This window comes from Seriola dumerili, unplaced genomic scaffold (assembly GCF_002260705.1).
Source record: "Seriola dumerili isolate Sdu_G_001 unplaced genomic scaffold, Sdu_1.0 BDQW01000040.1, whole genome shotgun sequence".
Lineage (NCBI taxonomy): Eukaryota > Metazoa > Chordata > Actinopteri > Carangiformes > Carangidae > Seriola > Seriola dumerili.
This window is the reverse complement of record NW_019174295.1, coordinates 2829521-2901071: the sequence shown is the minus strand read 5'-3', so window position 1 is coordinate 2901071 and position 71551 is coordinate 2829521. Positions and strand designations below refer to the sequence as shown.

Here is a 71551-nt window from a genome sequence, read left to right as displayed (position 1 = left end):
TTATTTCCCTGCCACAGTATTACCACCAAGCTGGAGCGCGCTCTGGAGAAGGTGGCCCCCCTGCTGAGGGAGATTTTTGTGGACTTCGCCCCCTTCCTGTCCAGGACACTTCTTGGTAGCCATGGGCAGGAACTGCTCATAGAAGGTACAGGTGCTGTACACGGCTCCTTTTTCTCTAACTGGCGTCTCTCTGTGGAGTCTCCCCATTCACTGTCCCTCACCGCGATGTGTGTGTGTGTGTGTGTGTGCGAGAAAGAAAAAGCGTGTGTGAGAGAGGAGAAAAACAAAATGGAACGAGTGAGTGAACGAGTGTGTGATTAGTTGGCAGCGAATGAGTGAGTGAGTGTCTTTGAGCTGGCTGCTTCACTCATTCGTCAAGCAGGTATGAAGTCAGTATTTTGCACCATTTTCAATCAGCTAGCCAGGCAACGTCAACAGTTTTAGATCAGATTATGTTCAGTTTTAGCATTAATGCTGCTGCTATTATAGTACTGTTCTAAATGTGATGCATTCCTTCTCCCTCTGCCCACCTGCTTCCTGGCGTCCTGTTTTCGTGATCCACTGTCTCTATGTTGATCTCTCCCTCTCCTCACTTCCTGCTCCCTCTTCCCCCGCCTCTCTTTTTCTCTACTGTTTGTTCCTGTCTTCTCCGTGGCATGCTTTTTATAAACTTGACTACGATGACTGTAAACAACAGCAGAAAACCACTGACACTACAGTGTCGTCTTTGATGATATTTTTGTGTCTCGCAGTGGTGTGTGTGTGTGTGTGTGTGTGTGTGTGTGTGTGCGTGCGTGCGTGCGTGCGTGCGTGCGTGCGTGCGTGCGTGCGTGCGTGCGTGTGTGTGTGTGTCAGAGAGAAAGAAAGAGATGCTCCTGACTGTGCAGTGTGTCTTTGTGCTGCAGGTCTGGTGTGTATGAAGTCTAGCACGTCTGTGGTGGAGCTCGTAATGCTGCTGTGCTCTCAGGTTGGTAACTCCTCCTCACCTCTCTCCTCTCCATCTCTCTGTGTGCTGTCCTCACACATATGATCCATTTTGTCAAAGCCTGAAAAAGTTCTGCAAGTTTTAAAAAAAAAAAAAAAAAAATTATTTTAGACCCACAATAATAAATGGCTGAGTTGAATGCACACAGGAAGCTGTCGAGTTATTGATCTGCCCTCTGAGGCAGGGTCGACTATGCAATGAGCGCACTGCAGATGTAATATAATATCAGCTTATATGCATCATCACACTGTAGCGCCCCCTCATCAGTATCAAGCGCCACAAACAGAATTTTCCACGTCAATCACACGCACATAAACTTTTCCTGTCCTGGATTTTACTTTTAGAAACTAAATTAAAGGCATCAAAGGCATCACAGCTTCACTCATTTCAAATGTTTTTGGAGTCATTTATCTAACTAGCATTCAAAGCCAGTATCTTTATTTTCCTGAATAACCCTTAAAAGAGAGGCACTTACCACTACAGAGCTTCGCCCTGATGGCGTTGGAGACCAGTTTTCTTTTTCTTATCTTATGAAGTTTGTTTCCCAACTCTTCTCTGTTTGGCTGGATTCTTGCTGCCTGTAAGAGCTCTTGTCTTCGGAGGAGCTCTTCAGTTCTTTCCTCTTCTTTTTCTTCAACCCTTCTACCGCGGTCCTTGCCTTCTTCTCTCCCTTTTTTCCCTTCTCCATCCTTAGCTGCGCCATCACCTCTCTGCTTTTCTAGTCCATTTCAACCCAGTGTTTGAGGGGCTACTGCTTTCATCTTCTACCACTCTCTACTGCACGGCTGTTTCCTCTCACCACTCCCTTTTCCACTCTCCTCCACTCTCCTGGCTGGCTGCTCGTCAGCATGTATAGTATTACCCCCTGGCTCCGGCCTTGTCTGACATTAGAGGCTCAGGAGAGCAAACCCTACCCCAGATATTGATCCTGTGGATGGGGGGGGTGTAACAGGAGATGGTCCCATGTGTCCTTCACAGCCTTAAGAGCTAGTGGAGCTAATGGAGCTCTGATAGTTTTAGGCTTTCAGCAACACTCTTATCCTCAGCTCAGAAGGCTCCACTCTCATGCACAAGCACATAAAACACTTCCGCACGGGTGCATTCTCATTGACACTCGCAGAGCTCTTAAGATGTTTTTTCATCCTTATTTTGAGGAGTTTCATGCTAAGGTAACTTTGCACCGGAGATGGTAATTGATGAATTTATATTTCTTCATGCATAAAGCTAATTTTATCTCTGTATTTAGTGACACTTTTTACGTGTTGATCCCCTGATTAACCACAACAACCCACCTACCACTTTCAACCAGGAGTGGATGATGTGACAATATATGCAGTGAAGCAAGAGAATTTTTCGGAGGAATTTTACCGTGCAATATACCAACATGGCTCTGGTAACCATACACAATGTGCAATGCTGCAAATTGATGAGCAGGACAACTTTAAGACAATGTTGGATTTATATGTTTTTTTGTTAGTAATAATTAATTCACAAGATTCAAATTTGGTCATTTGACCGACAAGTAAATTTCCAGAAAATGTACGACATCAGTATAAAATGACATATATGATGACACATCGAACACCCCCACTCCCTATCATATTAACTCTGATCTGTCCTCTACACTTAGGAGTGGCAAAACTCCATTCAGAAGAACGCCGGACTGGCCTTCATTGAGCTCATCAATGAGGGAAGGTAATCTATCACACTGACTGATTATCACCCCCGCGTAACTCCCCGTGATTCACACATTAACGCCAATACTGTTATCAGTGCTTCACAACTAATGGGTATGATACAGTCCTAATGAGAACCTTGCCAGGATAAGTGCACAGTGCCACGTGTGTTCAGTAGGAAGTCAAATCATTAGAGTGCAATTAAGTTTACTGCTGATTTGTGCTGCTCTATTTTCAGAGCCTGTAATCTTGTTTTTTTTTTCAGTCCAAAGTGTTTATTGGAGGATTGCTGCAAAACTTAAGAAGATAAATACACACCAAAAGTCTACTTTTTAAATATACTGTTTACTGACACACATTCAGCAAGCTTCAGCAGCAAATCATTTCTTATTGATATAATTCAGAAAAGCTTGAAATACTGAGGAGAACTTGCTTTAATTGCCTCCTGTTGAAAGTTTAATTTTTTCTAAATGGAGGTGTTGCTAATGCCTGTAATCTTTGTCACTTCCCCGTGTTTCTCACTCCATCACCAGACTCCTGTGCCACGCCATGAAGGATCATATTGTGCGCGTTGCCAACGAAGCAGAGTTCATCCTGAACAGACAGAGAGCTGAGGATGTGCACAAACACGCTGAATTTGAGGTAAACCTACAGAGCGCCGCTGCTGTTTTAAATCACACGTGACAGGTGAAAAGCCATGTGAAGTGGCCAGTATGTTCATGCGCATTGTTTTTCACGATTGTCACCAACACATACCTGGGCTTTGAGTAAGTTACTGCCTCCAGTTAGTACATTTAAACTAATTTCAACTCAGGATTTTATGCAGCAATAAGTGTTGTCGGAGGACACTGTTCACACTCGTCTTGTGCTTTGCGAAAACACAATTAACCTACTGAGTATATCTGACTCATAAAGGAACACAACAAATAATCCTCCCACGTTTATTCTTATTCTTATTCTTCTTTATTTTTTCTGCTCTTATTTTCAGAGTAGTAATTCTTGTATCACTTTTGGCCAGTAAATTAGCATTTGACCCTTTAAATAAAAACTAAAAACTAATAAAAGCTATAAATTAATTTGACCAGTGCTTGATTTTTCATGCCAATACCAATATTAATATTTGAGAGTTAACGTCATAATGATTATCAGCTAATATTCATTATTTACATACAGTAAATGCACAAGAAAAATAACAAAGATCCCTTAAACTTGCTTTTTCAAGAATGTGACCAGGATCAATACTGAGCTTTCTGGTGAACAAACTATGTAACACTGATTTTAAATTACTTCAAACTAATCTTTTTCATTTCTGCCATTTCTTCTTCCTCATGTGCTGACATGAATTTAATACCAACAAATCTCTGATAAGCTCATTTCCACTGATTTATGGGTCTAGCTCTATTCACCAAAAACTCAACAGACAGACATACTGTACAACAACCGACTCCTCGTCACCACGGTCTTCCTCATCTCTGACGGTAATGCTCTCCGGTTTTAACTCTTCTACCGCCTGCTCTCCCCCCTTAGTCTAACTGCGCCCAGTACGCCGCGGACCGGAGAGAGGAGGAGAAAATGTGCGATCACCTCATCAGCGCCGCTAAGCACAGAGATCATGTGACGGCCAACCAGCTGAAACAGAAGATCCTCAACATCCTGACCAATAAGCATGGAGCGTGGGGGACGATGTCACAGAGGTGAGAGGAGCGACGTATCAAATTATAACTCTGGGACATTTTTAGATCACCATTACACAGGATGTCATTTAATAGGAGACATTACACCGGTTGAGTGCTTCTTATATTTAATGGAATAATTGGTATGTGTAGTGATTATTAAGTCAGCACCGTCCATCATGCATGGACCGTATCATTGTAACATATCACCATTGTATACTGTTGCTACGTAACTATAGTAAAAGTAGACTGTACATAAATTCATAAAGCCAGTAGAGTGTCAGACTCATTGCTGAAATACAGAACAATTCAGCAAACACATTTATAAAACATATTACGTTCTGTGTAAAGCAGTTACAGCACACGCAGACAGCTGCCTGGTAGCTGTGTGAGACTGATCTACTTATTTAGCACACTGGCATACACTCACATTACCTCAATGATGGCTTGTTATGCAGATCTGCCTCCAGGCTGGCAGCCAGTCGAAGGACATGGGATTTAATTTGAGGACATGTGACATGGACCATCTGACGCCTGTCTTCCTCATGTCACTGTCGATGAAGTAAATTGTATACCACAACGCGCAGGCTGTTGATAAGCACCTCCTGCACTCAGACACCAAAAAAAAAAAAAAATCAAAGTGAAATTGCATTTGAAATTGATGATATTTTTAATGTTTGTTCACATTAGGCAAAATTTCAATCACACCTATGGCTAAACCTTACTATTCATCTGTTTTCTTCATACGACCCCTTTGGCTCTACTTTTCTCTCACCTTAAAACCAGTTACTGTTGTTTCCAGATGTGGAAAGGTTGTTTAAACACACCTATGGTCAAATAGTGCCCCTTATCCAAATATAGAAGAGCCTTTCTCTGTAGAAAATGAGTTTTACAAGTTACAAGCATACAGTAAATGTCACCTTTGACTTCAGTTATCTTTACGTTCCTAAAATGCACACCTCGTTTGCTTCCCAACACTGCAATGACTCGACTTTGCTCCTCCCCTTTTATGTCTTCAGCCAATTACATGACTTCTGGCGTCTAGACTACTGGGAGGACGACCTGAGGAGGAGACGGAGATTTGTGCGAAACGCCTTCGGATCCACCCACGCCGACGTGTCCCTCAAAGCTCTGGAGGACTACGGTTTGTGATATGTATTAATGTGAACGTGTTGTACTTGGTCGATACCTCCTTTTTGCATAAGATAAGATAAGAAAAGATAAGATTAGATAAGATGAGATGTACCTTTATCGATTCCCCCGTAGAGGCAATTCAAATTTGACACAGCAGCACAAAAGAGTAGCAGCGTAAGGGGGAAAATGTAATAAGATAAGAAAATAAAAATAGAAACAGAATCTAAAATAAATAAGATAAATTAGAAATACTATATACAATAACAATATACAATGCAACATAGGCTGTTCTGTACATGTGCAATATAAAAATAGAAAATTAAGTGGTTGCTTCATGCACACAACCTTTACACGCACACTTAAAAACACACAGGTACGGAAGAGGAAGAGGAGGGGCTTAAGTCGAAAAAGAATTTCCGCAGCCAGTCAGTGGTCACCCAGAATCCAGAGGCGGAGTTAATGCTAGAGGGAGACGATGACGCTGTCAGCCTGCTGCAGGAAAAAGAGATTGATAACCTCGCAGGTAAGATGCACACACAGTTACGCACACACACGGACAGTATGCTACAGTTCGACTAAACCGCAAACTGTCTATGACTCTTGTTTTTAGTACGTTTCCGTCCGCGACTTTTTACCTCCAAAGGCAAGTTGGACATTTGAAAGTTCTGCAGCTCCTCTAACCACCTGACGATTAGAGACGATTAAGTCATAATTTACTAAAAACCGATGCTGATGCAAATCAGACCAAAGACCTCATGTAATCCAGTGGTTCCTCTCTGACTTACACACATGATTGGGTTGTTTACAACAGTAGGAAAGTAGAAGAAGCGAATAAACGATCAATCTTAACTAACACGAAATGAGTCTATTACAGTATGTGTGCCATTTAATTATCTGTTGTGTGCGATCATTGCTTATTACTATTATGTATTATGAACCTGTCAGTGCTATGACTACCTAGCTATCTACCTTTGACTACCTAAAGAAGTAGTAACACCACTGTCACCCTCAGGGCCTGTGGTTCTGAGTACTCCAGCTCAATTGGTCGCTCCAGTGGTGGTGGCTCGAGGCACTCTGTCCATCACTACTACTGAGATCTACTTTGAGGTGGACGAAGAGGATTCTGCATTCAAGAAGACTGATGCTAAAGTGAGGGCAAGCTGTCTTTCTGTATTGTTGTTCAGTGCAGGGGGGGGGGGGATTTAGACCACATTCTCTGGGAGATTGGTCTTTCTTCATGTTATAATGTTTCACTGGATTTCCTTTCTCAACAGGTGCTGGCCTACTCAGAGGGTCTGCACGGAAAATGGATGTTCAGTGAGATCCGAGCTGTGTTTTCCAGACGCTACCTGCTGCAGAATACCGGACTAGAGGTCTTCATGGCCAACAGAAGTAAGTCAGCAAAGTCTTGTAAGTCTTGTTACTTACATTAACCTACTCGCATCTATTGATTTCTCAACACTCTATCAGAGAGGTTATAAGGACTATAGGGATTTTGACCGTATGCATCTGATAACACAAGCCCCAAGGCATCAATCCGAGCCACTGACAGTATTTATTGATTATTTACCATCACTATGACCAGCTATTCAAACCTGTAAATAATTTATGGGTTGCACTGTCTGCAAGCAGTTTATCTGCTTTTTGCCTTTTTGCCATCATTTATTGTTGAGTTTCTGTAAAAAAAAAACAAAAAAAAATGTTTTGGTACATATAAAAAAAAAAAAGGACCAGACACCAATATGTATGATGAACTAACACCAAAGGTTGACTGAATTAAAGACTTCAGTGTGAAACAACTGGGGCATCAGTGCCAATAAAAGTAAAGTGCAGCTGGTTCCAGCTACTGAATTTCTTTGGTTTGTGAAGAATTAGACATAAATATCAAAATGGTATTTAAAAATGTTTAAAATTACACCGTGTTAGCAATAAGTACCAAACAAAACAATTAATTAAAGGAGCTATTTGTAAGTTTTGCTATTGCTACATAGCTAACTATAGCATTAGCAGCTGTTTACTTACCAGTCTAGAAGAAACATTGTTCAGCATCAAACTTCATTCTTTTACTCACCAAGAGCTGTCTCCAGGGGTGGAAAGCAACGCCAATGGTAACTCTTATCTCTATGACATCTTTTCTTCTACTGAAATTAGCACGTTAACTAGCTAGCCCCGGTCCGTCTCGTCACTTTCCGGTAGCGACTCCCTGTAGCCTCCAATCTGCCCCGAAGACGTAGCTCTGCTCAAAGGGCCTATTATAACCTCTTGTCTTGTAAACGCAACGATGACTGAAGCTCTTTTCAAGCGACAATCACAACCACCGGCTCCCAGCAAGAAACCATGTTTGGCGGCAGAGAAAACGTACAAATAGCCTCTTCAAAACAATGTTAGGATTAAACATTAGAATAGCACTCAGATTTAGTAAGTGCAGAGTGAAGTGCATATTAATCGAGTATAGCCTCTTTATGTAAGTGTGTTTTCTCTCTTCTGACTTCCCTACACTATCATTGTCATTATTATTCCCAGTATGATGGCACTCACTTTTTCCCTCTGCAGTATGGAGAATACTACCATTCCCTGCACTCTACACAACCACTCAAAAGAATGTTCCCCTATAAAATGTATACCCAATTTATTTTATTGTTTGGCACACGTTGACTATATGTTGTCTCTTCCTCTCCAGCATCTGTGATGTTTAACTTCCCTGACCAGGCCACAGTCAAGAGGGTGGTTTACAGTCTCCCACGGGTGGGTGTAGGAACGAGTTACGGCCTCCCGCAGGCCAGGTAGGTGCAAGGTGTAGTCAGCTGTGGTCCGCAGCTGTTCTGTGGTGGAATGGCAGTTTTCTGGTTTGATTAAAAAGGAGATGAATTTCAATGTGTGTGTCTATGCTTGTGTGTGTGTTGGTCTCCCAGACGGATTTCCTTGGCCACCCCTCGTCAGCTCTTCAAGTCGTCCAACATGACACAGCGCTGGCAGAGGAGAGAGATCTCCAACTTTGAGTACCTCATGTTCCTCAACACTATTGCAGGTAGAGTCCACTTTCAGTCATATTTCATGAGTTGTCATTCTTCCAAGTCTGTTTTTGTGAATCATAGCGTTTAAATAATATATGAAGCGGTTAGCAGCCAAACACACATCCCTGTCTAATGTGGTCTCTCTTTTTCTCAGACCAAACATTTGAATTATTTGAAAGAATACATCCTCGTTTTCTCACTTTCTTCTGTGTGATATTGACATTGACAACGATTGTAATAATACAACCTTATTTTGTTGCTGTGACAGTTCCTGTTGCGCTGTGTTGTTCGAATATAACTGCACAGCCAGACACTGCAGACTTGCCTTGTTGATATTTATATATTTACAAAAATATATGAACACATACAGCCACGATGACAAAGTGATATAAGTAATGAATTGAAAATAATGACTGCAGCCATTTGCTATTTTATTTTGTTTATAACCCCTTCGTATCCTGGAATATTTCAATGTATTTATAGATGTTCTAAAAAATATATAAAAAAAAAAACACTGTTAGAAATATGTATGTAATAGAAATGCAGAATGAGTGTCTAAGACACATCGAGATTAATGACGCCCAGTGAAAATTTGTATAAAAGCCTTTGCACATGTTGGCATGTTGCAGTTTGTCAACAGCTTGTGCTTTTATGCCTCTCTCTGTTGCATCTTTTATCACACTAACATACGACCTTGGTTGGTGTAATTGGCACTTAGTCTTTGCTCAGAAGTTAGCCTCACTAATTAAAGGTTTGAGCATGAGCCTGACTTATTAGGTGTGGAGGTTTTTCAAGCCTGGAAATTAGTAGCAATGATGTTATCAATCACATTTTCTTTTACAGTTTGCATAATCATATTCTAGTGTGTATTCATCTGATGTCAGACTCAGATTGATTAAAGTAAACATGCCGTGTGTTCATACCACATATGTTATAACAAGGCTAACACAGCATGGTGTCACAGTATGGGGCCATCTTGTGACACAACAAAAAAAGAAAATGGAATGATGTCGTGTCTATATTTCCACTTAGTCAGGTTTTCCTCTCCTGTGAATCTTTATCCCTGCAGGGAGGACCTATAATGACCTGAACCAGTACCCTATCTTCCCCTGGGTCTTGACCAACTATGATTCAGAGGAGCTCGATCTCACTCTGCCTGGCAACTTCAGAGACCTCTCCAAGGTTAGAGCACTCAGACGCACAACACTCACTGCACTTTTTCCATAAAATAGTTTATGTGCTACGAATATTATAAAACCAAAAATGAGAAATACATATCATATTTTGTCATATACTGTACTGAGGTTTAGTAGGAAAATGCATTCTCTCTTTTTACAGCAGATCAAAAAGGACACAAGCTTGTTATTTTTATTGTCCAGCCATTGACCACTGACTTAAGTGGATTATTTCTCTCTGGTTTCCTCCAGCCAATCGGTGCACTGAATCCCAAGCGAGCAGCGTTTTACGCAGAGCGCTACGAGACGTGGGACGACGACAGCACGCCTCCTCACCACTATACAACCCTGTACTCCACCGCTCATTCAACACTGATGTGGATGCTCAGAATAGTGAGTACCTACTTAAGACACTTACAAACCATCAGCCCTATCAACCCCTCAGCAGCTGTTTGAAAACACCCGGGACACACAGGGCTTCTTTTCAAATGAATTTGTCTCTTCTTGTGCCTGTAGGAGCCCTTCACCACATTTTTCCTCAACGCCAACGATAGCAAGTTTGACCATCCAGAGAGATCCTTCTCTGGCATCGGCCGCTCGTGGAGGAACTGTCAGAGGGACACGGCTGATGTCAAGGTATTCCTGACGGGCTGAAGGAACAACATACTGAAGTGACAGCCTGTGAAGAGGCAGTGCTGAGATAATAACTGAAAACACAAAAACACAGAGAGTAGCATGATTTTCAGCTAAATATGTTTTTGTGTTTGAAGTGCTGTTAAGCTATTCTAGTTTTAATTTAAAGGTATTTAATTGTATGAGGAGTGTCAGTAACTGTACTTGTAGATGCACACATTGTCTGTGTGTCAGAATTGCACACAAGGCCACGATATACATTATTTTTCCTATGGTCATACAGTTGGTATAAAATATTTGGTTTCTGTTCTCTTCAGTACGTATTTACTTGTAGTATTTTTTATAAGTCCTGGAGGGTATAATTTAAATATTGGTGAAAACAGCTTGTGCGTGTCAGCTTTGAAAGACTGCTAATTATAGTTGATATCTTTAACATTACATTTAATAGCAGATTTCGGGAAGAAATAATTTTGTCGTGAATCCGTTGTATCCTTCAGGAGCTGATCCCAGAGTTCTACTATTTGCCGGAGATGTTTGTCAACAGTAATGAGTATGAGCTCGGGGTGCGTGAAGATGGAGTCCCTGTGTGTGACATAGAGCTTCCTGCCTGGGCCAAGAAACCTGAAGACTTTGTCCGCATTAACCGGATGGTGAGAGACACCCGAAAATAAAAAGCTAAAAGAAAAATCTTTCGCCTCTGCCTTTAAATCCACCGGAGGGACATTGAACATATTCCTGACCTCTTTCTGCCTCTCTCTCTCTTTCTCTCTCTCTCTGCACATGACCAGGCGTTGGAGAGCGAGTTTGTGTCGTGCCAGCTTCACCAGTGGATTGATCTAATATTTGGCTACAAGCAGCGAGGGCCAGAGGCGGTCCGAGCCCTCAACGTGTTCAACTTCTTGTCCTACGAGGGAGCGGTCACCCTCGACAATTTAGATGCTGCGCAACGCGAGGTTGGTCTCCCAACACATCGCTCTTGTTTGAGTCAGAAACGGATTATTACAGTGCAGTAATCTCCCTCTCATTCTCATGATGCATCTGCGAGATTTCTTCATGCAGTCGCGTCACATTGATGTAAAGTGGGATAATTAGTTATTAGATAATTACTCTTTATGGCTGAGAATTTTAGGGAAAGTAAAAGAAAAAAAAGTTGAGGGGAACATGTGTGGCTTTGCACATCATCTTTTTTAATGTTTTTTTTTTTTTTTTAAAGTGTGTGACCTTCCTCTTCCTCTCCCATGCTACCATCATCTCTGTCTCTCCGCCTGCAGGTCATTGAGATGCAGATTCAGCTCTGCGGTCAGATCCCCTCCCAGCTGCTGATAGAGCCGCACCCACCTCGCTCCTCCGCCATGCACCTGGTGAGAAAACCTTGGTCTCACCCGAGCGAGTTTTTCTCTCTTTAAATGCTGTGCACACATCGCAAACCTCAGCTGCAGAGATATACTTGCTCATTTCTTTTCGAGGTTGTTGTTGAGATAAGGTTAAGAAAAGGAAGTGTTTTTTTTTATTTATTTTTTTATTACAGGTTTAAAGGTTTGTATGTGCAAATACTGAACCTTCATATTTTTGTAACACATTTTAGCTCTATACACCTGTTAACATTAGACACAATCCACTGATATGAACGGCTTCCGTTACGAAGGTGAATGGATTTGTGAAATGATATTACATACATGTGTATGTAATGATGTTTTTTCAAAGCCAGTCCTGCCCTGGTATCAGCCTCTCTGTCCTCCCTGCTACCCTCAGCAGCACGAGGCCTCAGTGTCTCCACATCAGAGCCATCCATGTCCCAACCCAAACCTGTCAGTCCTGAACCCAGACCAACCAGTGCCTCCATCTCCTCTCCTGAGCCCAGAGCCACCCTCAGTGTGTGTACCTGCTCTGACCCTGTGCTCCCACTAATATACCTTTTCCCTTCCCTCCCTCTGTCCCATCTGTTCTGTCTCTCCCTCTTCCTACGTCTCCATTCCCCCCTCCCCTCCCCTCCTCCTCCTCCTGACCTTCCCTCCTCGCTCTGCCCTTCTCTCTTCCTCCCCCTCTCTGTCCCTCTCTCTTTCTCTGTCTGTCTCACCAGTGTTTCCTTCCCCAGAGCCCTCTGATGTTTAAGGATCAGATGCAGCAGGACGTCATCATGGTGCTCAAGTTCCCCTCCAACTCCCCTGTCACACACGTCGCAGCCAACACGCTCCCCCACCTCAGCATACCGGCAGCCGTCACCGTCACGTGTAGCCGGCTGTTTGCGGTCAACCGCTGGCACAACACAGTTGGTGAGTGCTGGTGTGGAGGGGAACTGGTCTGTAGAATGCAGTGTGATACTGTTATTGTCAGCTGGTTTCTATGGCAATACAATGAAACGACATTTCATCTATTGCCATTAAGTAATGATAACCAAATTCATTCATTCATAGTTTCAAGCATGGAACTATGAAGAACGAAGCATGACTTTACATTATCTTAGCAAATATACAGTTTCGTTATTTTGGCTATCATTTGTGTGTTTTACACACATTCCAACTTCACACCAGTGGTTTCACCTATTCAGGACGTAATGTGACTACATTTCTGAAACATCACTACAACAATCCCTCTGACAATACAGTAACATACAGAGTTCATGTGCTGAAATAATTGGTCAATTAATCAATAAGTCAAAAAAACAACAGCTGCTGGTTCCAGCTTTAAAAAAAAATTTTAAAAAATGAATAACTTGTGTTTTTTTAGATGACAAGTTGGACAAATGCAATTTAAAGACATGACTTTGGGATTTGGGAAATTATAATAGCATATAGTTAAGACTAATTTATGGAAACCTGCAAGGCGTATACACTCAGTGAGATGTTAGTTCATGTCAGTGGTAGTTACTGAGCCCATTGTTTTTGGTTTTGTTGTACTGGATTGTATCATATTAGTCGTGAGCTGTTAGCTCACACCCTGTATGTTGACATAGAAATACTTTTTGATTAAAGCCATCATTAACCTCATTAATTGCCTCATTAGCACAGCAGGCTAGGTGTAATTAACTATGGTAAAGTGATTATGGAGGGTCATGAGGCGGTTCAAGTGAGTTTTGTTATTGATTGCTTATTTTTAGAAGCTGTGACAGCGTGACTGGTATTGTTTTTGTGAATTTGTGTGTGCACACAATAAGGAATGCATTATGCCAATGAATGTCCTTGACATCACGGCAAAATGTGTTCCTGGAGACACGTACTGCAGCAGGAACTATCACAGAGGTGGATTTGATACCTTCGCAGGTGTTTATGTGTCTGTGGACAGATTCTGTTACTGCAATAGTGTCACAAGATTCATCAAAATGAAAGTCCAGTTTGAAGATGGGTGTGGTCTGACCCATGAGTCCTGAGTAGTCATGTAAATAACGTACTGATGTGTGATCCCATCACAAGATGGTCTCTAGTTCAACATAAGCCTGTATCAGAGCGATCAACAGAGAGCGCTTTACCAGTTGATTATATGAGAGGATGCAGTGCAGCATTTACCCTTCACTGTTTTATTATGTGTGTATGTGGGTATGTATGACTGTCGTAACATTTGATCCCCCCGCCCTTCAGGCCTCCGTGGAGCTCCAGGATACTCCCTGGAACAGGCTCATCACCTGCCCATTGAGATGGACCCTCTCATAGGTCAGTGCACAAACATCTCCACAGCAGATTTCACTTCTTCCATTTTGGCATTTGAGATAATATTGACAACTTCCACCCAGATCCGTTAATAAAATATGCTGAGGGATGATCTTTACAATGTCTACAACATTACTAGAAGGAGACAGTTTTTTATAAGCAGACTGCAGAGTTGCTGACACTTAAATCACTGACCTGAGTGATGAACTATCCCGAGAGGTTAGAGGAGTTCATTACATTAGCTTGTTAGTGGTATTGCATCTGTACGCCCTCATTAACCCACAGCATCCCTGTTCATCCGTGCAGCAAACAACTCAGGCGTGAACAAGCGTCAGATCACTGACCTGGTGGACCAGAGCATCCAAATCAACACACACTGTTTTGTGGTTACTGCCGACAACCGCTACATCCTGGTCTGCGGCTTCTGGGACAAGAGCTTCCGTGTTTACTCCACTGAAACTGGTAGGGGTTTTGTATTATTCATTTCAAGACATGTTGGGTATTTCGCACAGTAGAAATTTACTCTCAGCTGCAATTTGTTTCTGAACCAGAGGTCCTAGTTTAAATGTGGACCATGTTGAATTTTTATTTAGATTAATGGATCGAGGGGAGATTCGGAGAGCTCTTTTTTTTAGATGAGCTTTGCTGTATTTATTAGTCCAGGGGTTCAAACATGTCACACACTACTCACTAACCTGCTTGTTTAACCTGCCATCTCCAAGTGTATTTTAAAAGTTTAACAGTCGTGGCCCTCAGAAGTATGAGTAGAGGGCACACACAGACTGAGCCGTCTTCCTCCTTCCTTCCTCTCCGCAGGAAAGCTGACCCAGATAGTTTTTGGCCACTGGGATGTGGTGACGTGTCTGGCGAGGTCAGAGTCCTACATCGGAGGAGACTGCTACATCGTTTCAGGCTCCAGAGACGCCACTCTTCTTCTGTGGTACTGGAGTGGACGACACCACATTATAGGGGACAACCCTAATAACAGTGAGTGGTGGCATGGTGTGAATGTTTGCCGGCCTCTGTGTGTTCACTTCAGCTCTGCAGGAATGGGAAGCTTCTAACCAGAGGTTTGTGGAGATGTGTCTCTCACTGTGTTTTCTCCTCCAGGTGACTATCCTGCCCCCCGGGCAGTACTGACAGGACATGACCACGAGGTGGTGTGTGTGTCTGTCTGTGCAGAGCTGGGATTGGTCATCAGTGGAGCTAAAGGTTTGTGTGTCTTCATATGTCTGTCTCTGCCCTAGAGCTATTTTAATTTTACATTTAGATTTATAAATTTTTTTAGTGAATATTAAATATCAGTTAAAAAAAGATATATATTTAAACCCTCCTTTGCTGACACACATCAGCATAAAACATTATGAGGAGATCATCCTGGAGATATTCAATTTATTCTACATTCTTCCCAAAGTTTGATTTCTAAGTAAATTTTAGAGGTTGGGCTGATACTTAACAAAAAAAAAAGGTTTAACTTTCTACACTAACTTGCTTTGGTGTTGCTCCTCAGAGGGCCCGTGTCTGGTCCACACTATTACAGGGGACTTGCTTAGGGCCCTGGAGGGGCCTGAGCTGTGCCAGAGGCCCCGTCTCATCTCAGTGTCCAGCGAAGGCCACTGCATCATCTACTACGAGAGAGGCCGCTTCTGCAACTTCAGCATAAATGGAAAACTGCTGGCGCAAATGGAGGTTAACGATTCCACACGGGTAAGGCTGTCCGAGTTGATGCTGTTTATGTCACTATAATGTAATATTATTTTACTCATAAAAATATATTTACTATAATATACTGTCTCTTTCAACTGCTCTGTCTTCTCTTCTTCTTCCCTCCAGGCGATCCTGTTGAGCAGTGACGGACAGAACTTGGTGACCGGAGGTGATAATGGGGTTGTGGAGGTGTGGCAGGCGTGCGACTTCAAACAGCTTTACATCTACCCAGGCTGTGATGCCGGCATCCGTGCCATGGACCTGTCACATGACCAGAGGTAAAAACAGACAGGGTGTCACTGTGACCGTTTGTGTGACCGTTTGTGTGACTGTTTGTGTGACCGTTTATAAGAAGGCAGCCAAATTCAGGGCTGTGTTTTCTTAAGGACGACTGTTGTTGGGAAAACTGGGTCACCTCCAAGGGGACAGCAGAGAATACTAAATGATCAGACATGCGGCGGTTATTTTACCCAAACCTCACATGATTTCTCAGGCCCAGGGAAATGAGTGAATGAGTATTTTATGGGTAACGTGTATAGTTTGGTTTACAGCTGTGACTTTGTGTGTGCCCTCCTATCAGGACTCTGATCACTGGCATGGCGTCCGGCAGCATTGTGGCGTTCAACATAGACTTCAACCGCTGGCACTACGAACACCAGAACAGGTACTGAGGTGGACAGCTTGAGGAAGAGGAGGGTGGAGAGGAGAGATAGAACAAGAGGGAAAGGAGATGATGCATTCTGCTGTGTATCTGCGACGTGGGGAAACTACAGGTACTGAGAGGAAGGAAAAACAAGTACCGGACCTTAGGCTCTATTCCGTTGAAGAAGTTTACTTGATATGAGGATGCGGCAGCGCTGCTGGAAATAACTTCCTCTGTGCATACGTGTAAGTACACACACGTGTGTAACCACAGACACATAATACCCCGAAGATACACACCAAAACCTGCTAATAAAATAGACAGACTGCAGAATGGAGAGAAAAAGAGCAAGTCAAGCAGACCTTGTAGAGGTCGATCATATCCGTACCACTCACAGGACTGGTGCAGTTGCTGTTGCTGGTACGCTTAATGCTTCACAGACAATGAACCTAAGTTTTGTTTTCTCCTTTCTTTTTCTCGTTTTCAAATTTTTGTTCCATACTTTTCATTTGAGGGGAGTTGCATCTGGGAATTATTTGGGTGGACTATGAATTAAGACTCCTTCAATGTGTCTAAACTGATTAGAAATGGTCAGAAATGAACCAGCCCCACCCACTATTCAGATACCGGTGCTATTGGCTTGATCTTAAATTCACCCTTGAAAAAATTGCCTGGGGTATGATTTTATTTTATTTTACCTTATTTGATTTTATCAGGTTTTATTTTATTTTCTAATATTAATTTTCTTTTATTTTTCTTTTACCCACAGCAGGGTTAAGTCTGATTTTTATGTAAATAAGGCTCTGCTTCCTTCAGAGTCTACACTTGTTCTTTCACTACACAAACTGCGCTTATCACCTTTAATTTATTAATGACTTGCTGTATGTAAAATATTGTGTAATAATTATTATAATGTTGACAAGACTGATGGTAATAACGGCAGTGTCAAGGATGATGATGGGTTTTGCCGGAGATGGTGATGATAAAGAGGTCTTGCCAGTGCCACCACAGATGACAACCACAAGACTGACATGATTTCCTTTGTATATTTGGTGATTGTTTTGTCAAATATGTACATATAGTCTTGGTTCAGGCTTGGTGGGAGACTTAATCAGCTGAATAAGACTGAAACTGCAAAGGAAACCTTCACTTACCCACATTTGTTGATTATTTAAAAAAAGAGAATCAAATCAATGTAAAAGTTTGTTTTGTATTTGCACTTTGCACCAATCACATATCATTATTTATTAGCTTGGTTCTTTCTGGTCGGCTGCCATTTTGTTTCGGTCCATTTTCCCGACGGGATTATTTGTGCATTGATGTTTGTATTTAAAAACGTTGAGCTCATGTGTGATTATTAAGTTTTACAACCTCACAGTTGTAAGCAATATCATGATTCTGTAGCTGATAGAGGTGGGAAGGAGGGCGGAGAGGGGATGATGAAAATGTGAGATGTACTGTATGTGTGAAGCCATCTTGATCAAATGCGCACATGCACATACTCTATCGACAGGTTCAACTTACGTATCCAAAAAAAGGTTAAATATTTTTGGATCTATGAAACCCTAAAAACTATTGTATTCATGTTTTATTGCAAAGATGTAAAATATGACATGTGTGAGTTGAAAAAAAAAATCATGATAAGAAAAATAAAATATGCAAAGAATTTGATGACTTGACTTTTCATTGGGCATTTCATTCTTTCTTTTTTTTCTTTTTTTTCACAAACGATATTGAGACATCAAGCACGTTTTATTGTAGCATTCATCCTACACCGGTCTAAAAGGAATTTTCCTTCCTAAAATGATTTCAGAAGACTCTTCAGATAATATCTTGAACTCAAAACTCACTTGACTACTCACTTGCTGAACCACCATTGCTGTGGTTTTCATCTCAGGTGTCTGTTGATATCAGTCATTTTGTGCAACACTTAAAAAGAACACAGACGCCTCTTAACACATACAGAGAAATGCCTTCCAGTTCCCATTTGCGGCTCTTCAGCCTCATCTGGTCTGATCCTGCATTGTAGCCTGCTGAATTCAGTCTTTAAGTAAAAAGGTGCTTGAACTAGGCCTTTTCCAGTTGTGTTCATGCACTTTATGCAGCAGACCCAGTAATAATAATCAGATATAAATAATAAAAAGAATAAAAAACAGAAATACACCAATTAAAAGTGTTTAAAAAAAAAAGAGAACAAAGCAGGTTCAGTGTGGCAGAGAGGACGAAATTAATGGTGTTCATTAGCCAGTGAAGCAAAGATAAATTTACAGTCACAAGGTATACAGCACAGGAAATCAAATTTCAGTGTTTTATTTGTTCTAATATCCATAAGAAGATATATTTGTGATTTTAAGAACCAAAAACCTTCTCAATGTAGTTTTACATCTCCTCTCTCAGGCTTCTCTCTGGAGCTCTAGTGACAACAGGTCAGTCAGAGTCTCTCTTCTGATTGGCTGACTGTTTTCAGAGTGATCTAAAAAATAATATAGCAGCATTCAGGTAAGGTTGGATGGTGGGTCCGGGTGGGCGGGGCTTGGGGCACGGCTGAGCGCAATGACTGCTTTGTTGTGACATCACAAAGTTACAGTGGTCCTGACGGCTCGTTTTAAGGCTCAGTTTCTGAATACAGGCTGTGAGCATTTCTCTGTGGACTGAGCGCTTTGATACTTTCACAGTATTAATATAGAACCTATAATTAAAAAAAAACACATGGAAATCTCACTTTATACAATATGGGGCCTTTAATCTGCAGTATTTTGTTAAACATCGACAGACTAAAATAATGATTTTACTACATGGTTAACTTGAAAACAAATGTTTTAGCGATTATTTCAAACTTTCATTTTTTACACTACCTTCAACAAAAAGGCTCTGGATCATCTTTCAACTGGTTTGCACAGATTCACCCGCAGCTGAAATAATGAACTGAATTGTTGGTGATAGCACCGCAAACATGATGTCTAGCTGAAGGGATGTCATCATGAAACAAAAATTTAATTGTGTGCTTTTATTTTTTGGGTCAATATAGATGAGGTAACTGATAAGATAAAAGGATTTTTTTTTTAAATTCAATTGAGCGTATTTACAATCTAGTGAATATACTACATTAATCCTCCTAAATTTACAAGACAAACACAGCCATGAAAGATCTCATTTATAATCCATATTATAAACAAAGGTGTTGCACTCGCTGCTCTCAAAGCATGAACCAGAGAGAGTGTTTTTTAATTAATATAATTTGTTAGTCCATGTGTCAGTTCCTTTAAAGAAGAAAAAGGAGGCTTTTATGACAAAACCCTTCCAGCAGATATACAAGAGTTTGGCTGATGCATCGCCGTCATCTGACAAACACAGATTAATGTGAGAACAATGAGGATCTGTGAAGAAGAGCACTGACAGATCTGACTCATTCCCTTGTTCGTGGCCACCATCACTGCCATCTGAGCCTTCAGTGTTTCTTGATTGTTACTGACTTTGGTGAAAAAAGGTGTGACAAGGACGAATTAAACCAGTGTGCTGGATTTTTGTTTCCACGTCAAAGAAACTAGAGCTCATTATTTAAAAAAAAAAAAAAAGAAAGATGTATTTTAGGCAGAAACAACCATTACTGTAGCTTAAGCCTGACAGCTACACAGAGCTCTCATGCTTCAGTCACTATGGAGACTGCGATCGGACGCCACATGAGCTGACAGGCAGGAGAGGGTAATCCGTTACGCTGGTAGACCTTGTCTTTCAGGACCAGAATTTCGTCTTGTACTTTCTGCCACTTTTGACCTGGTCTGTCTGTAGCGGCAGTCAGAGGCTGCATGGATGTCAGCAGTCTACAACCTCCATTTCTTTCTCACCTTCACATCCACTCCACCACGTCTGTCTTCTCCTTTTCACCCAACCGGAGGGGAATCATGAACCAGTTTGGCATGTACACACTTTTCAAGGTATTTTACTCTTTGTTTGGTAAAAAAAAAAAAAAGAAAAAAAAAGTGGAGATACAGCATCCCAAAGCTTTACTGAGCAACTGAGACAGAAGCATGCATTTCTGTACAAAGCAATGGTCTTTAATATTATTTCAATACTGATTTTTGCAGTGTACTCTACAGACATTATGAGGCATGCTGTACAAAGCTTCACTTGAAAACAATGAAGGTTGTTCTACAGTAAATATGACAGGTACAGTACAAGAAATAACTTTTACAAAAAAGGAAGAAAGACAATAGTTCATCCATATCCCTTTTCCTGCAGAGAGGAGGCAATTTTCCTGGTTCATTTGTCTTAATCATTGAAATAAGGCTCAGAAGGGTTCAGTCACACTCACCCCTGAAGACCTCTTCATCAAATTGTGAGTCATATTTCCCCTGTGCCTGAGCAAATTGCTTGGACACACCTGAATCAGTGGACCGTTGGGAGTAGAATATGCATGCAGAGAGAGTAAAGCCACGCTGTCAGCTCTTTTGTAGCTGGTGGTGTGTGTTTGTTTTTGTATGTCACAGTGAGGAGGAGCAAGAGCTGTATGTCTTTATGCGTGTGCATGCATGCCTGTTGTTTGCATGTAAGCATGCATGCTGGAGTGAATGCACACGGGCATATATGTCTGTGTGCACTCCCTCCCATCTCCCTCCCTCTCGTCCTCAGGTGGACAGTGAGGAGATGGTGGACCTCTGAGACGAGATGCTGCAGATCTCCATGTTGGTGAAGGAGCTCCCTCCTTCGCTGCTGCAGTCGGGGACGGAGGAGGAGGAGGAGATGATGTTCTTCAGCCTGTGGAGGGAGATGATGAGCAGCGTGAGCAGGAACACCAGCAGGCCGAGGAAGAGCCACACGTAAACATAAACGTTGCCTGGACGTCCCGGCGATGAGGCGGCCGCTGACGTGGAGGCAGAGGTTGGAGAGAATCGGAGGAAGGTCCCATTGTCTATTGGAGAGATTCCAGTCTCATTGTGGTCCACCAGCGGGACATCCATCCCAGACATCCTTGCTGATTTGATGGCACATTAAAAAAGAAGGGTCAGATTTATCATGAAACAACAGAAACACAGTTAACTACAACATTCATTATTTAAATGACCTGTAGGAGAAATTCTCCTTTGTCTGCTGGAGCTGCCAGGGATTTAATTTCTCCCTCCAGGACACTTCAGCATGGCAGATGCTTGCTGACACAAGAGCTTTCAACCACATCCTTAGATAACCTCCAAACAGCCTTGGCTGAGGTTAAAAGGAAGACAGAGAGCACTTCAGTGATTCAGATTCAAGGCCAACAATTTACTGCAAGAGCCCCAGATACAGAAAAGACTTCCATCTAATAACATTTGAAAATAATAATGATTCCCTCTATCCCTCTTGGAGCACCATTGGAGAGTTCAGGAAACAAGCAAATTAACTTCAAAATACTCTTTACTTTACAAAATATACAAAGGCTGAAATATGACTTTGCTAAGGCTGTTATTAGGAGTAGTGTACTTTGAAAAGTCAGTGAGCTTGTTCAACTGAAGGGACTGTACTGACCAGACTGTAATGAACAGTAACAGCAGGGGGAGTGCTTGTCTCACTGAATGCCCGCCAGGCTTGGTGCCGGGAGCTGCGACTGCTCATAAAGGAAGGCATCCTTATCTGATGAAATTAAACTCCTTATAATCAGCTTTCATAAAGACAGCTGAGAGCCAACCCTCCTCCACTGTGTATTAATGCTGCTAATAATGTTCCACCGCAAATCACTGCATGGCACACAAACCAAACCTGAAGAGAAGATGTGCCTGAGCATTGCGGTGCAGAAACATTCACACAAGTCTTTGTGTTGGTGGGAGACAGGAGGAAAGGGAGAGTGAGGCTGTTTTGTATTTCTGTTAGACCAGCCTTGTGTCTTGACTTGATCTATGACAGCAGAGAAAGACACTTCAAAGGGAGAAATAATTGACCATGACCAGAATGAAAGCAAGAGGTCAGCAAACACACACGTGCACACACTCACACTCACACTCTTGGTGTCCCAGCGGTGTGTGCTCGCTTCTTTCTTATCTGCCAGCTCCTTCCTCTCCACTTCATGGTTATGCATTTCACAATGCACCATATACATGTGCCTGGCCACTTGCATTATATTCAGGGTAGTGGAGTAAGCTGTACTTTCTCCAGAAGCCCTGAGGCTGCAATAGCTGCATGTGTGGCCCCCAGGGAATTTCTAGTACATTTGTGAGGGAGAGGACGGTGCAGTGAAGGTGCAGAGAAAATGCTAAATATATATAAGAAGAAGTTTGGACATTAAGTTTTACTGTATTTTGTGCCAGTGACAGTAGAAAGTGTAAAGTGTTAAGCGTATGTGTGTCTGTGTTACTAATATAAAGCTCAAGAGGGTGTTCTGAGCTTAGTTATGTTGCCAGATTGGGCGGACATTGGGGTGTTTTCCTTTAAATGGGCGTATAAACTTGATTTGTGCGGTTTGTTATAATTTGAGCTGATAGGGAGGCGCGAAAAGAGTAACATGAGGCAAAGATATTGCTTTTGGTTAAAAGGACACGTGCTTCCAGGTGTTCTGCAAACTACAGGAAGTTAGTCAATGTTGTTTTTCCCATTTGATCAACACCACCACCAGCAGCTGCAGCAGCAGCCATGCGCAGCTCCTGGAGGAAATGAAGGTAGGTTATACTTTTTAGCGCCAGATTTCCGGAATTAGTGTAAAAAATTACAGTTATATCTGAGTCAAATCTGGAAGCACAGACACGACACACGTATTTTAGGATTCGGTGTGACTTACACTTTCCGAGGATATCATTAAATCCGAAAAAAGATGTCCCTTGTACTTCCAGAACTTGCCTGAGAATGATCATATTTTTATGTTTTCTTCAGTATCAAGGTGATTCATTAATAGTTCTCAGTACGTTTAATGGTTAGTAAACAGGGACAGCCAACAGTGAATTCGGCGTAATTATTTTTTTCCGAAATGTAAACAAACAGGCTAAAAAAAAAACGGGGCTCATTAAATCCATTGCAACACTCATGTTCCCCGTAAAAGTTCACGTCTTACAGCTAATTATAAGGCCAGACAATAAACACTGTTGCTGACTGCAGCTACTATATTGGTACTTTTATCCTGAGAAAATACATCGTAAACTCTTGTACACTATAAACATTTGCATAGGTCGGAAATAAAGTTGCGAGTCTGTTTTTAACATGCAAGGCCTGGATATGTGCTGGAGGTGTTAGCGACTGGTATTAGACCAATCCCATTTGGTCGTTTGGTGTTATTTTATAGATTTTTTTTCTTTTTTTCTTTACTGTCAACAGTGTAGTCGGTGAGTGCAGTTTAAGTCCATTGCTAGTGGACAGGCTTCTAGCTGTCTACTTTTGCACAGGTGACTCCTGTTTTAAAGTGTGGCACCAACGTTTTCAATCATTCAGTCTGTAACACTTATCAATGCTGTTAACAAACTCCCATTGTGTCATATTGCCTTTGAAGTTGAAGCCAGCCACCCTGTCCCCTAACTCTTTTCTTCTTCATTTGTTCGCTCCCTTTTATTTTCTTCCCGCTTCTCTCCATTTGTCTCTCTGTGGATGGTACAGTTGACAAGATCTCTGCTTGCTTTAATTTACAGTCCGCTGTACCTTGGGGGGGGGGGGGGGCATAATGAGGATGGATGAGTTAGGCTGTACTCTTTCAGTGATTGCATGCTCCCTTTGCCCCAGCTCTGTTTTCTTTATCAAACACTCCCAGTGGCTTTCCCAGCCCAATGAAAAACTTTCCTTTATTGTCTGTTTCTGTCCAGCAACTTTTCAGACTTTTTTCAACATGCTTCTATTCATTTCATTAAAAAAAGGACCACGTTATTTCAATAATCATTTCAAATTCCACATCAGTTTTACTCTTGTAAGCTCAACATATGTCAATCATGTCATGTGCATGTCAGAAATGGAACTGAACCCCCGCCCTCTNGTTGTATTGATATTTCACTGCACAGACATTGCCCTTCCCTCCTTCTGCCTCCTTTTTTCAACATGCTTCTATTCATTTCATTAAAAAAAAGGACCACGTTATTTCAGTAATCATTTCAAATTCCACATCAGTTTTACTCTTGTAAGCTCAACATATGTCAATCATGTCATGTGCATGTCAGAAATGGAACTGAACCCCCGCCCTCTAGCTTCGTCTTCATCTCTCTACTTTAATTTCTTCTTCTCCTCATCTCTGCCACCTTTTCCTCCGCCCTTCTCTTTGTCTTTCCCCTCCTACTCTCCTCTTCTCCGTACAGATTGCTGCCGTTAATGATATGTTGTTTTGAAATCTGTGATGAAGCTTGTTCATTGTGAGCTGAAGTGGCTGATAATTGTGCTTAATGATGCTTTTTGTATCCAGGCAACACGGTGCCTTCAGTTCTTTTTTTTCAAGCTAATCTACTTTAACAGGGCAGGCCATGCAGTCCCACTGAGGCTGGGGAGGTCACACACTCGCCTACATATAATAAATACCAGTACATATTTTTCCTTAGCAATAGCTGCAAGCCTATTACAGAGAACACTGAGGGCTAATTTGGAAAATGATTTGTCTTTATTGAGGAAAATTACATAAATGCCTAAACTTTTTGGTTTAGCCAGTGTGAAATGTTAGTATTTTACTCTTGTCTCTAAAACATCAGCAATCTACTGCTTTCCATGTTTTCCTGCCAAGTAACAGAGCCACATGTCTGCTCTCTAAGGGCTGGATAAAAAAAAAAGAAAGACTTTTCTGATTAATTGTAATTTTTATTTTAACAAGCTAATACCGATATTTTTAATCCTGAGACCAATCTTTGCATTTGCGCCTTTTCTCTGTAAATGCACATCTGCACTAAACGTTCTATGTATGCAGGGGTTGGTTCAGTTAGGGCTGCATGATGGGTAAGATGTCTGTTCTGAGGAAACTGAGTTATTGCAATGTGAATAGGTTATTTCAAGTTAAAAAGTAGGAGTGGTTCCCAACCTGTGACCCACTGGTGAACCGTGAAGGTATTGCAAGTAGGCTGACAAATCCTTTGCAAAATACAATTTTGGTGAAAAAATTTTATTATAAAAAATATAAATACAAACAATGTTTTTAAATATTTTAAAATAAAATGATCTTTAAAAAAATTTGAAAAACTCCTTTAATTTTTTTCTTCTTCTTGTATTAAAGTCTATCACTGTGATTAGCCAGTAATAGGAACTTGTATGTTGTCCCGCCGGACTGCATCGCATACTTGTTTGCTATTATAGTTTGATTGTACGCTACAAGATAACCGCTGCCATAGATGATAGCTGGCTATATGAGCCGCCTCGAGCCCATGACTTGTCTTGTAAACTGGAGTGAACCGCCACAGTTCACATCACCGTGGTGACTGAGGATGTGGTTAGCTCACTCTGGCTATCTCATTATATCTATGAGAGGGATGGACTGAAAAAAAGACTTCACATTGATCTGAGCTCTCAGTTTGTGTTTGTTGAAAAGATAGTATCTCCAGCTATGAGATGTCTGTCCCTGCCGGGTAGCTGACACTGTCTAACCGGCTTGTTAACACAAACAGTGCAGATGAATTAGTGAGTGGGCCGTCACTTTCTGCCCCATCTGTGCTCAAAGTGCTGTACATAGTTGAAGCATCTGCCAGTGACAGTCCATGCATAGCTGTATGTGATAGCATTTATGTTTTAAAATATGCAAAACGATGACGCTGTTGTAAGTGTTGAAGGTTCTTTTTCATTAGTACTTAAATCCATGGTCCACAGGGGGCAATGTGTTTACAGTTTGGCCTGTAATGTGCACTTTTCATAATTTTATACACAACACTGCTGCTCACATGTTGAATGTAAAAGAAATGAAAGATCTTAAGCTCTTGAGTAACATTAGTATTTATCTGATGTAACTGACTCATGAAAAATCAAATCAAATGAAAATGGACTGATTTTGGCCAGCGTGAGTAGAAACCTAATCCAATTGGGAGATCAGAGCCGATACCCGGCCGCGCCGCTCTCTCTTATTTGCTTCCATATTAAAGGGTAACTTAACACCAGGCACCAGGTAAAAGTGTTTCACTGCCCTCTCCATGGTTGAAAGTTTCAAATCTGTTTCACCTGTGGCCGCATTGGACATCAGTGGTAGAGGAGTGGTCAAAAGTTGTCTTTGTTGCATCACTCAACAGTGATGCCAGGAAGTACTGACACACCAGGGAGTACGGTTCTACATCACTTTACCAAGGTGATTTTCAGAGTGAAGTTATTCTCTGGGTGATCTTTGTCTGGTTGTTTTTTTTTTTTCTTCTGAATTTGCGTGTCCTGGATTTTATTTTTGTCTTTTTGTCCAAGATGTCATTTTTGGCAGTTTGTTCTTGGGGTTTTCAACCCTGCTAAGTGCTCATCCAGCTGATCCTTGGTCTCCACGCAGCTTCACTCCACATCCCTAAGACTGGTCGGACTTTGTCCAGTTCTTTGGTCAGCTGAGCTCGAGTTTAACAGCATTTCTTTTCTGAGACTGGCAGAATAAACTGTGCCTTCCATTTTTTTTTTTTTATTTCTCTCCCACTGAGCTGTGATCTCACTTGTTCTCGAGTCTCTGTAACAACAGCCTGGCTTCATTTCAGCATTTTCTTAACTCTACTTAACTCTATCTTCTGTTTTGGGTTTTGGAGACCTCAGGTCCTCCTTAACATCTCAAGGAAATCATAATTTTATCATCTTGATGCTTAATGACTTTTGTGACTTATTTTTTATATATAGATATTGCTTATAAACTTTAACATTCATCAAATGTGGAAGGCCAGTTTGTGACAAAAGGAAGGAAGGGTTACCACTTCAATACTTATCGATACCTATTGGGTTTTGTTGAGGTCAGATGAAAAGAATTTAGGAAAAATGCAGCTTCTTCTTATCATTTTTTCAAAAAGAGCCGTGGAGTCGTCAACAGAACACACAGGTGCTGTGGTGGCTCTAAAGCTCTGTCATGGTTCCTCTTTTAGACATCAGCAGATACTGGAAATTGAGCTCGCCACAGTTTTCAAGGTTAAATTGAGACAATCTACAGCTGCCGCTTGTTTTGTTTGCTCTCATTCTCAACCTCACAGAGGAAAGGTCTTGCCGCTTCTACACTTCCCTCTGAGAAGGTAAAGGTTTTTTGGAGACATGAATGGCCTCTCTGTTGGACTGCTGGACCAGTATAATGGAAGCTGGCAGCAGCTGCTCCTGTCAGAAGCAAAGTGCAGTGACCTGACCGAACACAAGAGCTGGTGACATTCCCTGAGACTGGGCATCACCAGGGCCTGAGGTTCTTGTGACTTGACACATCTCATTTCCTCTTTAACAACTTAACAAGGAAGAAGTCGGTGCTCCTCACTCCCCGCCAGGTCCGTGTATAGTTCAGGCACTTTGAGGCTGTTCTGCCATTCAGACCTCCTTATTTTCCTGTTTCCTCCTGAGTCTCTCCGCCTTGAGCTCATCAATGGGTTCTCATAGAAGTGTTCTTCCTTTTCATTCCCATTTATGACTTTTTTTTCTGATTGATGTATTTCAGCGTTTTCAAAGTCAACATTGCCCTCTCGGCTCTGTCAAGAGCTTTTAATATATTCTGCATAGCCTCGGTTATCTCTACTGCACACTCTTCAAACCAGCTTTCTTCTGTCTCTGCTCCACTGTCGCTTGCTCAGTCTTGGCTTGAGCATATTTTGCCCACCACTAGTCTGTATCTGCAGGACTCCCAAAGGCTTCCCTTTGTCCTGATCAAACTCCTCCTTGAGCTGTGCAATCTCTGAAAGTCACCCCTCAAACAATCTCATCCTCTGCCGGTGGAGTATGTTCAGCCAAACTCCTCCTGAGACTTTGTGCCGTGTCGCTTCCTCTGCTCCACTTTCTCAATCTGCTCCTCACCCTCCACCCTCCTTCATTCTCCCATCGTCTCTTCGTAATCTTTTCACTGTCACTGTTCTGTGTGTATTCTGCACAGCGTGTCCTGTCTACATGAATATCCAGTCTACACATATTGATAAAACAGACGCAGATTCATGTGAGTGTGATTTTATTTTCTATTGATAAAATATGTAACTTTTGCACAAGCCTTTTTTATATTCACAACAGATTGTCCATGCATGGCTGAACATACTCATTCAAATTCAACCTTGAGCTCTTTTTTGATGACAGAAAAATAGCCTTGGCCATTACTGGAATTTTTGTAGTTCACACATGAAGCCGATGCAAATATTTACTAAAACCCAAAGTTCTAAGAGAGAGACGTTCTGTTGTCTGTGCAGTTCTGGTGTTCGCTTTTCACCTCATGAATAATGGACGAGATCCATGTGTGGCAAAATGTCATGGCATTTGAGCCATATTCTGTGTGTGTGTGTGTGTGTGTGCGCGCGCGCATTCATTCTCATGCTGTATTCATAATCCTCTGCCTGAACGAACAAAGTCAGATACCAGGTATAGTCATTCACATGCATGCCTATATGTAAAAATACCAAAGAATTTGCACACATACTTTCTACGCACACGCGCATGCAGATTGCCAGGAGATAAGAGTAGCCTGAATTTCAAACATGTTATATATCTCATATTCTGAGCCAGATCAGCTCAAAACAGACCCGAGGCTTAACCGCATGAATTCCAAATCGCCCCTGCAGACCCAAATACCACAGATAACCCAAGTAGGGGTCAGAGATATGCCGGGGTGATGAAAGTATGAAGAAAGGGAAGTTTCAGTGAGTCCTCAACCATTTTCATACTTTTTTTTTTTTTTTTCCTCCTTATTTCTCTGAAGTTTGGATTGTTTCTTTAAAATTGACTTTAAAATAATATCCATGTACAAATATAAATCAAATAACGTGCTGATAAATGACAAGTCTCCAGATTTTAGAAAGACAGGTGGAATTTGAATGAGTCTACAAAACAATGAACTAATGTTTTTATTCATTGCCTTTACATTTGAATGACACGATCTCACAGCACACCTGAGTGCTCTCGACGCCACGCCAGGGGTCGAGCACCACTGTTCAACTGTTATCTGATTCTCTCAGATATTCAGGGCATGAAAGTAAGGATTTCAAAAGGCCAAAATTTGAATGAGATCTCGGAGATACTGTGAAAGGCTTATTACAACCGACAGAAAGATAACATGGGTTAAAACCTGAGCAGACAGTGATCATCACCAATAGGAAGTATTGGAAGGTTTTCTTTTTTTTTTTTTTCGGCCAGTGGCCAGTGTAGATAATGAGCTCTTTTGCTTTGATGTTTGAGTGTGTGTGTGTGCGTGTGTGTGTGTGTGTTTGTGGTCCACTTCACCATATCCCTGTGGTGAAGTGTATTTTTACACCTCATATCTCATATCTGTTAATTACTCCTGATACTTCTGAGTGCAGTTGCCAATAAATCTGATCTGGACTGTTTTCACGCTGAGTTTATGATGATGAAGCGGATGAGTCACACATCGTGTCGAGCACAAACAAACCCAGCTTCTGTTCTCGTTGCCCTGAAAGGAGACTTTTATGCCCTCTTCTTTTTTCTCTCGGCACAAATGCTCCACTCATCCCTCACTCCATCCCTCTTTTCCTCAACTGCCACACTGGAAGCTCGCTCATTTCCGTCAGTTGCTGAATGAAAGTGTACATGAATCCCCCCCCCACCCACCCACCGTTAACCTTGTTTACTGGATGCTGCAACTCGGCTGCTGACGAATCTCCTGCAAGCATTCATTTTACTTTAATTCATCTTCCCTTTTTACTCTATGTCTTCCTTTCCGGCGCTCTCCCTCCTTTGTTTTCTCACTGCAGCTCTGCAGAAAGTGATAAATCACTGAACAAAGTTTCTGGCAACTGAAGAGAGCTGAATAATGCCTTTTTTATATTCATCAGGAATCTGCTCTTAATGATCAGTTTAACACCGTCCCCGCTCTGTCTCCCTCTCAAAAACAATTTGGAAACATTTCATACAAAAAAAAAAAAGAAGAAGCTGCCTGAAGCATCAGCCACATACATGACAATATTGGGGAAACAAAAGGAGCAGTTACAGACCTTTTTCTGTTTGAGGGAGCTGTCCCCCCGCTCCTGTTCACGTCGTGCAGAAATCCATCCCGTTGTGTTTGGTCTTTCAGGCGAGCAAACCAGATCTGTTGCCCCCGAGATCTCGTCTTCTCTCTCTCTCTCTCTCTTTCTCTCTCTCTCTCTCTCTCTCTCTCCTGTCATTCAGCGTGACCCACACACACACACGCACACACGCCTACACTACAACTGGAGTAGACAGTGTCAGACGCGGAGCCTCTCTGTGAATGGACTCACGCTCAAAAAGGGAACATGCATACACGAGGCCTGTAAGTGAGACGCTGTAACTAATGAATGGTACTGATGGTTTTTTATACTGGAGAAGTGGTGAAGAGGAAAGAAGAGAGGGAGTAGTGCTCACTCTAATCCCATCCTCTCTCTCTGTGACTCCCTCTGTCTCCACCCCCCCCAACCCCCCCACCCCACCCCTCACTTTTCTCTCTGCTGCTCGTCACCTTTCAACAGTGATCACATCAACTGTCACAGCCTCTCTGTCTTTTTGTTCTCATTGAGCATTGAGCAAATATTCCTCACAGGTCAACAGACAGACAGTCAGATAAACTGTTTTATAAATTGACAAATAAATCAGCGTTTTCTTTACACGCACACCCAAACCCGCAAACACAATCGAAGCCTTCGTTTCTGTGTGTTTTGTGTGAGGGATGCAGCCTCGATCTCTGCTCTCAGCAAACTGCGTCAGTAGACAGTATCCAGTGGTGAGCAATAACCTGGCTGACGAAGTGCTGGCAGACTGAGCAGCTCGGATGAGACCCCAAACCGGCAGATGAATGAGAAAAGGGGAAGAAACAGCCTTTAACACCTCTCAATCTCCCTGCACTGTTCTCTACGCCTCTCTTCATCTTAAAGCTCTTATCTTTTCTTTTACCTCCCTCTCTCTCCCACTGATCCCCCCCCCCACCTGTCTCAACAGTAGTTCTGTTGTTAACAGCAGTTGAGCACATCTGTTATCTGTGTAAAAAATGCCCAGTAAGATTTGAAAATGAACACATGCTGAAACAAATTACATATGAAACGAGATCATTTTTTCGAAAACGCTTTCCATATTTTTTTGGGGGAATTAAAGATCTGAAAATCGCCAATCATATAACTAAAGAGGATCCTATTCTCAAAAGTGTTTGGGCAACAAAAAAGGGGTCTTTATTAAAGGGTCAGTTCATCCAAATTATTAAACTACTAATTACTTACCAGTCTAGAAGAAATGTGCTGAAATTATGAGAATGTGGAGTTTTTCAGGTATTTGGTCATTAACCAAAGTGAATTTAAAATTTGACCTGATGCAGGTCTGGGATCACCACATTTATTACAATTAATACCAATCCATTGAGTAGATGTTGAGATATTTCACTGAAGAAGCGAAACATTTGACCTTCTGATGGCAGTCTGAAGTCAGAGGATCACCCAAAGTCACTGAATTCATCCTCTGGAGTTCATGAGTGTGTGTGTATGTGTGTGTAAAATTTCATGACAATCCATCCTGTGATTGTTCTGTCTGGACCAAAGTGACAACAGAACAACATCCCTTGTGCCGCTATGTCATTCCAGTAAAAGTAATCATGTCACTGTAAGCAAGTGTCTTGGGTTCACCTCACTCGGCAGCTTTAATAGGAAAACATTAGACGGGATATGGAGACGTATTGCAGTGTCCATCAGCAACAGTTTCCTCTGTGTCAAAAGCAGAAGGGGGACACATCCAGTCAAATACAGAAACATATGAATAAACATAGTTCAGTCTGTTCCCTTACTTTAAATAATCCACAAGCTGTCAACGGTTTTCATAATGATTTTTTTTTTTTTTTTTTTTGATAGTGTGTCGTTTCAGTTGAGAAAATATCTTTGGCCATTCGGGTGAACTGACACTTTAAAGTGTTTTACTTTGATGGTAAAAATGATTGTGAGAGTAGATAACTAATTTTGGAATGAAGCACTCCAAATAAGGATCATTTTCCTCTGATCTAAAATAAATGTTGTGCGTGACTCTGAATCTTATGCATGAGCTTGTTAGCACCTTAATGGTATTCATGGAGGTGTTAATTGTGCAGCAGATGACACCTGTCCCTGCTCTGCGAAGGGGAAAAGGCACCTTCTCCACCTCTGCAGATGCCCCCTGTCTTTTGCCATCTGCCCGCTGACACAGGCACCAGAGGGGAATAGCAGCAGTGCAGAACAGAGAGAGAGAGAGGAGAGATAAGACGAGGATTACTTTATTTCACATCCAAATCCGGCGTTCGCTAACATCACATGGCTGGTTTTCATGTGCACTTCAGACAGGGATTTGACAGGTATTTGAAGAGGTCTTGGAGTCATCTGATGAGCATATATCTGTTTGTGAATATTTTCTTTATCTGAACCACCCAAAAAAAAATGTTAATAAATATTTTAATGAGACTGTAGGCAGTTTCACTGGTGTTGACAGTACTGAGGGGGAGAGGACAGAGGAAAGGAACATTGCACATCATCTAATTATTTGAATAATTATTTTCCATGACCTCCATTCTACTAATCACACCCCACAAGACCTTTTCTAAACCAATGACAGGGAATCTGTACGCACACTCGATTCCTCATTTTCCTAAAGAGGGAATGTGTTTGGCAAAGCTAATTAAGTCTTTGTGAGTACGTGAGCTTGTGTCTGTGCAAACTCAAGTGTTCTTGTGTGTCTTTTTTTTTCTGTGTTGCATGTGTTCGTGTATGTACGCGAGAGAGGACTGAGGGATGGAGATAAGAGCTTTGGCCTCGGCTGGCTTTTGTCACTAATCCCGGAAGGCGAAGAAGTGGCCGCCGATTCCGTGTCATTCCCTGATATCCCAGCCAGTTCTGACTCCGTGCCATCCTGGCGCTGCCCTTGTGAGGACACCAGTCTCTGCACTGCATGTTAATGAGGCAGAGACATGCAGCGACGAGGGGTGTGCATCTGCATTTGGGGACTATTTTGGGCAGTGTGTGTTTGGGGATTTTGACAAGCTCATTCCGCTAAGCTCGTGGGAACATCTTTAAACTCTGAGATAACAGACAGGAAAGCGTCGAGATATTAGCTGCAAATAGGTTAGAAGTTCAGTGTATTTTAGATGGAGTACCAGATATGCTTTACATCTCTCTGGTAATCTGAACCAATTTGCAAAGCACCCCGCTGAGAGAGAAGCTAGCAAAAGCTAAATTTAAGACTTTGATGAGCACAGCTAAGCTGTTTCACTTGTCTTCTCCGTATTGTGAGATAAAGCGTTTTTGCATCTGTAATCTTGAAGACATTTAGAATGTGATATAGGTATTGTGCAGAATTATTTGTGATCCTCAGCTACATATTCAAAAATGTTCAACATCAGACATCAGCCAATAAATATGCACTAAGCTCCAGCTTTTCGTCTCGTTGCAGTGTCATGCCAATCTAAATGATCTCCACAGATCTGAGGGCATGGAGCAGAGACAACATAGTGAGGCATATGTATCACATTGACACAGGACAGCAGCCTGACAGGCGAGCGCTCGTCCAGAATAACAATGAGAGAGACAGCGATGCAATATCGGCACCGTCTCAAAGATACTCTCCCCATGAGTAGAGAAACAGAAACAGACAGGACCCAATGTACAAAAACATCATGTCTGAGCAAGAAACACTGAAAATATTGTTCTGCTAAAACCTTTACCACTAACAGTCTCGGCAATTTTGCCCTATTCCACTGAAGGGTACACTCTAAATTCATGAAAGAGGAGAAGAAAGGGAAAATGTCCTCAAAGTCAGATTCATTTGAATATATGAATAATTTAGTGCACCAAAAGATTTGGGGCCCTTAAATTGCAAATAAAAAAAAGCCCTTACTCTTCAGACATTCATAATTCATAAGCTCCATGGCTCAGGCAGAGAGAGACAGGGAGATGTGTGATGCACAACTTCGCCAATAGCAGGTATAGAGGAGACAAGAACAAAAGCTACAACGCAACACTTTGTCTTTTAGTGTAATTAATGAATCAGTTTACGTCTTTTTAGATTTCAGTCAGTCAGTGAATGTGAAATAATGGTTGACTTTACTCTCTCTCCCTGTCTTCCTCTCTGAATCACTCTGAATAGTTAATTACAGGGAAAGGAAATCCCAGCAGATCCCAAAATGTAAACAATTAAACTTTCATCAAAGGTTCGTGGCATTGTTGTGACATACTCTGATACTCCATAAAATGTTGCCCTCTGGTTACAGATTGGTTAAACAGTCCCTGTGTGTGTGTTATAGTTTACTTTTGGGGACAAATTTCAGACTAAAGACCAGTTCATTGGGGACGGCTTGTCCATAGATGGATAGATGGATAGATGGATGACTTTATTAATCCCTGGAGGGAAATTAAAATGTCATAGCAGCTGAGCTAAATAACGTTAAAATACAAAGTAGAGACAAAAATACACAGGTATTCCACAAGTATACAATAAAAATGACAAGTAGATAAATAAAAATAAATAAGTATATGTATATGGACTAATGTGCAAGAGTGTGAGTACAGGAGTGTTTAGGTGAATTATAGAGATGCATTATAGAGTCTGATTGCCTTAGGCAGGAATGACTTTCTATAACGTTCCAATTGAGAAAAACCAGATTATTGGGTTAGTGGTTAAGGTTAAAGTTAGGGTCAGGCAAGTGAATGTAAATCTATGTAATGTCTATGAAAATGTGTGTGTGTGTTGTGGTAAATCCTCCCCACTTAATAATTCAAACAAAAATGATTAATTAGAAATTATAATATAATTAAAAAATGATAAGCGTACTTATTGTGCCATCATAAGAAAGACACAGTAAGAGCTCTCAGTCTTGACATAACACTCCTCCGCCTCTTTCAGAGCTCATTTGCTTTTCAGGCCCCTGGCTCATTATAGTTGATGGGCCTTTTAATGGAAGAGATTGGCACTACATTTCAACATCATATTGCTCAACAAAAGATCCTTTGATCCTCATGAGGATCATTAAATAAAGCATTATTAGACTACAAAGACTGCGAAACATTTGACCTTCAGACCAGAAACAAAGAAATATAGGTCAATTCACTGATAGATGAACTGCCTGTAACTTGTGATCACTTCTACTCATATTTGATGCAGTTTGTTGTTTTTCGTTGTGGGTTTTGAGACTCTTCTCCTCCACATATTAAATAATTTTTGCAGTACACTGATGCCCCTCTGCAGTTTGGCACAGATGATTTGGCCTCTTTGGAGTTCTGTTAGTTGTCTCATGTTGCTTTGAAAACTTTGATATAGAAGTGCTGACTGCCAGCCATCTTTTAGAGCAAATAAACGCTGCTAATTGGCATTCAACCTGAGATGACCCATCTTTTATAACTGTAACTGAGTTTAAATGAGCTATTTGGAAGTTTATGCTATTGCCATACAGCCAAGGTTGGAATTAACAGCTATTTACTTACCAGTCTAGAAGAAACATTGCGAGTTCAGCATCAAACTTCAGTCCTTTACTCACTCACAGCAACCTTTTTATTCTGCTTCTATGTCTATCACTTCTTTTCTTCTACTGAAGTTAGCATGCTAACCAGTTAGCCCTGTCCTGTTTGGTCCTTCTCCTCACTTTCCAATACCGAGTCACTATAGCGTCCAGTCTGCCCTGAAGTAGCAGCGCTGCTCAGAGGTAGTATTATAACCTCTTGTCTTGTAAATGCAACAATGGTGGAAGCTCTCGGTAAGACGTTTAAGTAAACAGCTGTTTATGCTAACGCTGGCTATGTAGCAGTAGCAAAACTTACAAATAGCTCCTTTAAGCCCTTTTCTGTGGGGTGTTTGCATTATTATGTCGAGCCCCCACACACACACAGACAGGACATGAGTGGTTGAGAATAACAGCAGACTACATCAAAAGAACAAGAGACTCCTCATGGGAACAGAATGGTCCTGGGCTGTCAATAAAAATTGCAATCATCCATTCATCTAACAGTGTTCTGATGCAGGGTGAAACCTCTCATGATGGTGTGTTTTCCTAAATCATTTACTAACCCGGCTGCACGATTACTCATTTTGGGTAAAAATGGCTAAAAATTAGACTGAAAAGAGAACGGACCTCACAATGGCATCTAAAGTCACCAAACATCACAAACTAGCTGCATTTAACACACAGATTTCACTCTTACATATGGATCCAGTCATGATCAGTCAGTCTACTTCTCTTTCTGCAAGCGATGGTGGGAAAAATGGTTAAATCTCAGCAGATCAAGTTGCCTTTTCATCCCTTTCATCCTCCAGGTTAGTAGGCTGTTCCACCTTTTTTTTTTTTAAACTTACTCTGATGAAACGTTTTTTGAGCTCAGGGTGTGAGGCAATCTCAGCTGTGATCTCTTCCAACAGGGGTAACACTAGTAGATGAAGGTGCTGCTGAGAGATGAGACGTGTCCATCTTCAGTTGGGAGGATACTCCTGGATGGCACAGTATCATAGAGGTGACGCTCAAACCCGCAGCCCATCTGGCCTCAGCCTGTCACCAGCAATACATCACGCTAATGAAATGGCACCAGCCCAATGCTATCTGTCATAAGCAATCTGCATCTGCTTATGGACTGAACGGAAATGAGGAAGAGGGATAAAAAGACAGAGGAAGACAGAGAGACTCTGTGTCCCCCGAGCAGGTGCCATGTTTGTGTTTTTGTGTGGAAGTACGAATGTGTGTGTGTGTGTGTGTGCATGACTCAGTCTCTCCTCTTGGCACAATGCGAACAGATATCGATTTTATTCTGAGAGGAGAAAATAGCCACAGCAGGTCGCCTCATCCTCCATCTCTGCTGGACCAGATAGGTGAGGATGTTTCATCAGTTGTGCGGTAGAACAAAGTTCCATTGCATCTTATCTGTCACAGAGAAAATTACACACCGAGACTTCTCTTTTTTTCGAGTTTGTCTCTCCCAGCCTTGGCACTTGGGGCAACTGGTATTGATATCTATTTCAGCTCCACAAACTGTGAAATTTCACACAAACGATTAAGGTGGAAAACTGCACGGGGTTGTGAGAATGTGCTGTACACACCTGTAGAAGAGCAACGGGCATAAGAAAAAGGTTGAGTAGGGCTGAGAAAAATGACTTCATCACCTTTGACTTTAGGATCTCTATCCAGATAATAGCACATGTAATCTTGTAAAATTTTAATTTAGTTCAAATAAAACAGGCTATTGAGTCATGATTCTGAGCAATATTGTCCTGGGTGTTATTACAAATATTACAAATACATTTTCCAATTGCAGTTTCAGTATTGGCCCTAAGAGATGCATTATTGAAATGGCCTTTTGTATTCTAGAGAATTTTGTTTTATTTTAATTTCATGAGGTAGCAACTACGCAGCGTCAGATTCTCTATCCCAAAGTTTTACCATACAGTCATACTCTCAGAATTGCATGTTATTATCATTATTATTATTATTACACTTGATATTTTAATGCAAACAAAATCGTAGTGTCCAAATGCATGACTACGCTATTCCCTGTGCCGTGACGTGAAAGTTGACATGCAAATCATCAAACACTCTGAAAATATTTGTATTATGTTTAAGTCTTATGAACCTGGCTAATTAAGGATTTATTCCCATCAGCCAACCCTCCTCTAGGGAGTAATTTATGGATTACTGCATGATCATAAGCTCTCTGGGGGGAAATGGACCTCTTAATGTAGACAGCGTTTTATATTTGCTTTCCTAATTGTATAGTGTTTGGACTAAAACACACAATCCAACCAGATTAGGCAAAGAAAAAAAAAGAAAGATGTGATTTATTTTAACATAGCCTACCATTCTGGTTAAAGGAGGAGCAGAAATATGGTAAATACACCAAAACAAGTGAAGGAGCCTTCCATCAAATTTAGCTGTCGGCGAAAGTATTAGGAGTGATGGTTGGCAGAAGGTTCAAGAAGCAGCCTTGTGACCAAAAGGTTGCAAATTGGAATCCTTAATCCCCCGTCGCTCCACTGGAGCTGCTCAGCAGAGGCAGCACCATGACAAGACTGTAGTTAATGCCCCTGGGTCCTCCCAAGTTCCTATACCTGCCTCTCTGCTATACTGCCTGTAGTTCCTCTGTGACTTAATAATAATAATAATAATAATGATAAATAATAACACTAATAATACTACTAATAATGATAAATTCAGAGAATAGTAATATAACATCTACATGGATTGAAGTCAAAGAGAGATCCACAGTTAAGTTGGAGTAAGAGTCAGTATTTTAAACAGCAGAATATTTCACCACTTTGCACCATCTCCTTCCCTGAGGAGTTCGGCTGAGAAAAGGTTCTGTGATAATTTGTAAAATTAGACATAACAGGGTCACATAGTCACATGATCAGTTCATACAAACTTTGTCCTGTTATTTTACCTACTGGGGCGGCAGCCTCAAGGTTAGACTCTGCGTGTTAATGTTTGCATAATGTGACAATCTCTGAAAAAAATAACTATTTGACATAAAAAGTCTGCTCGACTTCACTGCTGATGAAAAACATTAGGCTGTCAGCACTGAAGAGAGAGCCTGCCATCTGATGGACAATGGAGAGCTTGCAGGCTGTTATTCTTCACTCAGACAAAAAACAACTATATACTATACTGGCTTTTTTATTTGCTATTATTATCAATATTACTATCGTTCTTTATGTCTTGTCTATTTTGCATTATTTTTATTGGGCTGTGTAAATCTCGTTTCTAACTACTTTCCATTGTAGCTAATGATGGACCAGTTGTGACTCTGTACTCTGCTATATATTGTCCATTAAGAGGAGATTAGAGTCATTCTGTTCCATCATATATTTTCCCCCCAGTGAGTAACACACACAGACACACACGCAGTCTGACAGGACCCATATGTTGATATTACAAGTGAGGTCAAAACCACTGCGCCATCTCTGCACCTCTGTAGTGTTAATTATTACAAATATTACACTGGTGTGTAATCAGGTCCACAGGAGGAGGTGTCTCTGTGTTATCTGCTGGGGCGATCTTTGCTGTGGATTGTGTTCCTGTGTTCCTGTGTTGTCCGAACCTATTTTTGGATCATTGCCACTCCTCTGTCGTGGGATTGAACCAAACAGCCTCCGCAACAACAAAGGCAACGGTATTGACAAGCAGAGTAAATAATGCAGCTCACAGTTTAACCCCAGCTGAGGACAAAACTGACAGGAAGGCATTTATTCAGAAGAAACATCGCTTTCATCCCTGCTCACCCTCGATTTATTTATTTTTTAATAGGGGGAGAAGGAACTGCAGTCGAGCGCAAGTTACCGGCTTAAGAGAAAATTCATCTTTGAGAACAGACCACTACCAGTATGATAAACATGAGTCAGCACTGCTTTGATAATGACATCAAGTATAAATCTCATACAGATCCTGGAGCAGCTTTCAGTGATGGAAGCAGGAAGAGAAATAGTGACTGTGGGTCTGTGAGACAGACAGGACACAGATACTGTTTAAATATCTAACACTCAGCTAAAATGTAGATGTTTTGCTTGTGCTTTATTGTTCTATCACCTGTCTCCACATGTTTTTTAGGCAACAAGCCATAGGCAGTCGACTCAGTACTGTCACCCCTGTCGTCGCCAACGCTGGACCTGCCCATGACTTTATAGTCTACTCAGCACTTCTACTTTCTGTCGAACTGAAGCCCATCCTGTCAGCACCTACTCTAAGTGTGATACTGCACTTCCTGCCCAATTTACCAGCAGCCCATACATCATTTCATGACATACAGACAAAAGCTATCTTCAAATCAGTGTCTCTAAAGGGACATTCTGTCCAGCGCCACACCTTAAAAAAAAAAAAAAAAAAATCTTCAGGTTTTTCTCTGCTGTTCAACCACAGCAGAGTGAATATATCCTATAGGAATCACATAGGCACTACAAACCATAGCCGAGGTATTCCCAATATGCAGAGTATATCACTTGTGCCTGAGGTAGTCATGCAAAAAAACACTCAAAATGAAGCCTTATTAATTTAAAAGTTCATTGGAGCTCAGGTACTATTTTTATTTTTAATTACAAAAAAGTAAGACCAGAGAACAGCGAGGGGACTAAAAAAAAGAAGAAAAAGAAAACAAGTGAAGGAGAAAAAATATTACAGATAATATATATTTATATATATTTTTATAGCTTTTGGTTATCTACTCTGCTCCCTACAGACAGCGCAGCTTACATCAGTCTCTTTCTTAAGTTTCTGTAAATATGATTGCTGTGAAGCATTTTGAAGGATGTCTCTTTGACTTTTTTAGTCAAGCAAAAACTTCTGAGGCAACAACCAAACTCTGTCCCAGCAAACATCTCCAAAACAAAACTGGACCAGTGTGATAGGGTAGAAAAGTGTGGGCTACTTGCCTTGAAAAAGTGGATGGGTTGTCTTTCTTTTTGATCTCAGTATGTCCTGAAATGGTTTCCCAGCTGTCTCTGTTGCAGAGGGTGAGGCTATTTTCTTTAAAACATTTGAAAAGTGAAACCTGAGGGGACAGTATCAAAGACAAGTGAGATCAGTGATCCTATGGAGCTGAATAAATTCAACATAATTGTAGAATTGACCTTCTCAGGGCTGCCTTGCTAATGAAATATTATTACTAATCCACTGTTTGAAGAGGATATTTTTTATACAGAATATATACATATATTGTGCCAGATAAAAAGTAAAGTTATGCTTGACCAGGCCAGTAGCATACAAAATGAGGAAAGTTTTAGGGTATTTTTTAAAAAAATAGTTTAGCAGGCAACCATAAACAGATCAGACCAGCAATAGAAGAAAAGACATGTTGGGGGAGGAGTTCCATAATTAGATAAGGTCTAATCCAATTTATTATAAAGTGGAGCTAAGGTAAATCCAATCAGGGATTTCTGACGTATCACGTCGTCCGTCATCTCTTGCGTTCGGGCACGTGATTGGTAGAAACCGCTCGGAGGAAACAGCTGATTAGTTTACAAGGCAACCTGTAGAAAAGCTCGCCGCTGGACAAACCTCGGACATCTAGTAAGCCGCTGTAAGTCGCTTGAACGCAGCCAGAGGTCGCTGTTTGTCTCCAATTTGGTAACAAACAAGAAAGTAAGCGGTCATTGCTCCGCTCGGGTCGTTAGTGAGTGTTTCCACCTTGTAACGTTAAGCTGTGAAGTAACTACGCTGATCCTGGTTATGGTGAGTTTGCAGTGAGGAACAGGCGATAGACTGTTTTATACTTGAAACCGACAGGTCGCTGGGCTGTGCTCTGTGCTACACTGAAGTGAGGCACTGAGTGTACAGCCATGTTTTCTACCTGTTTGTGTCTCTTATTCCCGGCCTTTGATAAATCCTTGTAACCATGGTAATGATGCTTCTGACACCTTCAGCGAATCTGCGCCCGGGAGAATTTATAGATTAGAGTCTAAGTATAGAGTTGTACATCATTTTCACAGACCACTTCACTGAATCTGAATGCTTACAGCTGGACTTAATTTGAACAAAACACATACACAACATATTCCTGTAGATTTCAGTACTGCTTTACTGTAGTCAGGGAAACCATAAACTTACCACCTGAACAATATTACTAGCATCCCTGCTGCTGCTGCTGCAGTCTCCAACCTTTTTTCTTGTAACCCTTTAAAGTAAAGCAGTGTCTTCTGGATTGTGTCCTTGAATTGCTATGAGTCATGTTTCTTTCCCAGATTGTTTAATTTAAATGATTTTTGTAGGCCTAAAGTCTTTAAACAATTAGTTTGTTTCACAATAAAAAACAATCATTTGTGTAATTACAGTTTGCTTTGTTTCTAATTGCCTTAGATTCATCTTTATTGCTTTTTTCAGTTTACAGATATACATTAAAGACAATGAACAAAATACTTCACACATATAGGATATAAGGTAACAAAAAAAACCCTAAAAACAAATAAGAATTAAATAAATAAATTTCCCTGTTTCCTTTTTTAAAGATGAACTTCAGCACAAATGCCCACTACGGCAGTCACACTAGCAAAGAAAATGTTCCACCGTCAAGCAAAATGGATGCATCACAGGTCCAGAGAGCTAGGCAGCGGACAGTGCTCGGTGTTTTGTCAGAAAATGAGCAGCGTGGTCGATCCCTCAGCAAGGTAAGGGAGAATGACACATAGGAGGGCATAAAATGTAGTATTTTTCAATTCACTTTCCCCTCACAGAACTGTCACATTTTGATTTCATGTGGCAGTCATGCTTCCTCATTTTTCACCACAGGGAAGCCAATTTTCCAAACACAGCTCGGTCTCAGACAGCTCTCAGCACACCTTTCTCGGCTGTACCTCCAGTTCCAGCTATGATGTTTATGTTGAAGAGGCTTGTGAAGTTGTTCTTGCGGCTTCTGGTCAAGAAGTGGTGTCTGACAACTATTACCGAGATACTGAAACCGCTGCCCTGCAAAACGAAGGGCTGAGACTCCTGCTGGAGCTTAGTTCAAGTGAGTTTGCCCTATACAAAAACATCTATCAAGACCACCAAGTGAGACTTTCTTCTTGGTATGCCTTTTATTTTTATCACCCAGCTGCTGTTCACCCTTGCAGGTTCATGCCTGGATGCTTCTATGCAGTCTGAAAAAGATGAATCCCTGATGTCAGAGGAGGTGCTGTGTGTGTCTGAGTATGCAGAGGACATTTACCGACACTTGAGGGAGAGTGAAGTGCGAAATTATCTGAACTATGAGCACTGAATCATTTCTACCATGTTACTGTGTATGGTTATCATTAAATACACTGTGACTGTGGTTCACTGCAAATACCTCATGAGAACTGCTTTTCTTTCTAAATGCCAGTTGAAGTTGAAGCCTCTTCCAGACTACTTGGAGAAACATCCGGAGATCACCAGTGGCATGCGGCTCATCCTGGTGGACTGGCTGGTGGAAGTTGTCCAGGAGTACAAGCTTCGTTCTGAAACTCTGCATCTTGCTGTCAACTATTTGGACCGCTTTCTGTCCTGCACGGCATATGTAAAACGGGGCAAGCTGCAGCTGGTTGGCACAGCTGCATTACTGATCGCTTCGTAAGCACATGTTTAAGTTTCTTATGTTTCTAACTGATACTTTTCCTGTCCAGTCCGGGCACTGATTTGTGAAAAACATTTCGTACTCTTGGTAAAACTCTTCCTTATGGAAAAGTGTCAACTCGATGACTGATGGTAACTTACAGTCTGATGTCTTCTGATCTTTCACCCTGTAGAAAATATGAGGAGATCTTCCCTCCCGAGCTGAATGACTTTGTGTACATCACAGACAGCACCTACACCAAGAAGCAGTTGGTTCGAATGGAGCATGTTTTCCTAAGAGTGCTGGCCTTCAAGATGGCCGCACCAACTACAAACCAGTTCCTTCGCCTTTTCATGTCCATCCACTCTGTCTGTGCCACCACAGAGAACCTGGCCCTGGTCAGTGAAATCAATCACTCTAATGTCAGCCACACTTTTTGGGTTTATGCCCACTGCCTTTGAAGATAGTTTTCCATTTCCCTTGATCATATTTTGGTTCGTTTTTTTTTTTTTTTGCTGCCTCTAGTATGTAGCAGAGTTAAGCCTGCTGGAAATTGAACCATTCCTACAGTACAGCCCGTCTATAGTGGCAGCTGGAGCCTACTGCCTGGCCACCTACACTGTAAACAAATCTCACTGGGTAAGTTCGTTCAGATCATTGTTTTGAGTGCTAAAAGTCCCTTTTATGAGAATCTCTTAAGGACTTTTTTTTTAAGTCTGTCTTTTCATATCTTAGCCTGAATCCTTATGTGCGTTTACTGGCTATACCATGGCTGAAATTCAGCCCTGCGTGACTGACCTCCACAAGCTACACATCAGTGCAGAGATTCACCCTCAACAGGCCGTCAGAGAAAAGTTTAAGAATTCAAAGTAAGGCGTGGCTTGTAGGTTTTGTCTGGGTTGTTATTGCATCCCAGGGCACAATTTTACCTTTATGAATGGATGTCTTTTTTTCTCTCCCTTTACAGGTATTGTCGTGTTTCGTGGATCACTCCACCTGCCGTTCTGCCTTTCCTATGAATCACTGCTCCACCCTTCTTCTGACGCTTCTGACAGGAAGTGGACATAATTAGACTGAGAACAAAACAAACGCAAATGATTCTTCTGTCAGTCCCATACATGCCACACCCCTCTCGACACTTTCTTGCTTTAATTTATTAATTTTTTTGTAGTTTATGCAAATACAAAAAATGTATATAAAGAAACTACTTCTGATACTTGTAGATATCCATGCAAAAGGTTTTTAAAACTGGTAAGTCATTAGTTGTAACACATGCTTATATTTTGAATGATACAAAATTCATGTTCAATCATGAATTATTGTAAGCTTTATTTTCCATATGTCATGTCTCAGTGTAATGTCTTTCAAAATTAAAGTTTTTATTGAAATTATTATTATTTTAACGTGCAGCTATCCGTTTTATTTTGAAAGTTTTGGCCGGAAGCCGTTTTTGTCTTCTGGTTGCTTTTGACGTTTGAGTTTTGCTGTGGGGGTGCGTCAAGTTAAATCAGTGAGAGAAGTGAACGCATAATGATGTGAGTAGGAGCATTTTCAAGTGAAGTTACAGAAGAACTGACGAAAACTGAAATTAAGGACTCTGAACACATTTATTTATTGTTTGTTTGTTTTTTTCTTTCCCGGTATATTAAAGTTTGGCTGAAAGGTAAGTCTGACCTAAGTTATAACTATCATTTCTGCCCAGTGGTCAGGTATGACGTATGCATAGGTAACAGTTGTTTTTGTTGTTGTTGTTGTTTGATACATTCAATACTAACATGAAGACTACATGTATAAACGCTGGCATTTTTTTCAAATGGAAATCCCATGTCTAGTGAAAGCTCTCATGCAAGTTCACGGTCTTGTTGATCAGGTAAAACCTGATGTGTGTGTCAGCTAGCTCCGGGCATTTATAGCCATTGCTACGCCAGCAACATTTACATTGCATAGATTTTTCTCACATTAACTCATCTCCCTGCCCGTGATGCGGTCAGTGTTGAAAATCCATTCAAGTTGTTCTCTAACATGCAGCCTAAAGCAACAACTTGTCTTGTTCACACCTGATTTCGGTGGGTTTCTTGGTGACAGGTACTAGTCACCTTCATCCTGTACTAATACTTTTATGTTTTTAATCTTATAATCCCAACTGTTTCCCATCCAAGGTGTTAATTTTAAAAACAGAAACTACAGTCCCCCAATAACTCAATAATTAACATTTGTGTGTTGTAGAAAATAAAAACAACAAATAAATGACTAATGTTAGTTATCTTCATGTGTTTGGTTATTACTATAAAAATCTTTGGATGTAACTGTCTCCATTTATTCTCTGACTCCATTCTTCTCTTTCTAGTCACTGTATCCCATCTTTTTCTCAGTATGGCAGAGCCTGCTGAGCTGCTGCTCATCAAGGACCAGTATGAGTTGGCGTTTCACTCCCTGAGTCGTGGGCTAACAGCTGAAGAGGCCGGGAAAAGAGAAGAGGCCCTGGAGTATTACAGAAAGGGCCGACAGCACCTTACCCAAGGAGTGGAAGTTCCCACTGGGGGGGAGAGGCACCAGGGAGTGGCCTGGGACACGGCCAGGCAGCTTCAACAGAGAATGAGGGACACTCTGAGTACTGTAAACACCCACCTCTCTGACCTGGAGACCTCTCAGCTGACAACAGGAGGCCAGAGGGACCGACTGTTGATGGATCTTCCTCCTAATCTTTATCCAGACCTGGCACCTAACAGTCACCCTCCCCACAGCTCTCTCCACCATCTATACCCCACCATACCCCCTACCAACCAGAACACTACCCCAACCCCAAATACAGCCCCTGTCAGACCTGCTTCCCCTGCTCTACCACCCAGACGTATGCACCCTGCAGTGGCCCCAGAAACTATAGCCATGGCTCACCCAGGGGACCAGCCTCCAGCTTACACACCAATGCCGACAGACGGGCACCGCAGCCTGGCTTATGGTACTGCTGGAGGTGGCCTTGAGTCAGGAAAGCAGACTGGAGCAGCAGCAAGACGAGATGGAAACGAGCTGCTTTACATTCCCTCTGGGGTGCAGATGTTTTTCGTGGCACCAGATGGACAGGTCAGCTCCCTGTCTAATCCAGGGTACCTTCGCATCATCGCATTTGATAGTGAGAGCAAGGTTTCAACTGCAGGAAGACCCTCAGCATTTCTACATGTAAGTACAGTATGTTATAATAATGATTTGCCATAATTCGTATCTGCTACGTGAGCAAAGCCTTTTCCCTGGGCATGTATCCTGGAGGTGTGTAGATGTGAACACCACTTGAACCACTTGATCACTATTAGTCCAGTTTTATAACTATGAGTCATTATGTTGGTCTGTAGTAGTGAGTAGTAGTCACAAAGAAATTTTCTGCTTATAAATGATTTTTTTTTCTACTTCATAACCTAAGAGACTTTTTCATGATTTGCACTTATTTATACTGAATTTGTTGACTGAATAAGCACATTACGATTAGTGCTGCAACTACTATTTATGTACATCAGGGATTAATCTGATGATTAGTTTCTGAATTTATCAGTTTTGTTTATAAACCTCAGAAAACAGTGAAACACACCTCATACAGTTTCCTAGAGCTGAAGCTGATGTTCTCTGTCAACCAATGGTCCGAAACACAAAGATAGATATTACAGTCATATGAATACATCACGTTTGAGGAAAAATAATCAGTGAATTTTTGGCATTTTTGCTTGATCAGTTATCAATTTTTAATCAAAGTTGCAGATTGATTTGGGCTCCAGTTATAGTGTATTAATTGCTTTACACTTGATCTGTTGAAGATAAAATTGGTCGTCCAGATGTTAAAACATTATATTTTTTTTTCATAATTTATATTTTTTCAGTGTTTAGAATATATTTGAGTGATGTATAATGTAACATATTTGCGGATTAAATGAGCTGTCCCATTGCACAGCTGATGTATTTATGTTTGAGCGGCATTATTTTCCATTATGTTGTAACATAATCTCTGTAGGTTGTAGCCTGTTAGCAGAACATAGATATTGAAGTTTTGAAGTGTCTACAACTATTATGGCACAAGCCCCCCCCAAGTATGACTTTATCAGCTCTGATCTTAATCATATGGAGCCGTCTGCCAACCTGCTACTTCTCTGTGATGATTTTTGTATTGAGTCAATATAAAACTCGTAAACAACAATAATGTATTCTGGCACCTCCACAAAGAGCGTATTATGCCATGTTGTATACTGCAGTCTACCCCATGACTCTGTTTCCTATCACACCAGGCCGATGGGCCGCTCTCCTGTATTCTGGCCCTGCTTTGTTTCCCAGCAAGACAATGGTCCCATTAACAGATGACTCTGCGCTTCTGTTGTGCTGCCGGTCAGTGCACTGCGCCCTCACAGGGGTCACACTGTCGGGCAGCATACCAGTGGCACGATGCAGCAGCAAGTCTGTATTGATATTATCTTTGTATGGATGACTGACATAAGTCCTGATGGGGCTAAAGCCCTGTAATGTATCTTTGAGTCTAGGGGACACTTTGCCTGCTGGGAGATGACAATCTTACTAGAAAAACAACAAGTTAACTTAACCCTAAACTGCCCATTCAAATAAGTAGTTAAGTGGGAAAATACGGCTGGACAAGGTATGATTTTCAATTCTCAGCTTATGAATTTCCCCATGGAGAATAATAAGGATAAATAACAAATAAGGACTCAACAGAAGCCATCATATCCTGCTTTCCTGTCTAAATTCAGAAATCTGAGAATAGTGGATGTGAGGTGAATCTCACTAGTTTTCATTAAAATCAGCTACAACCGATGATCAGTGGAATGAATACAACCTCTTTGGTTATGATGGTACATGGGTGATGACTCCTGACCTAGAGGCCTTCATCTTTCCCAACCTCTTACTCTTGTTCTTGTGTTTCCAAGGTGTGTGACTGGCTGTACCCACTGTCAGCAGACACTCCAGTGCTGTTGGCTAACTCCGGGATCTTCATGTTCCCTGACTCTTTGGCGGAGACTCCAGGGTCCTATGTGGGCATAGTGTTGTCATCTGAACTGCCTGCTGCCGACCGAGAGATGTTTCAGGACCTCCTGTCGCAGCTGGCTGAACTCAGGGTCCAGGTCAGTCTTTACTGTCAGGATTGAGCAGATCTAAGGATGCGTATTCTTGTGGGTGGAGCAAATACTTTAGAACTGGTATGTTAAGGGTGTTTTCTATGTTTAAAGAATGTGTCATAGTGTAAAAATGTGGTCCTTCTTTTTTTAAAGATCTTGACCGTTATAAATACCCATCCATTTACGTTGTCACACGGTAACAAAAATAAACAATGTCCTGTAAAACTGAAACCTCAATTTTTGATGTGATCAGGCTGTTACACCACATGCACTACTGTTTTTAGATATACAGTGTGTGCCACTTTTTTCTCTCAGGTCTTCTGGAGATACAAAACAGTTTTCATGTTGTGGGTAAAAACAAACATGTCCTGTGACAGGAATGTACTGTATGTTATCCGTTTGAGTATACGCATATATTAAAAGCAATATATGATGGGCCCTCTCATGACAACCATTTAGCATATGGCTTAATGTATTCCCTGACAGGGTCCAGAGGGGGCAGGATCAGAGGTCGTCAACCTGAGTATGAAAGTCCCCCTTGGTCCCCCAGAAGAGCAAAAAAAACTGTCAGTGCCAACTGGGGAGAAGGACAAACTACCACTTCCTGGATGGAGTGAGAAGATGGCACAAGGAATCTTGTCAGGTGTGTTTGAGTCCTGACAGAGGAAAAAAAATCTAAGCAAAATATCTCTACTCAAGTTGTACACAGACTATATACACAGTAGTTGTTTCTGTGTCTACAAAAATGACCACTAGATGGTGTTGTTTACTAATGCAACATGCTTTCCTGAAGGCAAAGGGTGTTTAACCCCCTCTTGATTTGACTGCAATTGACATTTTGACAAAACAACAATTAATGATATTCCCAATGTACATTTGTCAACCAAAATGTTTAGGAGCTACAAAGTTGAGTGAGGGGTTTGCAAAAGGAGCGGAGGCCACAGGTAGAGCCATTCAAAAAGGAGCAGCCAAGATCCGGGACCACATCACACCTGAGGAAACTCCTTCAGAGGTCAGCCCCCGTGTCACCAAAAGTCTGCAGGTGGCTAAACAGGCCACCGGAGGTGCTGTGAGAGTCAGCCAGTTTTTGGGTAAGGACTTAAACCAAGGACTAGAAATCATCCCACAGAGAATATAACCATCCATACAATAAGTACAAGGTCCAGAATTTTGTTTCAGGGAACTTGACCAAAATAATGGTAAAGATATAAACTGCTTTTTTGCATGACTGGAGAAAACCCTCATAAATGCTTGATTTTCTTTTCTTTTTTTTTTTTTTCTTTTTCTTTCAGTCCATGCCATTAGTTTCTTGTGCTGCACATTAATATGCTGTGTACTTATGTGTGCCTCTCCTTGTGTAACTGTGTACATCTACAGTTAATGGAGTGAGCACTGTGGCAGGACATGTGGCAGAGAAGATGGCGCCCCATGTGAAGAAACAAGGCGCCAAGCTGGTCCCAGAGTCTATGAGGAAGAGCAAAGAGGGCCAGGCCTCCAATTTTGATGGAGCCAAATTTGTTGCAGCCAGCAGTATACAAGGTATATACATCAGAAAAGAACATTTCAGGATTAAGCATGAAGTAGTAGTAATATTGTACAACGTCTTATACTGTGCTCATATCATTAGCTCACATGCTTTGGCATTTTAAATTTTTGATTAAAGGCAGCTAATCAAAGTCTTTTTAGAGAACTCAATATTTTTTCGCTTATATCCAAACCAGGTTTCTCTACTATTTGGTCCAGTCTGGAGACCGGAGCAAAGCTTGTTGGCAAAAGTGTTGCAGCAGAGACTGTCACAACTGTGAAGTACAAGTAAGCATGAAGTTATTTCATCACATATATACTTGAACATGAGGTTTTCCAATTTCCATTGACATCTTCAACTTCTGCTTCTTTATTGATAGAAATAATATCATTAATCATTAATTAATTATTATAGATCTTGTCTTCAGCCTGTTTCTGAATCTATTTGGTCACTCTGAGCAACAGCAGAACACTGGAGCAGAAACCAATCTTACAGTGGCTTACTGTGTTGCTTCTTCTTGGTACGTTGGGTAACTGACCTGCTTTCACACCTATTTCTTTTCAGATTCAAGGGCTTAGGGAATCTAATAAACATGTCCAGCAACATATGACTGCACGGGGGAGTAAAGGCAAAGACTTGTGAACTAACTGCTGACCCTGCTCAACCTTTTCGTGCACACTCTTTTCACTAGCTCAGATCAAGTCAGAAAGTAACCCGAAGTAAAATGTAATCAAAATCTACAAAATCTAACAACTAACACAGAAACTGGCTTTTGTTGATTCGTCTATATCTGGACAAAGTATGTATTTTGGGTTCTTTTTTGACTTGGTGTAGTGTCTTTCTAGTTAAATGTCTGCTTGTGTTGGGTGGTAATGCTCTTGCTGTTCATGCTATCTGTAGCCTTTTCTCCTTTTGTTACTAATAAAACTGCTACACAGTATGATATGACTATGTTTTTCTTGAACTACGATTTGTTGGCGTGAATGACAACAGAACAAACATAACATACTCGCTCCAGCATTTCAAGTCCGTACACATCCTCATTTATTTTCTTACACCAAACCACTCTTTTCCTAACTCCACCATTATTTGTGGTGAAGGTACGGTGATGACGCAAGCCAAGCCACAGACACAGCTCTCCGGTCAGTGGCCAATGTTGGTGTGACTGCACACAACATTGACAATCTGGGCATCAAAGCCTTCCTGAAGACAACAGGCAAGGCGACAGCGAAGGCCATGGTCAAAGGCTCGGGTGGACAGTCAGCAGAAACTGAGGGGAAAGAGGCGCAGAGACAAGAACATCAAGCAGAGACTGAGGGAGAAGGAAAAGCAGAAGAGGAGAAAGAGTTGAAAAAATAGATTCCCACAGGACTTTAATGCTTTACTGGAAGGTTTCAGATGGGTGGGTCACTACCTCATTTGCAGTTTTATAAAAGTAAATACAGGCCACTCATGTTTTTGGAATAGACACTGCCTTGTATTAATTATGGCTGTAAACTTTAAGACAAAACCAATGATGTTTTTGTGGTAGTATAATAGGCTTGTTGTATATTTATATATAGTTGGCTATGTATTTTCTCTATGTTGTATGTGACAAAATATTCACTATGTATACCAGTTAACATGTTGCTTTACCAGTAGAGTTATAGCTATAGCCTGATATGACCTCATCTATATTCAAATTTGTATGAAAGTTGCCTTAATGATTTTAAGAAATACACACAAACTTTGTATATAAAAATATAAATTAATATAAATTTCATATTTAACATATTTTTGTATATGAGATGTCCAAGGTGTTGTAAGAGAGGAAAAAATGTATGGAAAATGTTGCTGTCTCTCTCTCTCTCTCTCTCTCGCTTGCGCGCGGGCATACTCACACTCACACGCACACACACACACGTCTGCTGAACTCTGCTTGTTTTGGTATTGTAATTAGATCCTCTGCAAGATAAATCAAGTGGCCTTTATAGACCATTAATGTAGGATGTTGGATTAAGAGCTCGGTATACTGTATGGAGGAAGTTAATTTTCAGACCCAATTAAGCGCGAAATGAACTGTATATACTGAATATAAAGAAAAGTAATGCACCGATTCATTAATGTGCTGTCATTTTTAAACCTCCCGCTCAACGTGCTCTATTATTTCCGACGCCACATGAACTAGCCGGAAACAGCGATCTCCATGGAAACTGCGAGGCACAAACTTTTCTTCAGTCGATGTAAGTTTTTCAGAAACATGGCTGGAGAGAGCGACTACAGCAAATACGATCTGGCACGCCTACAGGCAGAGCTCAAGCAAGAGAGGGAAATTAAGTAAGTTTTTTTTTTCAGAAACCTTACGATGTTTTCAAGGCAGGGAAGTAGGTTTGGTCTCAACATTGGTAGGGACGCAATAACCCCACCACTCCAAAACAAAGTGATTCGCTTTTTAATGCAGTCAACCAAACGCTTTATTAAAATATTAGATTTGAATTTGCATTCAGAATTGCCCATACCGAAATGCAATAGCTGTATGTACATGTGTTGAATTTCCATATATGAAATATATGTACATATGAAGTAAAATCATATATGTTTATACAGTATAGCCTATATGTGAAAATTACATATGAAACCTGTTAGAAATTGGGACAATATCATATATTGACATATACTGTATGTCTAGCTACATGTATTGTAGTATGTTTATATTATAAATTTGTGCTATAGATATATGTTACATAAATATATATCCATCCTAAAGCCTGTAAGTATGTGTTCATTATATATGAACATAGAAAAGAGAGACATGTAGGGTAAATGTAATTAGAAATGATTAAGAAAATCATATACAAATATATAGAATAATAATAAGCATGTTGTTTTAATGGAGTTGCATTTTTTTCATGTGTTATGAACATATATATTCATATATCCAGAGGATGTATATGTATCATAATAATATATCCTCTTATAGATTACATATATGGTAATATCAAATATTTCATATATATGTCATAAGTCTCATTATGATACGGCAAAAAAACTTATAGTAAAGTAAAGCATAAAAATATCATGCCATAGTGAAGCATGAAAATGTCATAGTAAAGTAATGCATAAAAAGTCATAGTATAGTAACGCATAAATATTCATGAAAATGTCATAGCATAGCAAGGCATTAAAGGTCATAAAAAGAGACATAGTATAGTATGGCATGAAAAGTCAAAAAAATAACATGGTATAGTAAAGCATAAATATTCATAAAAACGACATAGTATAGTAAGGCAATAAAAGTCATAAAAACAACATATTGTAGTAAAGCATGAAAAGTCAAAAAAACGACATAGTATAGTAAGGCATAAAAAGACATGAAAATGACATAGTATAGCAAGGCATGACAACATGATAGCATAGCAAGGTATTAAAGGTCATAAAAACGACATAGTATAGTATAGCATAAAAAGACATGGAAATGACATAGTATAGTAAGGCATAAAAATGTCATAGTATAGTATGGCATGAAAAGTCAAAAAACAACATAGTATAGTAATGCATAAATATTCATAAAAATGACATAGTGTAGTAAGGCAATAAAAGTCATGAAAACGACATAGTATAGCATGGCATGAAAAGTCAAAAAAACGACATAGTATAGTAAGGCAATAAAAGTTATAAAAATGACATAGTATAGTAGGGCATGAAAAGTAAAAAAAACGACATAGTATAGCAAGGCAAATAAAGTTATAAAAACTACATAGTATAGTAAGGCATAAATATTAATAAAAATTACATAGTATAGTATGGCATGAAAATTCAAAAAAACATCATAATATATTAAGTCATAAAAGGTCATAAAAAAGTCATGGCAAAAGTATGGCAAGGCATGAAACTACATAATATAGTAAGGCATAAAAATGCCAAAAAACATAATTTTATAGGATGGCATAAAATGTCAAAAAAACATCATAGTATATTTAGTCATAAAAGGTCATAAAAACGTCATGGGATGGCAAGGCATAAGACGACAAAATATAGTAAGGCATAAAAATGTCATAGGAAGGCAAGGCATAAGACGACAAAATATAGTAAGGCATAAAAATGCCAAAAAACATATTTCTATAAGATGGCATAAAAATTTCAAAAAAGGTCATAAAATGGCATAAAATGGCAAAAAAATCATCATAGTATATTAAGTCATAAAAGGTCATAATAATGTCATAGTATAGCAAGGCGTAAGACTACATAATATAGTGAGGCATAAAAATGCCAAAAAAGGACAGAGTATAGTATGACATAAAAATGCCCAAAAACGCCATAAATGGCAAAAAATTCAAAAAAACATCATAATACATTAAGGCATAAAAGGTCATAAAAACATCATAGTATGGCAAGGCATGAAACTACATAGTATAGTAAGGCGAAAAATGCCAAAAAACTTCATTTCATAGGATGACATAAAAATGTCAAATAAGGTCATAGTATAGTATGGCATGAAATGGCAAAAAATCATCATAGTATATTAAGTCATAAACGGTCATAATAACGTCATAGTATGGCGAGGCATAAGACGACATAATATAATAAGGCATAAAAATGCCGAAAAACATCATAGTATAGTATTTTAATAACATCATATTATGGCGAAGCATAAGATGACATAATTTAATAAGGCATTAAAATGCCGAAAAACATCATAGTATAGTATGGCATAAAATGACCAAAAAAACATCATAGTATGTTTAGGCATAAAAGGTCATAATAACATCATATTATGGCGAGGCATAAGACGACATAATATAATAAGGCATAAAAATGCCGAAAAACATCATAGTATGTTTAGGCATAAAAGGTCATAATAACATCATATTATGGCGAGGCATAAGACGACATAATATAATAAGGCATAAAAATGCCGAAAAACATCATAGTATGTTTAGGCATAAAAGGTCATAATAACATCATATTATGGCGAGGCATAAGACGACATAATATAATAAGGCATAAAAATGCCGAAAAACATCATAGTATGTTTAGGCATAAAAGGTCATAATAACATCATATTATGGCGAGGCATAAGACGACATAATATAATAAGGCATAAAAATGCCGAAAAACATCATAGTATGTTTAGGCATAAAAGGTCATAATAACATCATATTATGGCGAGGCATAAGACGACATAATATAATAAGGCATAAAAATGCCGAAAAACATCATAGTATGTTTAGGCATAAAAGGTCATAATAACATCATATTATGGCGAGGCATAAGACGACATAATATAATAAGGCATAAAAATGCCGAAAAACATCATAGTATGTTTAGGCATAAAAGGTCATAATAACATCATATTATGGCGAGGCATAAGACGACATAATATAATAAGGCATAAAAATGCCGAAAAACATCATAGTATGTTTAGGCATAAAAGGTCATAATAACATCATATTATGGCGAGGCATAAGACGACATAATATAATAAGGCATAAAAATGCCGAAAAACATCATAGTATGTTTAGGCATAAAAGGTCATAATAACATCATATTATGGCGAGGCATAAGACGACATAATATAATAAGGCATAAAAATGCCGAAAAACATCATAGTATGTTTAGGCATAAAAGGTCATAATAACATCATATTATGGCGAGGCATAAGACGACATAATATAATAAGGCATAAAAATGCCGAAAAACATCATAGTATGTTTAGGCATAAAAGGTCATAATAACATCATATTATGGCGAGGCATAAGACGACATAATATAATAAGGCATAAAAATGCCGAAAAACATCATAGTATGTTTAGGCATAAAAGGTCATAATAACATCATATTATGGCGAGGCATAAGACGACATAATATAATAAGGCATAAAAATGCCGAAAAACATCATAGTATGTTTAGGCATAAAAGGTCATAATAACATCATATTATGGCGAGGCATAAGACGACATAATATAATAAGGCATAAAAATGCCGAAAAACATCATAGTATGTTTAGGCATAAAAGGTCATAATAACATCATATTATGGCGAGGCATAAGACGACATAATATAATAAGGCATAAAAATGCCGAAAAACATCATAGTATGTTTAGGCATAAAAGGTCATAATAACATCATATTATGGCGAGGCATAAGACGACATAATATAATAAGGCATAAAAATGCCGAAAAACATCATAGTATGTTTAGGCATAAAAGGTCATAATAACATCATATTATGGCGAGGCATAAGACGACATAATATAATAAGGCATAAAAATGCCGAAAAACATCATAGTATGTTTAGGCATAAAAGGTCATAATAACATCATATTATGGCGAGGCATAAGACGACATAATATAATAAGGCATAAAAATGCCGAAAAACATCATAGTATGTTTAGGCATAAAAGGTCATAATAACATCATATTATGGCGAGGCATAAGACGACATAATATAATAAGGCATAAAAATGCCGAAAAACATCATAGTATGTTTAGGCATAAAAGGTCATAATAACATCATATTATGGCGAGGCATAAGACGACATAATATAATAAGGCATAAAAATGCCGAAAAACATCATAGTATGTTTAGGCATAAAAGGTCATAATAACATCATATTATGGCGAGGCATAAGACGACATAATATAATAAGGCATAAAAATGCCAAAAAACATAATTTTATAAGATGGCATAAAAATGTCACAAAAGGTCATAGTATAGTATGGCATAAAATGTCCAAAAAAACATCATAATATATTAAGGCATAAAAGGTCATAAAAACGTCATAGTATGGCAAGGCATGGAACTACATAGTATAGTAAGGCAAAAAAATGGCAAAAAACATCATTTTATAGGATGGCATAAAAATGTCAAAAAAGGTCATAGTATAGTATGGCAAAAAATGGCAAAAAAAACATCATAATATATTAAGGCATAAAAGGTCATAAAAACATCATAGGATGGCATGGGATAAGACGACAAAATATAGTAAGGCATAAAAATCCCAAAAAACACCATTTTATAGGATGGCATAAAATTTCCAAAAAACATCATAGTATGTTTAGGCATAAAAGGTCATAAAAATGTCATAGGATGGCATATAGGATGGCATAAAATTTCCAAAAAACATCATAGTATGTTTAGGCATAAAAGGTCATAAAAATGTCATAGGATGGCATATAGGATGGCATAAAATTTCCAAAAAACATCATAGTATGTTTAGGCATAAAAGGTCATAAAAATGTCATAGGATGGCATATAGGATGGCATAAAATTTCCAAAAAACATCATAGTATGTTTAGGCATAAAAGGTCATAAAAATGTCATAGGATGGCATATAGGATGGCATAAAATTTCCAAAAAACATCATAGTATGTTTAGGCATAAAAGGTCATAAAAATGTCATAGGATGGCATATAGGATGGCATAAAATTTCCAAAAAACATCATAGTATGTTTAGGCATAAAAGGTCATAAAAATGTCATAGGATGGCATATAGGATGGCATAAAATTTCCAAAAAACATCATAGTATGTTTAGGCATAAAAGGTCATAAAAATGTCATAGGATGGCATATAGGATGGCATAAAATTTCCAAAAAACATCATAGTATGTTTAGGCATAAAAGGTCATAAAAATGTCATAGGATGGCATATAGGATGGCATAAAATTTCCAAAAAACATCATAGTATGTTTAGGCATAAAAGGTCATAAAAATGTCATAGGATGGCATATAGGATGGCATAAAATTTCCAAAAAACATCATAGTATGTTTAGGCATAAAAGGTCATAAAAATGTCATAGGATGGCATATAGGATGGCATAAAATTTCCAAAAAACATCATAGTATGTTTAGGCATAAAAGGTCATAAAAATGTCATAGGATGGCATATAGGATGGCATAAAATTTCCAAAAAACATCATAGTATGTTTAGGCATAAAAGGTCATAAAAATGTCATAGGATGGCATATAGGATGGCATAAAATTTCCAAAAAACATCATAGTATGTTTAGGCATAAAAGGTCATAAAAATGTCATAGGATGGCATATAGGATGGCATAAAATTTCCAAAAAACATCATAGTATGTTTAGGCATAAAAGGTCATAAAAATGTCATAGGATGGCATATAGGATGGCATAAAATTTCCAAAAAACATCATAGTATGTTTAGGCATAAAAGGTCATAAAAATGTCATAGGATGGCATATAGGATGGCATAAAATTTCCAAAAAACATCATAGTATGTTTAGGCATAAAAGGTCATAAAAATGTCATAGGATGGCATATAGGATGGCATAAAATTTCCAAAAAACATCATAGTATGTTTAGGCATAAAAGGTCATAAAAATGTCATAGGATGGCATATAGGATGGCATAAAATTTCCAAAAAACATCATAGTATGTTTAGGCATAAAAGGTCATAAAAATGTCATAGGATGGCATATAGGATGGCATAAAATTTCCAAAAAACATCATAGTATGTTTAGGCATAAAAGGTCATAAAAACGTCATAGTATGGCAAGGCATGGAACTACATAGTATAGTAAGGCATTTAAGGTCATTAAAAACAACATAACCATGCAGGTACTGAGCAATCATGCAAACTTCACACAGGATGGTTCTAACCTGGATTTGAACTCACAACCTATGGAATGAGAGGTGACACCTCAAACCACTATACTAACCTGCCCACTTAACAGTAGCTGGTATGATAGTAGCCCTTAAAAACGTCATAGCATATTCAATAAAAAAAACGTGATAGTATAGGAAGGAATAAAAACCTCAAAAACGGTCATAGTATAGTATGGCAAAAAATGTCAAAAAAACATCATAGTATATTAAAGCATAAAAGGTCATAATAACGTCATATTATGGTGAGGCATAAGACGACATAATATAATAAGGCGTTAAAATGTCAAAAAACGTCATAGTATAGTATGTCAAAAATTTAAAAAAACATAGTATATTAAGGCATAAAAGGTCATAAAAACGTCATAGTATAGTATGTCAAAAAATTTAAAAAAACATAATATGTTAAGGCATAAAAGGTCATAAAAACGTCATAGTATAGTATGGCAAAAAATTCAAAAAAACATCATAATATATTAAGGCATAAAAGGTCATAAAACGTCATAGTATAGTAAGGCATAAAAATTAATAAAAATGACATAGTATAGTAAGGCATTTAAGGTCATAAAAACAACATAACCACATAGGCACTGAGCAATCATGCAAATTTTGCACAGGATGGTCCCAACCTGGATGTGAACTCACAACCTATGGAATGAGAGGTGACACTTCAAACCACTATACTAACCTACCCACTTAAAAGTGATGGGTATGAGAGTAACCCTTAAAGAAGTCATAGCATAATCAGAAACAAAACATGATAGTATAGGAAGGAATGAAAACCTCAAAAATGGTCATAGTATAGTATGGCATAAAATTTCCAAAAAACATCATAGTATGTTTAGGCATAAAAGGTCATAAAAATGTCATAGGATGGCAAGGCATAAGATGACAAAATATTGTAAGGCATAAAAATGGCAAAAAACATCATTTTATAGGATGGCATAAAAATGTCAAAAAAGGTCATAGTATAGTATGGCAAAAAATTCAAAAAAACATCATAATATATTAAGGCATAGAAAGTCATAAAAACGTCATAGTATAGCAAGGCATGAAATTAAACAGTATAGTAAGGCATAAAAATTAATAAAGATGACATAGTATAGTAAGGCATTTAAGGTCATAAAAACGACATAACCACATAGGTACTGAGCAATCATGCAAATTTCGCACAGGATGGTCCCAACCTGGATTTGAACTCAAAACCTATGGAATGAGAGGTGACACTTCAAACCACTATACTAAGCTACCCACTTAAAAGTGACTGGTATGAGAGTAACCCTTAAAGAAGTCATAGCATAATCAGGAATAAAACATGATAGTATAGGAAGGAATGAAAACCTCAAAAACGGTCATAGTATAGTATGGCATAAAATGTCCAAAAAACATCATAATATATTAAGGCATAAAAGGTCATAAAAACATCATAGTATGGCAAGGCATGGAACTACATAGTATAGTAAGGCATAAAAATGGCAAAAAACATCATTTTATAGGATGGCATAAAAATGTCAAAAAACGTCATAATATGTTATGGCATAAAAGGTCATAAAAACGTCATAGTACGGCAAGTCATGGAACTACATAGTATAGTAAGGCATAAAAATGGCAAAAAACATCATTTTATAGGATGGCATAAAAATGTCAAAAAACGTCATAGTATAGTATGGCAAAAAATGGCAAAAAACATCATAATATGTTATGGCATAAAAGGTCATAAAAACGTCATAGTACGGCAAGGCATGGAACTACATAGTATAGTAAGGCATAAAAATGGCAAAAAACATCATTTTATAGGATGGCATAAAAATGTCAAAAAACGTCATAGTATAGTATGGCAAAAAATGGCAAAAAACATCATAATATATTAAGGCATAAAAGGTCATAAAAACGTCATAGTATGGCAAGGCATATAACTACATAGTATAGTGAGGCATATAAAATGCCAGAAAACATAATTTTATAAGATGGCATAAAAATGTCATAAAAGGTCATAGTATAGTATGGCATAAAATGGCAAAAAACATCATAATATGTTATGGCATAAAAGGTCATAAAAACGTCATAGGATGGCAAGGCATAAGATGACAAAATATAGTAAGGCATAAAAATGGCAAAAAACATCATAATATGTTATGGCATAAAAGGTCATAAAAACGTCATAGGATGGCAAGGCATAAGATGACAAAATATAGTAAGGCATAAAAATGGCAAAAAACATCATAATATGTTATGGCATAAAAGGTCATAAAAACGTCATAGGATGGCAAGGCATAAGATGACAAAATATAGTAAGGCATAAAAATGGCAAAAAACATCATAATATGTTATGGCATAAAAGGTCATAAAAACGTCATAGGATGGCAAGGCATAAGATGACAAAATATAGTAAGGCATAAAAATGGCAAAAAACATCATAATATGTTATGGCATAAAAGGTCATAAAAACGTCATAGGATGGCAAGGCATAAGATGACAAAATATAGTAAGGCATAAAAATGGCAAAAAACATCATAATATGTTATGGCATAAAAGGTCATAAAAACGTCATAGGATGGCAAGGCATAAGATGACAAAATATAGTAAGGCATAAAAATGGCAAAAAACATCATTTTATAGGATGGCATAAAAATGTCAAAAAAGGTCATAGTATAGTATGGCAAAAATGGCAAAAAATATCATAATATGTTATGGCATAAAAGGTCATAAAAACGTCATAGGATGGCAAGGCATAAGCCGACAAAATATAGGAAGGCATAAAAATGCCAAAATACACCATTTTATAGGATGGCATAAAAATGTCAAAAAACATCATAGTATAGTATGGCATAAAATGGCAAAAACATATCATAATATATTAAGGCATAAAAGGTCATAAAAACGTCATAGGATGGCAAGGCATAAGCCGACAAAATATAGGAAGGCATAAAAATGCCAAAATACACCATTTTATAGGATGGCATAAAAATGTCAAAAAACATCATAGTATAGTATGGCATAAAATGGCAAAAACATATCATAATATATTAAGGCATAAAAGGTCATAAAAACGTCATAGGATGGCAAGGCATAAGCCGACAAAATATAGGAAGGCATAAAAATGCCAAAATACACCATTTTATAGGATGGCATAAAAATGTCAAAAAACATCATAGTATAGTATGGCATAAAATGGCAAAAACATATCATAATATATTAAGGCATAAAAGGTCATAAAAACGTCATAGGATGGCAAGGCATAAGCCGACAAAATATAGGAAGGCATAAAAATGCCAAAATACACCATTTTATAGGATGGCATAAAAATGTCAAAAAACATCATAGTATAGTATGGCATAAAATGGCAAAAACATATCATAATATATTAAGGCATAAAAGGTCATAAAAACGTCATAGGATGGCAAGGCATAAGCCGACAAAATATAGGAAGGCATAAAAATGCCAAAATACACCATTTTATAGGATGGCATAAAAATGTCAAAAAACATCATAGTATAGTATGGCAAAAATGGCAAAAAACATCATTTTATAGGATGGCATAAAAATGTCAAAAAACATCATAGTATAGTATGGCAAAAATGGCAAAAAACATCATTTTATAGGATGGCATAAAAATGTCAAAAAACATCATAGTATAGTATGGCAAAAAATTCAAAAAAACATCATAGTATTTTAAGGCATAAAAGGTCATACTAACATCATATTATGGCGAGGCATAAGATTACATAATTTAATAAGGCATAAAAATGCCGAAAAACATCATAGTATAGTATGGCAAAAAATTCAAAAAAACATCATAGTATTTTAAGAAATAAAAGGTCATAATAACATCATATTATGGCGAGGCATAAGAGGACATAATTTAATAAGGCATAAAAATGCCGAAAAACATCATAGTATAGTATGGCATAAAATGGCAAAAAATTATCATAGTATATTAAGTCATAAAATGTCATAATAATGTCATAGTATAGCAGGGCATAAGACGACATAATATAATAAGGCATAAAAATGTCAAAAAAGGTCATAGTATAGTATGGCATAAAATGGCAAAAAATTATCATAGTATATTAAGTCATAAAATGTCATAATAATGTCATAGTATAGCAGGGCATAAGACGACANTGCATAAAATGTCAAAAAACGTCTATAGTATGGCAAAAAATCCAAAAAAACATCATAATATATTAAGCATGAAAGGTCATAATAACGTCATATTATGGTGAGGCATAAGACGACATAATATAATAAGGCATAAAAATGCAAAAAATCATCATAGTATAGTATGGCATAAAATTTCCAAAAAACATCATAGTATGGCAAGGCATGAAACTACATAGTATAGTAAGGCATAAAAATGCAAAAAAACATCATTTTATAAGATGGCATAAAAATGTCAAAAAAAGGTCATAGTATATTAAGTCATAAAAGGTAATAATAATGTCATAGTATAGCAAGGCATAAGACGACATAATATAGTAAGGCATAAAAATGCCCTAAAATGCCATAGAATAGTATGGCAGAAAATTAAGAAAAAAACATCATAATACATTAAGGCATAAAAGGTTATAAAAACATCATAGTATGGCAAGGCATGAAACTACATAATATAGTAAGGCATAAAAATGCCCTAAAATGCCACAGAATAGTATGGCAGAAAATTAAGAAAAAAACATCATAATACATTAAGGCATAAAAGGTTATAAAAACATCATAGTATGGCAAGGCATGAAACTACATAGTATAGTAAGGTGAAAAATGCCAAAAAATTTCATGGGATGGCATAAAAATGTCAGAAAAGGTCATAGTATAGTATGGCATAAAATGGCAACAAATCATCATAGTATATTAAGTCATAAAAGGTCATAAAAACGTCATAGGATGGCAAGGCATAAGACGACAAAATATAGTAAGGCATAAAAATGCCAAAAAACACCATTTTATAGGATGGCATAAAAATGTCAAAAAGGTCATAGTATAGTATGGCATAAAATGGCAAAAAAATATCATAATATGTTATGGCATAAAAGGTCATATAAACGTCATAGTATGGCAAGGCATGGAACTACATAGTATAGTAAGGCATAAAAAAAGCCAAAAAACATAATTTTATAAGATGGAAAAAAATGTCAAAAAAGGTCATAGTATAGTATGGCATAAAATGGCAAAAATCATCATAGTATATTAAGTCATAATAATGTCATAGTATAGCAAGGCGTAAGACGACATAATATAATAAGGCATAAAAATGCCAAAAAACACCATTTTATAGGATGGCATAAAAATGTCAAAAAGGTCATAGTATAGTATGGCATAAAATGGCAAAAAAACATCATAATATGTTATGGCATAAAAGGTCATATAAACGTCATAGTATGGCAAGGCATGGAACTACATAGTATAGTAAGGCATAAAAAAAGCCAAAAAACATAATTTTATAAGATGGAAAAAAATGTCAAAAAAGGTCATAGTATAGTATGGCATAAAATGGAAAAAATCATCATAGTATATTAAGTCATAATAATGTCATAGTATAGCAAGACGTAAGACGACATAATATAATAAGGCATAAAAATGTCAAAAAACGTTATAGTATAGTATTGCAAAAAATTCAAAAAAACATCATAATATATTAAGGCATAAAAGGTCATAAAAACGTCATAATATTGCAAGGCATGGAACTACATAGGATAGTAAAGCATAAAAATGCCAAAAAACATCATTTTACAGGATGGCATAAAAATGTCAAAAAAGGTCATAGTATGGTATTGCAAAAAATTCAAAAAAACATCATCGTATTTTAAGGCATAAAAGGTCATAAAAACGTCATAATATTGCAAGGCATGGAACTACATAGGATAGTAAAGCATAAAAATGCCAAAAAACATCATTTTACAGGATGGCATAAAAATGTCAAAAAAGGTCATAGTATGGTATGGCAAAAAATTCAAAAAAACATCATCGTATTTTAAGGCATAAAAGGTCATAATAACGTCATAGTATGGCGAGGCATAAGACGAAATAATATAATAAGGCATAAAAATGTCAAAAAACATCATAATATAGTATGGCATAAAATGGCAAAAAATCATCGTAGTATATTAAGTCATAAAAGGTCATAAAAACGTCATAGTATGGCAAGGCATAAGATGACAAAATATAGTAAGGCATTAAAAATCCAAAAAACATATTTTTTAGGATGGTGTAAAAATGTCAAAAAAGGTCACAGTATATTAAGTCATAAAATGTCATAATAATGTTATAGTATAGCAAGGCATAAGATGGCATAATATAGTAAGGCATAAAAATTCAAAAAAACATCATCATACATTAAGGCATAAAAGGTCATAAAAACATCATAGTATTGCAAGGCATGAAAAAGACAGTATATTAACGCATAAAAAGTCAAAAAAACGATATAGTATAGTAAGACATGAAAAGAAAAAAACCCGACATAGTATAGCAAGGCATCAAAATGTCGTAAGACATAAAAAGTCATGAAAACCACATAGTATCATAAGGCATAAAAAGTCATGAAAACGTTATAGTATAGTAAAGGGACATGTCCCTACCATCCATATGCAGACCTACACCCAAGGATATAAAATGTTGTTTTCCACCTCAAACGTAGCGTCGTCTGCCTATTGATTGTAGAGAGATGCTGGAAGAATCAGTGTCTGACTTGCGTAGTACAATGCGTGAACTGCAAGAGAGACTACACAGTGTTGATGGAGAAGGTGAGTAATAATTAAGTGATTTTTAATAGCATATCTATTTTTATACAGTGGCTAGAAAATATAACGTAGGTAAGTAAGTGAAACCATTGGAATTATCTTTGTATACCCTTTACATTTCTCTTAAGATGTTGTCAGATCTTCATCTAAGTTACAATATTGAACAAACATAATCTATTTCAACTACTCGTGTATTTCTTGTCTATATTGAAAACATCATTCAAATATGCACAGTGTAGGCTGGAAAAAGGATGTGAATCCATACAGGGTAATGACAACAAAACCTGATTGGAGCCAGGAGTAATCAAACCAGGAGTCCAATCAATGAAACAAGATTGGAGATTAGAGCTATTTTGACTTATAAAAACATTTTGAGTTCACTATTCACTGAGTATCTGCTAATGTGAACCATGCTTCACAAAAAATAGCCCTTACAAGATTTACAATCAAAATTATTGATTTACATAAAGATGAAAAGGTTACATAGTCATCTCAAAGAGTTTAGATATTCATCAGTCCACAAACTGTCTGTAAATGGAGACTATTTAACTTTTTGTGTCTTACTAGACACTGTGTTTGTCCACCCTTGTGACTTAGATGAAGATCAGACCACATTTATGACCAATTAATGCAGAAAACCAGGTAATTCCTAAGTTCAGCTTCGCTGGTATCCACTGGTTTCTATCAGCTTAGCTACTCCTCAGTGTTGTTTGTAATATAATTTGACAATTTCCTCTGTCTATTCTGATGTATCAGGGAATGAGTGGAAGACCAGGTATGAGACACAGATAGAGCTAAACGGACAGTTGGAAAGACAGATTTCACTCATTCATGAGAGACTGGAGGACCTACGAGGCAACCCCATGGGTAAGTTCACAGGCTGGTGTCAGCTTTTAAAGGAGTTTATGCTGCAAGGACATTTGTTGTTTTTATTGCAATTCATCAGAGTACAGGATGGTTTACTTTCTCCACACCAAGAGCTGTATCATTGCAATACACCTATAGTAACACTAAATACCAAAACCACTTTGGGGCAAGCTCTAGATCCATAGTACACATCTGTCTGCTCTGAAAGAAGAAAGAAGAGGGGTGTTGAGAAGAGTTCTTAAAATATTACATATAGTATATAATATACAACATGAACAGTTAAGTGCAGCATGATACATCAGGCCATTTAATTCACAATGTCCCCATTTGAAAACTATAGTATAAATTGTGTGAATATATTTGAATGCCCTCTGTTTGATAGACATTTCCCATTTTAAAGTATTGGATGTTTAGAATTTCCCAAAATCATGAAGGCACCACCCTGAATACTCTTCAAATCCATCTACACTCTTACCTGTATTAGTGTATAACAACAACTTAATCTTTAAGAATTAAGGAAGACATATATATTCATGCATCTCAAGCAAGTTTATATTTTAATGCTCACACACTCTTGTTTTTCACAGATCGACTGGCCTCCATCCGATCTTACGATGACATGACAGTAGTGAGTGATCTGTTTTGTTGTATTTGTGTTTATGGGTTTTTTTTCCAAGTCTGAGACCACGTTCCTATTCAAGTGAATGGGAATGTGGTCTCAGACTTTTGGACCCCACTGTGTGTAAGATAGAAGCACATACCAGCAGAGAGAGCCAGAGACACCGAATGAGGGGAGAAGGCGGGCGGGACAGAGAGGATTGTAATGCCAGCTGCCCTCCATCCTCCCGCTGATGCTGGCTGAATAAACCAGAGTTTAATCACAGCACTGTAATCACAGGATTACAAACCATGGGAGAGTAATGCACGCTAATTACAATGCTTTAACACACACACACACACACATACACATTCACACACACACACACACACACATGAATGCACACCACACACTGAAAGGTTGCACAGTCCAGTCTAAATATGTGTGTGTCTGTGTGCCTTAAGGCAGAACTAACAGATGCTCATTAGTGTGGCCATGGAGTGACCACAAGATTGTGGACTGAAGATCTGTAGTCAAACTGTGAGCATGACACTAAGACAGACTGACTATGTGAGAAGAATATAGATTATTTTTGATTAGTGCAGTGAATAAATGTTAGGGCCACAGTGTTGGGTATAAATAAACAATAAAAGATAATCCCAGTGTCTTGCTTGAACATTTGTAGCACTGATGCTGTGTCCTGTAGCATCATTGCTCATACAGCTCCTGAATACTTGTGCTGTGCATCAGCAAATTAACTTATTTGTGTTAGATACAATAATTTATACTTTTAATGACCTGTACTTTAGAATAGTAAAAAAATGTCTAAAAAATGTGGAAAAATGTCTTGTGTTGTGGAGGTGCTTCAGTCACTGATTAGGATGATTAACAGTAGCATCATACAATATATAAACAGAATTAATGCATACATGCATGTTTTTACACACATTAAAATGCTCATGTAAATGTAACTCCAATGATTCATTAAAACTGGTAATACATTTCAAATGTTGCATCTTTAAACACACTGCCTACAGTGGAAATCTTTACAGCTGACTACAGGTGCTTATTTTGGGGCACAGAACAAGGAAGAGACTGTTCCAAACCTCTGCACAGTGCTATAAATCTCATGTAGCCTCACTGTGTCTGAGCTTTAATGTGTTTATTAAATAATGTATGAGCCTAATCCATTCTTGTACTCATGTTTTCTGCATTAACTTATTGTTATTGTTTGATCCTAGTGGATAGCACAGTGTAATTCTAGTACAAACTGATTTGTAATCAGACATCAGCAGTACAACAACCTTTATACTTTGTGGTCTCTGTGAATTTTGCTCATTAATGGAAACACTTCGCCGCAGGAAACACTGAGCCAGCGTCTGAAGCTACTGACTGAGGAAAAGTGTGACCTCCAGAGTCAGCTGATGGACTGTCATCTCAGAACTGAGCAGGAGGGAAAGGTGTTGGTCTCAGCTGTTCCGGTTGTTAGAAGGATTTTGTGCTGAGTATTGTTGAAGGTCACAATGTCTCCTGGTCTAGTTTTAATATTTTTTTATACAAACAGCTTTACATTTTTTTTCCAGGTAATAAATATTTCAGTTATAAATGACCATCATTAGCAAAGGATTGAAAAGGATTTGGCTGATTTTTGTTTTGCATTCTTTATTTTTTTTAAAAACCATTGATGCTAAATGGAACCTCAACCTTTGTCCCTGTGCTGCCACGACTGGGTCAATATGCTCTTAGTTCAGCGATTTGGTTCTTTGTTTATTGTTCTGCTCAACAAACAGCAAGATATTAGTTGAATGAAGGTTCAGCACGCAGCATGTGCAGGCAGTAATCCCTTGTTGTAATCTGTTGCTCATTAACATTGGAGACTTACTGATGCCTTCCCTGTTTCTTTCAAATATCAGGCATTTCATAAAACCAATGATGAGAGACGGGCATATCTTTCAGAGATTGCTAAGGTAAGCGTTCCCTTCCATCCATGTCAACAGTGGTGTTCATCACTCCTGTAGTAGCTCTCAAACCAAATATGTTTACTACGAGTCACTGAATATTCAACTGCTGCCATGGTAAAGTGCTATAAGAGGACAGTACATAGAGCTGACTGAGTTGCTCTTTATAGCTCTTCTCTTTCGTGTCTAGTTAGGCTCTCTCATTCATCCTCTAGTTCTGTTTTATCCTGTTATGTAATAGGTGAGTGTGTTCAATAACTTTTTTAAAAAAAACAAAAAAAACAAACAACTTAGGCAAGAACTTTCTTCTTTCTGCTGCAACAGCACTGGTTCCCGCAGGGCTGAAACTAATGCAACTGCGAGGACACTGAAGTAGCATTTTACTGGCTCATGCCTGCTTACAGTACATATACAAACATAAGCTAAATGTGATTTATTTGTGTCTGGAGTTCACTAATTACTCATGAACTGTCCGCTGCCACAGCTGTCCTCCACCCTTGAAGCCCAAAGACGACAGTTCTCCACTCAGCCACAGAGGGAACTAAACAACAAACTGAGGAGCTCAGTGAGGCACAGCAGTTACAGGTGATGGATACAATATGAACAGTTCAATGAACAAACTATGGCCTCAAAAATGAGGAATATTATAAGCTTCACATATGTGACAGTTTGAAAGTGCCTCAATGCTTTAATTAGAAACTAGCTTGTTTTTATTTTAACATATTCTTTATTTATAAAAGGGACTATGTGCAATATTAAATACAAAATAAATGCTGCCGTTTGATGCATTTTATCTGAGTTAGCAGAGAGCTAATTTTCATCCAGTCTACTGGCAGATCACTGAGCTAAAACAAGATACAAGGAAATAATTTAGAGCAAATATTGACCAAAATATGGAGTCATTACATACAGGATAGAGTTATTGCCTTTAACCAAATTAATAATTCAGCTTTAAAGTTACTGTTAGTTACTACAGCTATTTAGAGAGCTGCATTGAGTGATGAGTTTATTGCTAACTTGCTAAATGTAATGAAACAAAGGGGAACAGTTGGTATGGAAGATTTTCTAAGGTGCCCTAAGAAATGAAGACAAAGTCATATACCAGAAAAGAAACCAAAATATTGGTAATCTCTTTAACCACATTAACTGTGTGAGATACTGTGGGTAAATATTGTGTTAAGTAGGAGGTTCAGAATTGATTCACTATCACCATGGGCATCGGGTCAGGATGCAGGATGAAAGAACGAAGGCCATTAAACATATCCAATCCAACAAAGGTTTTATTCTCATAATTATTTCAAACATGAAAGGAGAAGACACACATTGGCTGCAGGTTCTGAAAGGACAATAAAGATTTATTTTATTAAATTTTAACACAACAAACCAAAATATTCTCATTATATACATATTAAAGAAATAAGGATAAAGAAGGTTCTCTGAACTAACATACAAACTAGAAGAACTAAAGAGTAACAAACTTCTCTTACCAGAAACTGCTGCCCCATGTGAAGGTGAAAAAGAGTGAATGAGTGGAGTGAAGCCCTTAAATAATCTTCTAGTGCCCAGGTGAACTCTATCAGGTAAATGAGGGGTGGAGTGCGAAAACAAGAGCCAATCGGTGATAAGGAAAGGAAAGGAAGTGAGGTAGGTGAAGAAAGGAAGAGGAAAATGAAAGGAAATAGGGATCTTTACTACATATTGTATTGTAATTTCTGTGTAAACTGACATGTTTTGGGATTAGACTTAATATTGCAGTTAATAAACAAATCCTGCTGGGGCAATGAACTCAGCATTCATTCACATACTGTGCGTCTCTCCCTCTTATCTCTCGGTGCATAGAGGGAAGCAGACCAGCAGGAAGGCAGAGGCTGACTCTAAGAAAGGAAAAGAAAGAGAGGAAGACGGAGGAGAAGTGCTTGTGAAAGAAGAAGGTGGTTGTGGAGCAACAGCAGAGAGAAGAGAAGAGAAGAAATCCCAAAGGGAAAGCAGGCTACCCACCTTAAAGCACTACCTGAAACACAATCCCTAACCTAAGTCTGGCGTTATAGCCCTTTTTTTTTTTTTTCCTTACAAAAAAACAGGTCTTCAGGGTATGCCAGAATGATTGCAGGAGACATTTTCCATATACTTATATTTTCATTGTATGTTTCATTGTGTCCTTCAGCTTCTTATGGCTTTGTTCACATTTCTCAAAGGCTGATTGTGAGGAAACAATGCAGTTCCTTTGTAGGTTTTCTACCCATGTGTCACAGTGTCATAATTGTTTATTTTACAGTTGATGGCAAATACAGTGTTACATTAAACTTATGGTATAAAATGTCACATTTATAACAAAGTCTGGCATTATTGTTTTCTTATGTTTCTTTGTAAGGAGAAATATTATATATTACAGGCTCTGGTGGAGGTCATCTCCTAATGTGCCAGAGACCTGCTGAGTCTGACATTTCTAGTGTCACTGCAGTTTTTTTTTCTTTACACACCACCTCCTACGACTACGACGTAAGCAGCACCACATCCACAGCTCACTCTGTATGTAATTCATCTACAGCGCAACCGGTCAGCTCCATCTCACCCACTGACCACCTTTACAAATGTGGGTGTGAGAAATCTGTATCCATATAAGACGCTGTAGTGAATATGAAAAGTGCCAGACGCTGTTTCACTCGTGATAGTGAAGGAGTGTGGAGGATGGGTGCAGCTCTTGTCAGCCTTGACACTGAATTGAAACAGTATCTCCAAACAAAGGACGTGGTCTTACAGCCAAAACTAGCAAGAATTCATCACTCTGTCTTTTATCTTTATCTTGAATATAACAGTTTTCTTCTTCACTGATTGGTCTTTAAGGTGACGTATTGATTAGCTCATGTATTCTGATCTAAAATTGGCTTTTG

At 38.9% G+C, this 71551-nt stretch overlaps 5 protein-coding genes across 5 annotated transcripts in view; 4 read left to right on the top strand and 1 right to left on the bottom strand.

The window, feature by feature from the left end:
- Window positions 1-17911, top strand: part of nbea (neurobeachin) — a 94789-nt gene extending 76878 nt beyond the window's left edge. The window contains exons 36-60 of the mRNA XM_022738809.1: window positions 18-145; window positions 906-967; window positions 2616-2680; window positions 3195-3303; window positions 4189-4355; window positions 5354-5478; window positions 5842-5991; window positions 6481-6617; window positions 6743-6860; window positions 8149-8251; window positions 8381-8496; window positions 9552-9664; window positions 9910-10050; window positions 10174-10293; window positions 10788-10940; window positions 11079-11243; window positions 11562-11651; window positions 12371-12563; window positions 13866-13937; window positions 14241-14396; window positions 14751-14921; window positions 15045-15146; window positions 15445-15641; window positions 15768-15919; window positions 16222-17911. Of these exons, the coding sequence (XP_022594530.1) occupies window positions 18-145; window positions 906-967; window positions 2616-2680; window positions 3195-3303; window positions 4189-4355; window positions 5354-5478; window positions 5842-5991; window positions 6481-6617; window positions 6743-6860; window positions 8149-8251; window positions 8381-8496; window positions 9552-9664; window positions 9910-10050; window positions 10174-10293; window positions 10788-10940; window positions 11079-11243; window positions 11562-11651; window positions 12371-12563; window positions 13866-13937; window positions 14241-14396; window positions 14751-14921; window positions 15045-15146; window positions 15445-15641; window positions 15768-15919; window positions 16222-16312 (3196 nt within the window). The 3' untranslated portion in view covers window positions 16313-17911. The remainder of the gene's footprint in view (window positions 1-17; window positions 146-905; window positions 968-2615; window positions 2681-3194; window positions 3304-4188; window positions 4356-5353; window positions 5479-5841; window positions 5992-6480; window positions 6618-6742; window positions 6861-8148; window positions 8252-8380; window positions 8497-9551; window positions 9665-9909; window positions 10051-10173; window positions 10294-10787; window positions 10941-11078; window positions 11244-11561; window positions 11652-12370; window positions 12564-13865; window positions 13938-14240; window positions 14397-14750; window positions 14922-15044; window positions 15147-15444; window positions 15642-15767; window positions 15920-16221) is intronic.
- Window positions 17912-20354: 2443 nt separating this feature from the next.
- sertm1 (serine rich and transmembrane domain containing 1) lies at window positions 20355-30354 on the bottom strand. The gene is made up of 2 exons (XM_022738993.1): window positions 30270-30354; window positions 20355-21256 (listed from the first exon to the last, which is right to left on the bottom strand). Exon 2 carries the CDS (start codon window positions 21249-21251, stop codon window positions 20910-20912), a length of 342 nt encoding a protein of 113 aa, XP_022594714.1. The 5' UTR covers window positions 21252-21256; window positions 30270-30354; the 3' UTR covers window positions 20355-20909.
- Window positions 30355-42273: 11919 nt separating this feature from the next.
- On the top strand, window positions 42274-44519 carry ccna1 (cyclin A1). Its single transcript, XM_022738696.1, has 8 exons — window positions 42274-42363; window positions 42485-42704; window positions 42808-42923; window positions 43056-43282; window positions 43459-43663; window positions 43791-43904; window positions 44001-44134; window positions 44233-44519. The coding sequence occupies exons 1-8, from the start codon at window positions 42274-42276 to the stop codon at window positions 44282-44284; spliced, it is 1158 nt and encodes a 385-aa protein (XP_022594417.1). The 3' UTR covers window positions 44285-44519.
- Window positions 44520-44785: 266 nt separating this feature from the next.
- On the top strand, window positions 44786-51590 carry spart (spartin). The gene is made up of 9 exons (XM_022738946.1): window positions 44786-44800; window positions 44917-44928; window positions 45613-46442; window positions 48185-48379; window positions 48860-49016; window positions 49270-49464; window positions 49751-49912; window positions 50095-50185; window positions 50999-51590. Exons 3-9 carry the CDS (start codon window positions 45639-45641, stop codon window positions 51255-51257), a joined length of 1863 nt encoding a protein of 620 aa, XP_022594667.1. The 5' UTR covers window positions 44786-44800; window positions 44917-44928; window positions 45613-45638; the 3' UTR covers window positions 51258-51590.
- Window positions 51591-52090: 500 nt separating this feature from the next.
- Window positions 52091-70982, top strand: ccdc169 (coiled-coil domain containing 169). Its single transcript, XM_022739000.1, has 8 exons — window positions 52091-52214; window positions 65158-65240; window positions 65994-66104; window positions 66692-66732; window positions 68064-68162; window positions 68616-68669; window positions 69145-69245; window positions 70500-70982. The coding sequence occupies exons 1-8, from the start codon at window positions 52138-52140 to the stop codon at window positions 70687-70689; spliced, it is 756 nt and encodes a 251-aa protein (XP_022594721.1). The 5' UTR covers window positions 52091-52137; the 3' UTR covers window positions 70690-70982.
- Window positions 70983-71551: the final 569 nt, after the last annotated feature.

Excerpts from the sequence above, each read along its gene's own strand:
- sertm1 (XM_022738993.1), bottom strand. The coding sequence starts at position 21,251 with ATGTCTGGGATGGATGTCCCGCTGGTGGACCACAATGAGACTGGAATC.
- ccna1 (XM_022738696.1), top strand. The coding sequence starts at position 42,274 with ATGGATGCATCACAGGTCCAGAGAGCTAGGCAGCGGACAGTGCTCGGT. Across the intron at positions 42,364-42,484 it reads GTGGTCGATCCCTCAGCAAG|GGAAGCCAATTTTCCAAACA; the intron begins GTAAGGGAGAAT and ends TTTTCACCACAG. Across the intron at positions 42,705-42,807 it reads CCTGCTGGAGCTTAGTTCAA|GTTCATGCCTGGATGCTTCT; the intron begins GTGAGTTTGCCC and ends TCACCCTTGCAG.
- spart (XM_022738946.1), top strand. The coding sequence starts at position 45,639 with ATGGCAGAGCCTGCTGAGCTGCTGCTCATCAAGGACCAGTATGAGTTG. Across the intron at positions 46,443-48,184 it reads GACCCTCAGCATTTCTACAT|GTGTGTGACTGGCTGTACCC; the intron begins GTAAGTACAGTA and ends TGTGTTTCCAAG. Across the intron at positions 49,465-49,750 it reads GAGAGTCAGCCAGTTTTTGG|TTAATGGAGTGAGCACTGTG; the intron begins GTAAGGACTTAA and ends GTACATCTACAG.
- ccdc169 (XM_022739000.1), top strand. The coding sequence starts at position 52,138 with ATGGCTGGAGAGAGCGACTACAGCAAATACGATCTGGCACGCCTACAG. Across the intron at positions 66,105-66,691 it reads CCTACGAGGCAACCCCATGG|ATCGACTGGCCTCCATCCGA; the intron begins GTAAGTTCACAG and ends TGTTTTTCACAG. Across the intron at positions 66,733-68,063 it reads CTTACGATGACATGACAGTA|GAAACACTGAGCCAGCGTCT; the intron begins GTGAGTGATCTG and ends ACTTCGCCGCAG.